A 56,629-nucleotide genomic window follows, 5' to 3' on the forward strand; every position below is an offset into this window, starting at 1 on the left:
TCCTTGGCAAAGTCTCAGCTGAAAGGATTACATTGTCTTCTCACCTTGCTCTATTCCTTCCTCCCTCAAAGAGGGATGTTTAGTCCCATCAGGATGCAGCCTGGCTGGCCAGGTAAGGAATCTGCCTTGTTTCCCTCCAGACTGCTTGTGTACCAGAAGAGGATTTTGTCTCTAGGACAGTAAGTCTGGCCCTGACTGAAGGGAGGTGCAGCCTTGCCTCCCTGCAGCAGAGAGCCAGAGGTTGTCAGTCTCGTGTGCTCTAGTGGAACAGAGACAGGGAGCAGCATCTGCAGCAGGAGCCAGAACGGTGTTTGTCCAGCTTAGGACTGTGGGGGTTGATTTCCCAGCTCTCTCTGGCCATAGAAGCAAACCACAGAACTTTCATGTCTGCAAAAACAGGGAGAATTATCTTTCTTTCCTCTGTTTTTGTGTTCCCTGTCTGCTCAGCCCAAGAGCAGTTTGAACTGCAGGTACATTCAGCACCTGGCACAGGTGGAAGCTTGCACAGGAATTTCTGTGAGTGCACCCAGTAGAATCCTGTCTGCCTTGTGATGGTGTAATGGCTGGGGGTTTGGCAGTGCCAGTCTGGGAGACATGGAGAAGGGCTCAGCTGCTCCTTTGTCCCAAATAGTGGGACAGTTAATTTACCAGCATAAGGGAAATACATTTACAGCGTGAATTCTTCTGCAGCTGGACAGACTTTTCTGAGCAAAAAGCTGAGCCAAGCTACTGTAGCGTTTTCATGCCATAGGGAAGATGCTGGCCTACATGAGCCACATCTTTGCAGCAATTGTGCTACCTTTTTTGTCAGCTTGTTGCTTATACAAAATCAGTTTGATTGTATCAGTTTGGTAAAAAAAAGCCTGTAAGAGGACTGCACAACCTTGTCATCTGTATTTTTGGCAACTCTGTGCTAGGACTTGTGGAGTATTTTGGAGCACTTTCTTGCATCACCACGTCATGTCCCAAGCAGGATAACATAACTGTGTGCTTGATGTTGCTGTACATGGCAGGGAGGTACAGGATTTGGAGAATGGAGTCCTTCTTTTGCCCAGCAAATCTCCTGATGTGCTCCAACTCTGTTAACACTAGTCCTTGCCCTTATGGCCACAGAGAGCTGGGAAATCAACCACTCAGCCTTGAGCTGGAAAAAGACCATTCTGGCTCCTGCTGCAGACGCTGCTCCCCGTTTCTGCTCCACTACAGCATGTAAGGGTCACTTGCATGTGTTAATCCTTTCACATCTGACTAATACCTGAATGGGAAGGTTGCTAGCAATGTCCTTTCCAAAATCACTTTGACCTGTGTATTGTATTATGCCGTGAATGACTTGCAGAAGGAAGTAATCAAAATGTGCATAGTTCTAGCTAGTGCTAATTGCCTTTTCATCTGCTTCTGGCTCTTTTTATTGTGTCCAATAAATGTTGATTATGCAGGGATTTAAATCTGTGTTTCAACGTAGTTTCATTCACGTGATGTGAATGACACAACTCACTAAATCTTAGCTCCAAATATTCTTCTTGCTCTGTGTCAAGCACTTCAAGGATGTCAAAAGCAGATAGGGAAAAGCTGAAGTGCCTGATCTTAGCAAGAATGCCTAAAAGGTCAGGTAGAGGACATTGTTTCAGGAGGTCTCTGGCTTCAATACTTTCTGGTTCATGGAAACATGAAAACACAGCATCTGTGTATTGTATATGAGCATTCTTCTAGGGTAATACAGATAAGTACACATACAGGATAAAGTTTTCAAATGCATAATTTTTGATTGCTTCTGATCTTAATGCAATATGGCATGTTGCAAAGGTGTCCAGTTTTTGGCAATAAAGATCCCTTAAGGTTGCCTCAAGAGAGTCCAGAATCACTGCATCTGGAAAGTCTTGATCACAGTGTCTTGAGAGGTTAGTGAAGAAATGCAGTCAAACTGGCTTATGTGTTTGAAACTTATTTTAAATAAAATTTTAATTTTAAGGCCAGGAGAGACCACCCATAACTGCAGATGTTCATACTAAGAGCAGTTTCTTTGTAAAGTGTCCGTTCAGCAGAGACAGAAAATTTATTGGAAACATTTCTGTTTTGACTGACCAACTTTCTCTGAAAATCAGGCAGGACCTAAGAGACAAATGCTCACCAGGCAGATTCCTGCCTGAAGTCTGCCCAGTTTCCCAGCAAGATCTGTCACTCCAGGATTTCCATGTCCCCCACTCTGGGTCCTCCCCCATCCTGTGCTCCTAAGGCCTTCCTGGGCAGTGGGCTTCTAAGACTTCTCCACATTTTGACAGGAAACCTTCTAGCTTTTCCTGATGCTGCAGGATTGCTCAGAAGTCTGGGCAGCTTGCCCTCTTTGGAACAAACTGGTGTGTTTTACGTTGTTTTTTTGATGTTGGAATTTTCCACAAAACAGAAACTGTAAGTTATAGCCAGCTTCAGTCCAGGCTGCTTGTCTGTTCTCCAGAGGATTGGCCATTACAGCCTTGCATCCTAACTCTGAAATACTCATGTGGTTCATGGAAAATGCCTTGCTCTCTAATTTAGGAAAAGGCCTGAGCTGCTCAGACCACTAGAGTGCCACGCACTGGCCCCTTGGTTGAGAAAAAAATCTCAGATTCCATGTTTCAAGGCTGCTCATTTTGCAGCTTTCCTGAGAGCTCGGTTCACTTACAGCTATAAGCATACAAGTATATGTTCCATGCAATAACCTGGCTTGGAAATCCCAATGGAGTAAAGTATTTAACTCTGAAAAATATTTGGAGTAACTTCTTTGCAATGTATAGAGCAGCAAGAGTTTTAGAAACAATTTCACTGTATTTAAACAGTCATTACTGCTTTCTGGGTAAATAACACATGTTTTTAAAATGGTCTCTATACACAGTAGACACTAACACAATGAATCCTAATTGCTCTGAAGGACCCATTAGGCTGTATCAGGTCAATACATGGCGGAGGTTTTTTGAAAGTCACTCACCCTGTTGTTATACAAGCCACAAATTGAAAGTCCATAAATAAGTATTTGCCAAATGAAGAGTGAGGGCTTTGCCAGGGCCATTCTAATTTATCATGTCAACTTCACTATGGGGACTGTTTTCTTTTCAAGGGGCCATGAGAAAAAAAGAAAAAAGCATAATGTGATGTGTTTCAAAAACTACATATCTGAAAAGTTTCAGATGTTTCAGGCTGCACTACACCTCCCAAGAAAATAAAATGGAAGGAACTTCACTGTCTGGGATGGGAATATCCCCTCAGTATTCCAACTGTGGCTCATGGAAAGGTTCTCAGTGCCTGGGGAGACCAAAGAAAACTAATTACTTAAATTTTATGTGCACTTATATGTACAAGTATAGTTAATTAATAAGTGATGAGTTTGGCAAAATTAGTTTTATGTGCAGCCATCTTCCTGATTTTACTTTGGTCTACTTGAACTTCTGGTGGCATTTTTCAAACTTCAGCACTTGTGTTAGGTGTTGTTAAAGTCTGTGTCGCTGTTAGAAATCAAGTTTTGGATTCATTCACTCAGAAGTTTTCAAGTTCCATGTAACTTTTTGGATATGGCTACAGTTTGGCATGGTTTTGTTTTCCTGCAATATGTTAAGGTGTGTAATTGAACAGGCGTATATAAAAACAAATTGTATTGATGTAAGCTAGGATTTTTAAGGGAATTTCAACAAGGCATGGTGAAAAGCATTCAAGTGATTTAAATTCCTGTCCCCAGGTCACAGCCTTTAATTCATCTGGACACATGAGAAATGTCCACCCCTGCTACTGTTGCACTTCAGGAGGATTTGCGTGCCAGGGTCCCTCTGTCTCAGTGATTTGCACTTTGCTCTTCCTGCTCACAAAGGGCCAAGAGTCCCTCTGCCTCCCTGCCTGCCAGGTCCCTCCTACCTATAGAGCAGCAAGGACCTTGCTCTTATTTAGGAGTCCCCCGCTCCAGGTGCTGTTACCAGGCGAGGTCAGTCTCAGTGCTGGGGTTTGCAGCACAGGCAGCCTGGAGCTGCAGCTCTCAGGTGGGAAGGCAAACACTTGCCACGGGTGGAAGCAGAAGCACACCTGCCTTGGCGCAGCGTGCAGCCGTGTCCTCTGTGTGGGGTGAACACCAGCACGCTTTTGTACCAGTACACAGTGGGTCTGCTGTGCTGGCTGCACCATGATGCCAAATGTGATGTCTGTGCCTGCACTCATGACAGGCAGTAAGGCACGGTCTTGTGCTGCTGCAAACCACCTTATGGTCCCCAGCACCCCCTCGCTCAAGCAGTTTGTTATCAGGGGTCACTGCTAATTCGAGCAATGCCTGAGCCAGCACAGCTCCAGCTGGGGTGACTGGCAGGCTGCCCACCGGCACCAGGAGACCGGAGTCACCTGCACTGGGCCCCCACCGCTCCCTTCCTGGGAGCTGGAGACTTGTCAGTAGTGCAGACAAAACCAGGATTTGACGCTTCAAACAAGAAGGGTCGAGGGCCAGGGATGGTGTTCTGATCCTATGACAAGAGGGGCAGGAGTGTCCTGCCCTGCTTTGGTACCAGCAAAGCCAAGAGCGAGATCATTGCTCCCTGGCTTTGTCCCTGCCCAAAGCCTGGGTTGAAAAGCTCTTTGCGAAAGTCTGCTGAGTCCTCTAACAAGGGCAAGGGCAATAGCCAGTCTTTACAAAGGAAACCCACTTAGTCCTTTTCTAAAGTCTTTTAAAAGTCATGGTATCCTTCACAAAAGCAGTTTGTCCAGGTAAACAGTGTGCGCTCACAATCAGCAGTGAAAGAACCAAATACAGAAATATTTGTCACCTTTTAACTTTCTGCTTCTACCAGGAACCACTGCATCCCAGCTGAAAATACCTCAGTGGGTGGAAGGTATGTCTGTGAGGACACGTCTCGTCAGTCCATGCCTGTATCCTCTGGGCTGGAGCCAGGAGCAGGGATTAGCTGAACTCCCAAGCAGATCTGTCTAGCGTGGTGGAGCTTCATGGACACTTTCTGCACATGGATAAAAGGTAAAGCGATTTTTAATAATTTAAGAGTTTTTTAACAACAAAAAGTATTTTCTTACGGCCAGGAAACTCTTTTTTGTCTGCAGGGTTTGACACAGTAAATTTTGTGCAGACACATTTTCTGTTACTAATATGCTGGATGCACATAAAGCACTGTACTCTCATATGATACTGAAGAGATAAGTAACATATCAACTGCACTTACACCATATTTAATCCTGTTCTGGTTGTTCTGCTACATATTCATAAAAAACAAAAAGGAAACAGAAGCACAGAGCAAGCCAACAGATGTCTACCTGGCTCTTAATTGGATTTTATGTGTCCCCAGTGTAGCAAATACAACATTATTTACAGCCAGGCTCTAAGAATTAGATACATCTGGAGGAGTGGCAAAACCTGAACCAGGCTACAAGAGTTGATAGATTAACTGAAAGGAAGAGCTGCCCCATTTTCTCCTTATTGTCTCCCTTCCCACCTATGTACTCGTTCCCCATTGTGTGTCAAATCAACTAAGATATTGCCCAAGAAAGAGAACGCTTATAAAAATGAAAAATGCCAACAAAAAAGAGAATTTCTGCTCTTATGGAGCTTCATCAGCATTTTCTAATTGTACAGCAATGATGATAATAAAAAGGCTGCCCTCTGCTCTCAGCTATAATTTGGATAATCAACTGACAGCCATAATGAAACTGTCTGTGATTGCTTTCTGCTGGGCTGCTAGTTCACAGAAACTCATTGTTGGGGAGAATTAAAAGTTATGACTCCTGCTACAAGGATATGCCACTGTCTTCCAAAGGAACACGTGACTTGTAATTTTCTTCTGTATAGCTCTATTACAGGGAAAATTTACAGTGTAAAGCAAGGAGGTATTGGGATGTGAGATTTTTTTCCCCTTTTTTTAGAAAAATGTTGTTAAGCATCAAAGTTGACAGTGCCAAATAATATGCGTGCCTAGGCTGGGTGGACGTGGATTTCAGACCTCACAGTCTCTCGCCTTAAAATCCCTGATGACTTCGGTCATCAGCAGCCATCTCTGTCTGTGGGTACATCAGCCACTGGCCACAGAGCAATAAACAAGCCAGGTTTTACTTCTGGGAAGAAGGCAGGAGCTAAGTCATGCTTTCAGTCTTTGCTTTGGGCTCTGGGTGCAGTTAGGGGTATTTTGGGTGCTGGTGTTCCCTAGCACCAGGCCTTGAATGCAAGCTGTATCTGTGATGTGCTCTGGGTATGTCTTGACTAGCAGATCCAGGGCTGGATGCAAGTACTTTAGTCCAAATTGCCCTTCCATCGACATCCACTGAGGTGGAGTGAGCAGCTCCTGTACAAGGGCTAGCGAGCAGCCTTCTGCCTTGGCCAGAATACAGGCTCTGCTATAGCAGTTGCAGTCCGTGACCCCCGAATCTGGCTTCTGAAACAGGTCGATTCCCCTGTGTGCCCCGAACATGCGGGCTTCAGGGCTTTCAGGGAAGCAGCTGAAAATCAGGCTGGCAATTTCGGTGTTTGTGAATGCATGGATTGGAGGATTGGAATTCCTGGCAGCTGAGCGTGACCACTTCGGTGGCCCTGGCAGGACCCCGCGATCCCAGGGCGCTGGGCAGGGCCCTCAGCCCCGACACGGTCTCGTCGTTGGTTCGCGCTGCGCTCCAGCGCCTGCCACCCGCCTGGGAGGGAAGGAAGGGGCTGGGGAAGTGACTCCGAGGCGGAGCGGAGGGCGACCAGAATCCGGGCCAGGAATGCGGTAGCGCAGCTGCCTGCACCTGGGCAGGGACAGTTTCCCTTCCCGCCGAGGCTCAGCGTTCCGGGAGTCGGGAGCGCTGCCCCGCCGGGCAGCTGGGACGCGGCAGCGCCGGGAGGCAGCGGCGGTAGATGCTACCGTGCCCCTTGTACCCGGGCTGATGTGCCATTGCCGGAGCAAGGCAAATCCGGCCAGGACCTCTGCACGTCTTCCCGTCCCCGTTTCCCCCCGTTCGTCCCAATCCCGTTACGGCGGAGGGAGACCCCGGCCCCGTCCCGCGAAGACGGGCTGAAGGGCCCGAGGAGGAAGGGGCGAAGCGGCAGCAGCACCGCGGGCACCGCCTGCCCTCCTCCTCCAGCCGCTGCCCCCGGCCCGCTTGGCTCTTCGCGCCGAGCCCGGGAAGCCGGGCCAGGCCGTCGCGGCGCTGAGGGGGCGGAGGGTGCCGGGTCTCGGGAGGGCCCCGGCGGGCAAGAGGGGAAGGAGATGCACAGATGCGGAGCAGTCAGTGGTGTGGCAGCACCGTCATCTTCTCACTTCGCCGCCTGCCCCCGGGCCGCCGGGGGTCTCCGAGCGCCGGCGGACGGGAAGCCGGCGGGCCGCCTCCAGCAGGCGGGGGCTGGGGCAGTTTCGCCGGCGCGGCACTCGGTGCCCGGCGTGGGGGCGGCCCCGGGGAGCCCCGGCGGGGCGGGGCCAGCGGCGGGGCCAGCGGCGGGGGCGGTCCCGGGGCGGGGTGCGGGGCGGGGCGCGGGCGCGGCGCGGAGCGGGGGCGCCCGCCCGCCCCAGAGCGCAGGTGGCGGCGGCGGCGGCGGCGGCGGTCTGGGTCCCGCTCTCGCTCCCGGCGGGGCCTCGCTCCCGGCGCGGAGGCGGCAGGTGCCCGGGACATGCGGCGGCGGTAGGACGCGCGGCGGCGATGGGCGGCCGGGGGCTGCCGGTGCCGCTGCTGCTGGGGCTGCCGCTGCTGCTGGGGCTGCCGGCGGCGGGGCGCGCCGCCTCCAAGGCGCTGGTGTGCCAGGAGATCACGGTGCCGATGTGCAAGGGCATCGGCTACAACCTCACCTACATGCCCAACCAGTTCAACCACGACACGCAGGACGAGGCCGGGCTGGAGGTGCACCAGTTCTGGCCGCTGGTGGAGATCCAGTGCTCCCCGGACCTGCGCTTCTTCCTCTGCAGCATGTACACCCCTATCTGCCTGTCCGACTACACGAAGCCGCTGCCCCCCTGCCGCTCCGTCTGCGAGCGGGCCAAGGCCGGCTGCTCGCCCATCATGCAGCAGTACGGCTTCGCCTGGCCCGAGAGGATGAGCTGCGACAGCCTGCCGGTGCTGGGGGACACCGAGGTGCTTTGCATGGGATACAACCACACGGAAGCCACCACCCTGCCGCCTTTCTTTGGGAAGCCCACACGCCCTGCCAAGGACATGGCCAAAAACCTGATGCCACTCGATGGGCAGCGCCTCTCAGGGCTGGACTGTGGTCAGACTTGCAAGTGCAAAGCACCCCTGATCCCCATCTCCAAGGAGTCCCATCCGCTGTACAACCGCATCAGGACTGGGAAGGTACTCAACTGCGCCATCCCCTGCTACCAGCCCTACTTCACCCAGGATGAGAAGACCTTTGCTACCTTCTGGATCGGCCTCTGGTCCATCCTCTGCTTCCTCTCCACCTCAACCACCGTGGCCACCTTCCTCATTGACATGGAGCGCTTCAAGTACCCTGAGCGCCCCATCATCTTCCTCTCTGCCTGCTACCTCTTCGTCTCCATGGGCTACATTGTGCGGCTGGTGGCAGGGCATGCCAATGTGGCTTGCAACCTGGAGCACCACCACATCCATTATGAAACTACAGGCCCTGCTCTCTGCACCGTGGTTTTCCTTCTCCTCTACTTCTTCGGCATGGCCAGCTCCATCTGGTGGGTCATCCTGTCCCTCACCTGGTTCCTGGCAGCTGGCATGAAGTGGGGCAATGAGGCCATTGCTAGCTACTCGCAGTACTTCCACCTGGCTGCCTGGCTCATCCCCAGTGCCAAATCCATTGCGGTACTGGCACTGAGCTCTGTGGACGGTGACCCGGTGGCTGGGGTTTGCTATGTGGGCAACCAGAGCCTGGAGAATCTGCGGGGCTTTGTGCTGGCACCACTAGTGGTTTATCTCTTCACTGGCAGCCTCTTCCTGCTGGCTGGCTTCGTCTCGCTCTTTCGCATCCGCAGCGTGATCAAGCAGGGTGGCACCAAAACTGACAAACTGGAGAAGCTGATGATCCGCATCGGCATCTTCACCATGCTCTACACTGTGCCTGCCACCATTGTCATTGCCTGCTACATCTACGAGCAGCACAACCGGGAGGCCTGGGAGCAGGCACAGAACTGCTCCTGCCCGGGGGACCCTCACCACCCCAAGCCTGACTATGCTGTCTTCATGCTCAAGTACTTCATGTGCCTTGTGGTGGGGATCACCTCCGGTGTTTGGATCTGGTCTGGCAAGACACTCGAGTCCTGGAGGCGCTTCACCACCCGCTGCTGCCGGGGCAGGAAGCCTGCAGGCGCCTCTGTGTACGGTGAGGCCAGCCCGGCACTGGTGGGCAGGACGGTGCTGCCCAATATGGCCTCCTACCACAAGCAGGTCCCACTGTCCCATGTGTGACCGGAGGGAGCCTCGGTGACCCCAGCCACAGGGAGGAGAGGGTTGCAAAGACCCTGGGCCACAGAAGAGGGGGTGACAGCTGGGCCACCCCTGGCATCCTCAGCCCCACCATGGTGGTGCTGCCTGGGACCGAGTGTGTGTGCCCATGGGCATGGAGCAGCTGCAGGCCCAGGCAGGGCAGGGGGAGGTGCTGCCAGCTATGTGGGGGCAGAGGGACAGGGAGGCCTGGAGCCTGGCACTGCCATGTATGCCCCACTTGGGGTCCCACATCCTGGTTGCAGTCCTGGGATGCTTCTGCCTGTGGGCCAATCAGGTGGCAGTAGCCCTTGAGCACTGATTTGTGTCCCACAACAAGGCTCTGGGCAGGTCTTGCTGGTGCTTGCTGGGGTGAAAGACAGAGCTGTAGCAGGCAGGGCAAATGGTGGCCCCCAACCCCAGGTGGGGGCTGGCACTGCCACTGAGCCACTCACTAAAGCCCAGAGAGTTGGAGGGGATCAGGGAAAGCTGGCAGGGGGTGCTGCTTCTCTGGGTGCCCTGGGCAGAGCAGGAGACTGCCCTCAGTGCCCCCAGGCACAGCTCCATATTGGGGAGGAGAAGGCTGGGGGCCCTTGGCGTGAGGCAGCCGCTGGCCCCGCTCGGGCAGCAGCACAATGAGCCGGAGGGAAGGAGCCGCGCGGGCCGGGGCTTCACGGGTGGTGGTGACAGTGCAGGACAGAGGGGTCGTGGAGAGGATCTGCCACCCGGCCCTCAGGACGGGCAGGGACAGGGTCCCAGCTGTCTGCAGCGCAGACGGGGACCAGGTGACTCCCCTGTGGTCCCTTCTGCCCTGGGCAAGCACATCCGGCTCCCTTCAGTCAGGGGCTCAGGACCGGCAGGAGCTGGCTCCGGTGGGCTCAGCGGGGTGGTACCAGCTCCACCGCCCATGGAGCCACTCGCCCCGGCGAGCCGAGGGGCTGCGCAAGGTGGTGAGGCTGCCGTCCCGGCGCGGGGTTTGCAGGGAGCCCTGGCACCGCCGGCTCCGGCACCGAGAGCGGGGCTCTCCTGAGGTGCCCTGGGAAGGGGCCGGTGCTGTCCCGCGCCTCTGCAACGGGGTGAGTTCCTGGCGTCTCCCTTGTGCCGCGCGGGTTACCTGGGGCGAGGGAGGCAGGCCCGGTGCCCTGCCCGCCAGCTGCGGCATAGCCAACCCTAAAAGGGTGGCTGCGCCCCTGCAGTGACTGCACGGGGGTGTCCCAGCCAGGCGGTAGGCTGTCTCTCCGGAGCAGCAGCTGGGTTTTCCAGTCAGTCGACTTCAATACGTGTTGCTGCTTTTTTCAAAGCTGTGCCTCTGACAGAGACGGTACCAGGTTTGAAAGAGAGCAGTTAATTTAGGAAAACTTAGCAGAGTGCTTGTACTTCTTTTCCTCCAACTTCCCAAGCCTTTTTCACTTCCCTGGATCAGACAGCAGCTGAGCACTGACAGAACCATTTTCTGGCGTTAAGCACTGGTGACAGCTGGGTTTCAATAAGTAGAATAATGGGGGGGGCCTGTTGTCAAAATCACTAAATGCAGCCAGGGCAAGGGGCTCCAGCAGTGGCACAGGATGAGGCTGGCTGCCTCTGGCTTCAGGCCACTTGTGAAAGCACCTGGGTTTAATGGTTTATTTCCCCTGCCCTAAGCAGTGATCATGTATGTAAAAACCCAGCCATTACTGGAGTCCTTTTTGCTCTCCTTCAAGCGTGGCACTGTGACCCAGCTGCTCAAGCACTGGAGAACAACTGCTGGCTTTGCTCCTGCAGGACTGCAAGGATCTGAGGTTGTTCTCAACACCTTTGGACCACTTCCAAAAGGTTTCCACCTAATTTTAAAACCAAAGCCTGGGAAGTGAGGGAACACTCAAGTGGCACATCTCCAGATAAAGGTACTGCATGAGTGTCTCTGGGGTGTCCTGGATAGAGGAGACAGAGGTGCAAGGACGGAGGGCTCACCAGGGACTGTTCAGCCGCACCCATCCGCAACTCTTGCAATAGGGCTCACCCCCTCCAGAATGTTGGAGTTCTTTATTATGGACATAATTGCACCATGTTGTGTTACAAACTGTAAATAGTTGTATTATAGCCTAATTTGTACACACAGAAGCCGTAGTGACCTTTGATACAGGTTAGGGACAGGTGTGTTCTCAGCAGTGAGGCGGGTCAGGTGCAGAGACGCTGTGGGTAGTCTTGTATTGTGATCCAGGGCATTAAATGATTCCAACCTGCTCCAGTCCACACCTTCCTGGACTCCTCTCTCTCTATAGTGCCTTTTGTAGATACAGCTAAACACACATCATGCAATACAATGAACAAAACCATGTCAAAGGTGGTATTTTGCTGTTTTTGTTTTTTCCAAAGTGCAACTGACTGTGTAAAGAAATCCAAGATTAGCTACAAACTGTCGCCTATTGAAAAATGCAAGAGTGTTTTCAGCTTTGATCTAACGGTAGGGTAATACAATCAACTCGTGTTTGAGCCTGGCTTCTCAGCAACAAGTGGCAGGAGGGGGAAGGAGCCGTTTCCGTGTGCCCTGTCTGCTGTAGCCAATTTACATGTTGGGTTTTGCCTGTTCCGTTACCCATGCTGTTCAATGTTGCTTAAATAACTGTACTATATTTTGTGAAAAGCTGAAGAGATTTTATTCAAAGAGAAGTATCAAGATTAGTTATTTATGAGGATAAAAAATAGTGTGTGTTGTTTTCTTTACTTCTGCTTCTGTTATTTATTACCTTAAAAGCTTACCTGTCAGGGGGACGGGGAGGTATGTGCTGTAGGGCCGTGCAGGGCTCTTTATCCCTGGGGATTGTGGGGAACTGGTGAGGCAACTGCACTTGTGTAGCACAGGAATAGCATGTTCCATGTGCACGAACCCCACGCAGAGCTGCCCTTGGCACGGAGGATGCCACACATCTGTGCCCTCAGCACCGGCGTGCCCAGGCTGGGTGGTGCAGCCAGGCTCTGCCCAGAGCCGGGTTCCGTGCTTGGGGGCAGCTGTGCTAGCTGTGCCCATGACCTCGCTGACAGGGCATTCCCCTGATGGGCCAAGGTCACGCCTCGCTGCTAAAAGAGGGTTAACTATCAACTTTTATTGGCGTTCTGCAGTTTGCACAGTACGTGTCCCTCGCCCTGCGCTGAGATCAGGCCCTGAAGAGGTGCCCTTTGATACTCCTAAGGCCAAGGAGATGACAGCTCAGAGCCAAGCGGGATGCGGCACGCTGGCCCATTTGGGTGGCCGTGTTGCCATCTGCTGTGCGACCTCTCCTGTTGCGAGGAGCACTTGAGGAGGGACAGTAAGGGGTTAAGGCTGGCTCCTTGGTGACTAATGGTGCAGGACTCTGCTATCTAGTTAGGTGTGTAGGCACACACCAGGTCCCACTAGATAGGATCTCTTACCTGGAAGCAGCATTCCAGCACCCAGTACTGAACCTGACAGTCCCACAGCCTGACTCACCTGGTTCTGCAGGGATCTGCCCCCCCATGCTCAAGTACGGGCAAAACACACCATTTGGGCTGATCCTGTCGCTTGAGGGGCAGCAGTTTTGGGGCGTGGAGGGGACATGAACCATTTCAGCATCAGGTTCTTCCCAAGGAGCTGTGGACACTCACTGCCTGCTCCCGGAAGTAACTCCAGCACCTTGCTGGCAGCCTTGTTGTCATTCTTGCCTGCCAGGAAGCTGTTGTGTCCCCAGCTCCTCAGTAAACAGGAGTTTGGCAGCACTGCCATGCACCGCCTACCTCAAGCCACGGTTTCCGAGCAAGGGAAGGGCTTTTCCTGCAGGCAGCTGTGTGAATCAGCTGCAGGACTCTGTCCCTGTGAGCACATACGTGATCCCGCACGGGCGGCCCAGTGCTTGTGCTGCTGTGTCTCTCCTGTGCTCTCCAGGTTCCACTTGGCCAACTCAAGCCACCCTCGAGGCAGTCACCGGCTTCCCTGGGGCTGAACGGTGTAAATGCAGCACAATTTCAAACTGGGTGGCATGGGGAATGACAATGTCTGATGGCATGGGGACCATGTGGTTCTTCAAATAGGTTTTAATATCATACATCAGAAGCCAAAGTGGTTATTTCACCTAGAACATGCCTTGTCTGTGAAGGCAGCCTGAGACTTTCCTAATCCTAAGACAAACAGGCCCATGTTCTGCCATTAAGTGCTGTTCTGCCAGTCCTTTGGGGGGTGGGTGTTAGTAAGGGCTCTACAGTCACTTTGGCAGCACCCTGTAATTCACTTTATGTTGGCAAACAGCTTATTTGGTGCAAGTGTAGTTTTCCCAGGTAACAATATGGAATGCCAGTTCTGTGTCATTGTCCTGCACTGCTGTGCTGTGGGAAATCCCAGGACAGGATAGGGGCTGCAGCCTGCCCAGTGCTGAGCTCTAAATGGAGCAGTTCACCCTGCCCTGAGCGCTCCTGCCAACCTCCTGTGCAAGCTCTCACCTCAATGGCTCTTCTGTCCTCTTCTGCTTGCTCAGGGTATGCTTGACACCTATACTCTTATCCAGGAGCAATGGTCTTGACATTTATTCCATCCCTCAAGTGCCTGTCCTCTTAACTGCCAAACCCAAACTGAAGTAGTTCTCATAAAATTCCCTTGGAAACAAAATACACAGTCCCTGTACACAAAGGGAAGGGGCTGCTGGAGCCCGGGGGCATCATGTAGCCCACAAACAGCTCCATGGCTTCCTGCCCCTGCTGCCTGCGAACACATGCTGCTCCTGCTAGTCTGGCTGCTGCTCACATTACTCTTGCCGGGCCATAAGACAGCTACTGTCTCTGCAAACAGCATTTACTGCCAGATGGGGAGTGCTACCCTGGAACTGAAAGCAGGCAGCAGTCACCTCAACATCGATTAAATATTACTCAGCTGTTGGATTAAAAAAACCAAGGTACATAGCCAGTTGCTCTTCCCTGGGAGCAGAGGTAGGTAACAGTCTCTGTAATTCCAGTATTCTGACCATGATTGCATTTTTCTTTTGCCTCTTTGAGAAAAGTGTTTCCAGCATCTAGATTAGTGCAAATTGGAGGGTATTCCCCCTTCACAGTTCAGCAGAACCACATAAATGCAATTCCTTCTGAAACACTATTACTGCCCAGCACTTCAAAAGGGAGCTGTATGGCTTACCTTTTATTGTTTAGCTGAGAAACACAATAGCTGTGTTTTCCAGAATCTAACTCTTTTAGGGGTACCAGAATGGTAAATGGAATTGCTATTTTTTCCCTCTTAAGAAGCTGAGTTGTAGTTCAGGCCTGCTTAGTATCTGCTGAACAGATCAAAATCCCATTGCTAATGTGCTCTGGGCTACAGTAAAACTAAAGCCAGGTAATATTCAAAGCAAAATCAGGTTCATAGCAGCTGTCTCCTGCAGGATGTATTGCAGAAGTAGCCCTCAGCTTGAGTTGTCAGTCACCTGCCATCCAGATCAGCAGGAAGAGTCTCCATCTCATCTGGCAAAAAAGGGAAATGAGTGCCCCCAGTCTCTGCTGAGCACCTCACAATGAGTGGCTGCTTTTGGAGCAGCCCCACAGCAAAGTGCACCAGACCAATCCCACACAGCTGAAGGCACCTGGAGGTGCTGAGGGAAGCAATGCTCCTTAGCAATTAGGTCACAAGTCAATCCAGGAGCTGGTCACTTGTAGCTTCCAATTTAGTGCTCCTCAAGGGAGGACTTAAAAACCATCAAATGGCCTCCAGAGAGACTGGCCCTACTTAAAGGCCATTAAAGTGTAAAAAGAAACTGTCAGTGAATGGTTTATTTGAGCAGCCCGAGTCAAGTTCTAAATCCAAAGACCATGTGGGAAGATCTGGGCAGCCATGCAGGGCTGCACCCCTCCCAGGACTCTGCTACCTGCTCCCAGACAGTGCCAGCTCCCTGGGACCAAATGAAGGTGATAGGCTGGTGTGGGGAATGGCGAAGCCGTAACACACACCGCTGGGGTTTCTCTTTTTTTCCTTTCTCGAGGGGCAGGGGAATCCAACAACTGTACAGAACACACCCTTCACCTTTAACTTTAATTAAAATAGAGTTTATTAGCTTTTCTTTTAATACAAACATGAGAAAGGAAAACCACCTGAAGATGTAGTGTTATTTTCAATATTGAATTGTGATCAATACCTGAAGTGCCAAGTTCGGTGGGTTTGGGAGCCAGGGGCTGGCACATTTGCATACTGCAAAAGGCGGTATGCATCACTGAACAGCTGAGTGCAGCCACACTGATGATGGCACTCACACAGCCCCACTCCCAAAGGCAGATGGACTTGTTCAGTGTGAGTTTCTGGGCCTTGGCTGTAAGAGGAAGTGCACAAAACCCGTGTCATTCGGAGGGAGAGCTGCTCCTAGGACGCATAGCCTAGAACCTATTTGGATCCAAGAAGGGAAGATACTACGAAGACTTGTAACAGGAAGAGTCTAATAATACTTATCCTGTTTAGAGTTCAGTTTCAGAGCTTGAAAGTAAGCTCTGTTCCCAAGTCTCAGAAAGAGCAAACCCCAAGCCTCTAGAGCAGTTGCACAAGATAAAATTCACTTTGGGGGGAAAAAAAAAAAAAAGTTTATAGAAAGCTTTTTGATAATTCTCAGTTGAACACAATATTTTTCCATCTACCTTGATAGGTAGTCCAGGATTCTCAAACTCATTATTGTCTCATTATGAATATAACTTCCTCCCAGGGAACTGAAACCCAAGGAGAGCCAGATGGATGCACAATATCAGCTTTAGGAACTCACTGTATATAGCACAAGAGATCTGCAGTAGAACTCAGAGAAGCAGTGCTGCACACATGCCATTCACCACTGGATTGCTACACTGTTTGGGATGGTGATGATGTTTCCAGACCAACTTTTTCATTCAATGCCTCAGAAAAATACACAGATTACATCTCTTCCAGAGCAATATAAGTATTAGAAAATGAGAGAAGCACCATAATTCACAAGAAATGCAGCATGGACCCTATACATTTTAACAATACATAAAACCGTATCTGCCCCCAGTCAAAACATTCAAAGTCTTTTGACAATCTTTACTGGAGTGAAGTTGTGGGTGCAGAGATGGAATTCCTTCCTGCTGGGCAGCTTCTTGGTATGAACACATCACCAATAGTAGCAGCTTTTAGTAGCCAAACCAGGGAAAAGCCATCAACACGTGTCTATACTACTGTTTTCAGCTCCAGAGTGGCTTTATACTTTAAGAGTCCCATACGTTGTTTTTGTTAACACTGCATTGACCTGAAATACAAATGCAGTGAGACTCTGGATGACAAGGGAGAGGAGGGAAGAACATTGTAACTATAGTCATGTGGTTAGTGTTTAAATTCTAAAATTTAAAACTACTTATTATTTAAAACCTCAAGAGTTCACAGCTATAGGCCTACATAGTAAGCAAACATCTGTGGGGGAGAGAAGGAGATAAGTTTGTTTTTGCACCTCTGGATACATTAGAAGGAGGAGGGAGTTGATTTGACAAAGATCTTGTCTTTTGCACCAAGTATGTTCCTCAAGCTCTGGGCTCCCTTGGCTGATTTACTCTCCTTGCTTCCTCCTGCTGGAAGACACCATCACCGCTGGCTTGTGTGCATGGAGTGGTGGATTCCTCCGGTTCTATGGATGCTGGTTCATGGTGCTGCACCTTGCTCTCTCCTCAGGAGAGGATGGCATTAGAACGGCGGATACCAACTAAGTTATCAGCACTGAAAGATCGTCTCATAGCAGCTTTTGACAAGTCTTTGTATTTGTCTTCACACAGTCGGGAGATTGCCTGCGTACCACAGACAGACACAAATGAGAAGTCCGCATTAGTAAAGTCTGAGTGCTCCAAGGGAGGTGTTACAAGTGTAAAATACCTACAGCACAGGTGCTCTGCAGCAGTGACACAGCTGGCTTTTTACCCAGAATGACAGTAAATAAGAACTACTCTGGAGGGAAAATAGCATTGGGCTCTGCCCCAGGTTAACATGAACCCCAGCCATCAGAAAGGTAGACCTAAAGAAGGTGTGTGGTTTCCATATCCAAGTATCTTCTTCATTTTACTAGTCTCACTATCTAATGAAAAACTTGGATCCATTTCAGACTTTTTAAGTTTGTGGAAGTCGTGTTGAAAATCACCCCTAGTAGCTGGGTGTGGTGCACGCAGCAGCACAAAAATTTTATTTTAACAGTGCAGAAATGCACACGGGCATTTCTCTGAGAGAAAAGGTTCAAACTGAAAAGGTTTCTGCACTTCCTTGGGCATCTTACCCTTGGCCACTCAGGGCAAGCAAGCTGAGGAAATGAAGTTCTACTAGGGTGTCTGTTTTGCCTTTACCTTCTCTACACCCTCACTCCCAACATATTCTTACCAGGATCACCCCCATGATCTGAGAAGGGAGGGCAGCCATGGTACTTTATTATAGCAATTAAATATTAGCACATGTAGACAATCTAGTGTTGAACTGTTTTCATCCATTTATTGGCTTGCCTCTGCCCTGCTTATCTAGTTATTCTAGTTACAAGACTAATTATTTAAATCCTAGTAACACAATTGTCAGAAAATACTGTGTCCCCTCCCCTGCAAGGCCTATTTCTGATTGGAGCCTTCAGGCATTATCAATGTAAATTAATAAGAATACCTGTAATAAAAAAGTCGAACTGAATTTCAGTCCTGCACATTTACTTCCATTAATAATTTACCACCTATTACCAGATGAACTTTCAGAGTCCTGTGATCAGCTACAAGCCTACACCTTCCCTTTAAGGCAGCACCCATTCAGCACAGCCCAATGTTCTGCAAGTTCAAAAGGTGAAAAGCACTCTGAGCATGAATAAAGTTCTAAGTGTATTTTAAAATAATTATTTACATTTATATCTGCCGACCTTCTGGAGGCATGCATTTGGCTCAAGAGTGGCATTCTTTGAGACACTGGCAGCATGAGCTCCTGGTGCAAAACCAGACAGACTCTCCATCCTGCTTTAATGCTAGCACATCAATCACACAGCAACCTGTGTTGACATATTTAGCCCCAGTTGCCCATATGGTGTAAATCAGTTTTCAGATTCTGGAATTCACTAATTCACTGCTTTATACAGGCTCCTATCAGCTGCTTATGTGCTTCTAACAGAAAGGTAGAACTAAAAATTTTAGCAAATGGTTTAAATATTTATCACATTTTAGAATTAAACCCCAAAATGTCCAATAGACATGCATTAGTAAGTGCATGATAGCAAATTACATACTGTACTGAAAATTAATCTGGTTTTAAATCCCAAGCCCCCAAATACTAAGAAGAAAAAAAACAGGCTCACAATCTGTAAATCATCCACTTATGCCCTGGCACTGAGCAGTTCAGTAAACAATTTCCTATGGACTATGAACTGCCCTACAACCACATTTACACTTAGTGACAGTGTTAGCTTAAAGTGCAAGTAACAAAGGTGAGACAAAGCAGAAGAGCTGCATTGCTTAACTTTAAATAGAGGAATTCATAGGCATATCATACTTATCATTCCAAAGGACCAGGAGGGATCATACTTACTCCAGAAGTTCAGGCACTTATGGGACACAATAAAATCCCTAGCCCGTGGCAGAATTATTGGGGGTGGACGACAGAACAATGTAAGCCAGGAATACCGCAGCACACCCCTCTCTGAAAGGGACTATGGTATCAGTGTACACAGGGCCTGTGGTAATGCTTTTGTTGAAAGGTCAACAAAACAACATGCAGAGTCATCAGTTAAACCTGGACAGATGAAAGGTTGCATTGATCCAACAAGAAATTTCCCTGGGAACCCAGGTAATTTATGTATTTTCAAAATGTCTTAAATATCTCCGGCAACTCGGAAGACTGACTCCGCAAAAGTTAAAGCTTTTTAAAATGAGCCGTCATGCCAAGAAGGCTGCGGGGCCTCCCCACAAGGACAGCCCTTCCCATCGAGCAGAAAGGGACAGTAATCTGCATTTACACTCCTCTGGGCATTCTGAAGGATTCCCAAGAAGGGGCTGTTCCAGAAGTTTATCTTAAAGCAACATTTCTCTGGAAAGGTAGGAATCCACAATTTATTTCTGCAGCTGTCCCCAGACAAATTGTTTATTAAACCATAAGAGCAGTAAGAGTGCTCCCTCTAAATCTAAAAGCAGCTGTGCAGTGGGATGCAGTGGGAAACCTTCAGCTGGCAGTATTTAGAAGGGTGTGAGTGTGACTGTCTCTAGGTGCTTGGAATACAGACTGTGACCAGGGAAGGAGAGACAATCCATTACATATGACACTAATCCTTTCAATCTTAAGTAGCCTAGAACTTAAGCTGAACTACACCCAAAATAACATCCATTTTATTTTGCAATCTGCTAGACTTCTGTAATCTCTTCCAAAACCCTTCCTTTCTTCAGAATACTTGCTTAGCTTAGGCATGGTTTTAGAAGTGCTAACTGTATTTATAAAGGCGTTAAATTACCCTGTAATACACTAATCTAAAAGCTTTTTAGTTTTTCTAACTGACACTTAACATGATTAGCAACAGATGCTCTTACGACTCATACAGACAGAGTCCCCTGCTCAGCCACTCTCAGACCATTTACCTCCAGCTTCTGTGCTCTCTCTTTACTGAGAGGCTCCAGCAGAAAGCTCAGGTTATTGTCATCTGCTAGGGAGCGAAGATCAAAGTAGTATTTGGCGTAAACACTGGCAGGAACATTGATATTAAACTGCAGTAGCTCCAAGAAGTGTCTTTCCATCTCGTTCCTAGGAGGCGCAAGGGACAGAAGACAAAGGAAAAAAAGATTGTTTTAGCTGGCTGAAAACACTGAAGAGACCTCAAGCTTGTTTTAAAACCAGCAACTTTGAAACAGGTCACCGAGAGCTCTGCATTATTAGTTTCGAGAGGCAGGTCATTCCCTGGTGCTCAAAACAAGGTGCAGCTTTTGAGTCCTGGCACCTCCGGCTCGGAGAGGAAGGCAGTGCCCTGTCGTGCACTCTCTCGGCTGAGCAGGGAGGTTCATTCTTCGGAGTTCCATTAGTGCAGCTGTACAATTCATGCGCCATTCTCACTCTCATACGGCCCCACACAATAGTGATCAGATGAAAGGAATGATGTATGCTGTTTATTAGCTCTGAAGAACTTGCAGACATTTTCACCAGGCTGATAACAGGAAGGGGGTTTATTGAAGTAGAGGCGGACTAACAAAAGGAGTAGGCAGATCACCACGGCAACAAATGGATCTATGAAGAGCTGCTGCTATTATCTCACAGAAAAAAGCCTCTTGAAGCAACATGGATTCATCTCCAATAAATAAATAAATAAGCAGCATTAGGTGGGAGAAGGAATTTTCTCCTCAATAGCATTAGGCAGGATAACAAAGTACTATGTCAAAGGGCACTGTCCAGTTTTTACTCTCTTGTCTGTTTTCACTGGGCAAAATACTTGGAGGAAAGCGTGGAGAGTGCCATGACACGAAAAAAGCTGCTTCAGCTACTGTACTGTGGTCAGCTAAACCAGAGATATTCTACAGAGGAAAAACAATGTTTTACAGATTAACCTAAAAAGAAACTGGTGGTACCCAAACCAAGCAGTTCAGTTCAACAACTCAACAACAGTCTGCACAGGTAGCAGATCTGTTCCAACAGAATTTAGCAGCTGTATAGGCCAACTGTGAATACATCAGAAGATGAGTTGCACCAAGTCAGAGTCAGGGACTGCTCAGAGTCATACTGCTTTTTTGGGAGCTTTTAAAATGGATGCTTTACCTATCAGCGTGGCAGCAAATAAATCAAGGAATCATCTGTGTTGTCCTGTATTGGGTGGTGGGTCTCAATATGAATAGCAGCTTTGTGCTTCTTTCTAGCATAGCAGACTTAAGTATCATTGAACCTAGTGCCAAAATTAATTTCCTGTTCATATGGCCATAAGCCTATAGAGATGTAAATCAGATAATGTTTTGATGATCAGCTGATCAGAGCTTGATTTACCCTGTGAGTAAATGCTCTTCACTGCCCCTTTTGTACTCACTAGGCTAATACATTTTAATTCTGTAAAAATACAACTCTTCATTGGATTAACAAGTCTATTAACAGTGGTTTAAAACCTGGGAAAGGATAATGCCCATGTTTTTTCTGTGCCTTTTTTACAAATATATGTAGCCTAAAGAATGAACAGCATGTCCCCCCTTACAAACAATCATGGCAAAATTAGCAGCTGTACAGTTAATTTTTCAGCAATTATGGATTCGCTCTCATCAAAGCAAGCAAGTTCCGACAAAGGATGACTTCCAAATATCAACTGAATTTCTTTTGATTTTTTCCCATCAGAAATAAGTAAAACAAACCAAAAGACCCATCTCCCAAAACCCAAAAGAAAAATGTCTTTCATTAAAAAACCCCACCTTTGCCTTGGTCAAATAGAAAAGGGCTTGTGATAGAAAAAGTAAGATGAACACTTCAGCTATGCTGAGTAGGATGAGGCAAAGGCAAATGGACCGCATGTGGCAGTTGCCAGGCCTGGATCTCATATCCCTTCACAACCTGAGAGCCCCCAGCTCCTCTAACAAAGCTGTGAGGGGGGCTGCCAGCACACCTCTGAGCAGTGGGGAGAGAGTTTGGTGGGGAGGAGGTGCACCTACGCTGCCTTCAGAAGGGGTGCCTGGCTTGTGAGCACACACACACACACTTGCAAACTGGGTGAACTAAATCAGGTAAGAAACTTTTGCCAGTTCCAGAGTGGTGCAGCCCCCGTGCCTGGCTTGCAGTGGTTCAACAAGAGTGTCTGTCAGGTTAGTGAGTCATTCTAGATACAGAGAGCCAAGAGGAAAATTCACAGGAGTTCACAAACAAAGCTTGCCACCAGTCTTGTAGATAGGCTGTTCCTGCACAGGAATGGCCCACCCAGGGAGCCATACCTGGAAGACTCCTGCCAAATGATCTTTAGCTGGGGAGCTGCTGGGATTTTGGGTGGATTTTTAGGCAGCATCACCAGCCATCTCCAACATTAGAATGCAACTGTGACTGAAATCCTTTGTCAATGTTTTTCTCTTACTAACTCTTGTATTTGGAATAGCTAATACTCACCATCAACTGACTGGTTTAAAAAATACTGCAACTACTAAGACTGACAATTAACTATAGTACAAACCATGAACTGAAAGTAGACTTATAAACTTAAGACAATTTTGCTGAGTATTTTAAGCAGTTTGCCAAGGTCCCCATTATGGTGATGTTATCTAGCCAAGGAGTGGTAAAGTCTGCCCAGTTACAGAGCCCAGGATGAACACCCTGTGCCACTGTCTGGGAGGGGGTAGTACAGTGTCTGCCCATATCTAAATTCAAAGGTCTAAGTCATCTCAAATGAGATGGGATTACAAAAATCCCATCTTCAAATTGGAGAAAAAAAATATACCTAAATTCCATCTATTTTCCTTACCACTATCACTGCTTTGAAAATGCAAGTACCGACAATTTCAGGAGACCCAGCATTGGCAATAGAGAATAAATATCCTGCTTGTTACAGGTATTTTCAGTGCTATCAATTTGATTTGTCCCAAATAAGGCTAGAAGAGGAGACATCAAAAAGAGCAAGATGTACACTCCAGCACTCCTGGCTTTGCTGACCCCACTTCAGCCATCTCAGAGTTATTTGCAGCAACGCTTCAAGTACGTTCCTCAGATAGATGAGCAGTCGGGACCAGGTTGAGTGAAGATGTACATTGTATAAAATCACTAATTATGCCTCCCTGAAAGCAGGGCTGGCACAGTCCTGCATTTTGAGACAAAGAACTCCCAGGCAAGGGGTATGTATAAAACAAGTAACAGTGGTTGCCATTGCTGTTTGAGATGTGAAATAATTTGAATAATAAACATTGTTTTGGTGCAGAAAACTCCCTTAAATTTAGAAATACAGCCCACAAAAGGACGAAAACTAGATATTCATCCTCCTAAAGAGTCCCAAATGAATAATTACTTGCTGTATTTTAAACATTAGTTTGGGCTGAGTCCAGGGAAGAGAGCTTGGGGCAAGAACACTGCCCCATCACACAGGCAGCCTCCCAGTGCTGTGTGCCAGCTCAGTCTGCTCCTGTGCTAGAACTGGCTGTCACTGCATAGGCCTGGACACATGCTCAGGGCACAGCACTGGGATTAGACTCAAACCCACCCAAAGCATGTCATGAAAGCAAGGCCAGAAAGCCTGGTGCAATAAGCTGGCCTTGTATCATTTCTACCACTGTGATAAGAGAAATAGGAGAACAAGCTGGCAGATAGAATTAAAACAATAATGCTGATGTTTCAAAGCTCTGAGATAGAACTTTGTGAGAAGGAATTTAACAGAAAACCTAATGGCCAACCACAGTCCACATAAACACACCTCCAGCCCATAGTATGAGCCTGGAGCCATGAGGATGAACATCTTGCCATACTGCAAAATCTGGCTTAAAGCTGAGTGCAGCAAGAAAAGACAGCAGATTCAAAATTTCTGAAAAACTGAAATTGACATCTAAGACAAAAATACATCCAAGGAACAGCCTTACAAAAACAAGCAGTAATAAGACTGAGGACTTTGTTTTCAGCCCTGTAGGCACGTCTAAGAACCCACCCAGAGAGGATAAGCAGTAGCTGTGTGTAACACAGGCAACCATAGCTACCCACACAAACAACACCTGCCTGCCAGCAGCAGCACTAGGAATTCAGACCTTGAGATGTTTAGGCCTTAGCTGGATACACAAGCAGACATGAAAGTCACAAATTATGATTTACCTTGCAATTCTTCAAATTCTAAAACAGAAAAGGCAGGGGGACAAATTTAGTTCACTTTGTTTCCTTCTTAAAAAACCTTCTGATGAGACTATAAATTGGGCAGTTTAGTTCCATGGCTCGTCACTGAGAGAAAGAATGTAAAGAAAACTAACTTTGAAGTCACTCATGCAAGTCACTGAAATTATTAATACAGATTTGTCTCAAAGTAGGGTAATTATCCAAAGTTTCTTGGGATAAAAAAGGGAATGAGGCCAGACACCAAATATACACTATATACATATAGCATAGCAACGGAGAGGTGTTTTTTTTCAGCATGATCACAAAAATTGCTGTTTAAAAAACCCACAAACAAATGAAAAAAATCACACAAAAAAAATCCCAAACACCCCACCGCTGTAGACTACCCAAACCTTGCAACTTACATGTCCTCAACAGTAATGTCCTTCAGTATTTGGCAATAATCCACATTCCACACAGCTTGATCATCCCAGACTTTAGAAGCCAGCAGAATAGCTCCTAGGACTATCCTCTTCCAGTTACTAGGGCATATGTCAATCTCTGCATAGGTTAACAGCCTTTCCAAATAAACCTACAGAAGGAAGAAGGAAAAAAAAACAAACAACAAAACCGCACAATTGTATGCGTGTAATTAAGACCTGGAGCAGAGCTGAGCAGCAAACATGCCAGTCCAATATGACTATTTGTCACTGTTAAGTGTATCAAAATAAGTATTAGTGATTACTACTTACACTTAAGAATCCAAATTTTCAGGAGTTACAGGTTCCATTTTTTACTATCCCACGAGAGCTGGACCACCAGGGTGCACAATAGCTAGTGAGGTGTTCCTCTGAGCAATGAGCACTGCTCCTTCAGGGAGACACTGCTCCAGCTCTGTCACCGAGTCACACATCACGGGCAGGTTCTCATTAGGGCCTACCTGGGATAGCAAATCACTCAACATCACATTAGCTTTTCAGCATGGTTAAGGTTCAGCACTTGTAGCTTAACAGGAAGTGCTAAAACCTGCACTTTGATCTCTGGTTATGGGACAAAGATGTGTTAATCGCTGTCTTTCCACAATGAAAGGCCTTTAGTGCTGTTTCTATTTTGTATTGAACAGACTTCAGTCCCTTGATCTCCATCACCAACTGCTTAGGCAGTGAGACATACTCAAGTCCAAAGACGTTCCTTGGTCTTTTACTCATTCCTCCCATGAAATCTCAAACCAGCTCTAGGATGCTGAATCTCTCCCTTCCTTGAAAGTTCTCTACTATTTACACTCCTATAATGATCCACGTACTAAGTAATTTGCACTTTCAAATTCGAATATAAATTGTTTTTAATTTTCTATTCCCTCACCTAAATCCAAGTTCCCAATGTAGCTTCAGATAAATTAGTGGGTGAGGGAAGCTTTTAAGGTCTAAGGGAAGGAAGGATTAATCTTTGTCACTGAGGTCTGCCCATGCTTTCTTCCCATCCTTGGTTCGTAGCCTTCTAACAGCCTAAAGGTGTTCCTATAATAACAGGGCCATCTAGTGGTAAAATCCACTTTAAAAACTAACTCCATTTTTTGCAAACACTTCAGCTAGTTTGCCCAGGGTGAGCTGTCATCTTGTTCTGTCAAAATTGCTTTCCTGTCTTTGAAAAAGCAAAAACCTCCAACTCATTTCAGAGTTTCAATAGCTCTTAAATATCCAGCCTTTTTAATTACTCATTTCCTTATTAAAGAGAGTCCTTCTAGCTAAGTTTCTTTAATTGCTATATTGCCTTTTGGTGACAGTTCTGTTGTCCTTTCACCCAGTTTTTCAGAAAGAAGCCACAATGAAGACTGAAGTTTAGTGTGCAACAAAGTGCAGTTTGAGAGATTGTCTAAAGTAGCAATTATACATGTTGCAGTTTTTAAATTTCCTTTCATATACATATATGCATATATATACACACACAAATAAAAAATCAGTATCATTGACAAATTTTAAAATCCATCGTGCTTTCTGAAATCAAACAATGAACTGTAATGAGATTATTATCTTAATATTGTTCTTAAATTCTAAGTACCTCCATGTCATCTGGGGAAAAAAGTTATAGCCTCTTTGGCTTAAGTTAAAAAAAGTTTGGTAGAAAGGTGGCAATGACTGAAGGATATAATAATGAGAATGCTCCTCTCCTAGAGTTCCTATAGGATTGACTCTTGATCCCTTAAGGCAGTATTACTTGTTCTAGTTAATATAAACTCAAAACTCACACTTTCCCCTCCACAAAACTGAAATAAAAGATGTCTTTGTGTAGGATCTCATCACACCCCACTGTTCTGCTCTTCTCAAGCTTCTTCACGAGTTATGTATTATGAAACAAACAGGGGTTTACTGGATAAGTAATTAAGAATTACATATTTATATACAGAAAAGGGAATTGCCCTTTTATTTAATCACTTCTGTGGCTACTTAGAAATCTCTAATGAACTCACTTGTACTGTGCCTTCATTAATAAGGTTTCATGAGATACTCTTAACTATTTAAATGTCGGTTCAGCCCAGTTCTCTTAATGAGGAGAGGGGAAAGTCCTCCATAAGCTCGAGTTTCAGCACTCTGGTGCCTCTTACCAGTGTCACTATTGCACATTCCGCTGTCAGCTGTGCCGCGCTGAAGAGCGTCCGAACAAACCGGTAGATGTGCTTGTGGTCAGGGTCATGCTTGTAGTAGTCATCTGGGACTTCTTCGCGCTGAAAGAAAGTTCTTGGAGTTACTGAAAACCTCTCTTACTTAACACTAACTCTAAAGAACAGGTTGTTTCTTCTCACTGAGGTGTATACACCCATTTTCTGTCACAAAGGCAGAACAGAGTCATGCACTGAAAGAAGCAGCCTTGCAATACTGCAAACATTCCAAACAAAACACAGTTGCTTTAGCTGGTATCTCTCTTCTGAACACTTGTTTGATCTGTAGGACTAACAGACAAGAGCATGAACTACCATCATCATTGCAGGTGCTAGCTATTGTCCATGGAACATTTTACAGACTGGAAGAGATGTAAAAAAAGAAGTTTGTCCCTGCAAGAAAATCACAGGTATATACACACCAGGGAAACAATGGCTCTTCAAAAGACAAAATTAACAGACTTCACAAGGTTCCTCTTCCAGCAGAGGAAGTGCTGAAGAACACGTGGCAATAATTCTGTCACAGGCAGCACTAGAAGGTAATTTACACTGTTTTCATAGAATGCATTCTTGAGAGACTCCAGAAAGACAACAAAGCTAATGAACAACTAGATTTAACTCTGACACAGTGCTAAACTGTTTCTAAATACAGGGGAGAAGAAAAGCTCAGAAAGAAACAGTCTGTAAAAGCAATCCTAAAATAAGTGTTTGAGAGACATTTCTGATATTCAGCACTTTTTCTGGAGGGATGAAACTTCAAGAGCTCCAACTCTGCACACTGGTTCTGCAAGACTGATACTGAATAGATTTCTGTCTGCAGTCCAAGGTAGACCTACAGTATGGTAAAGACAGCTGCTGAGAACAGCACATCTGCTTGACACTAAGATAGTAGTTGCAAGGTAAGCAAAGTAGCAAGTGTTTTCCTGTGTTTTTCTAGTTTAAAATAGCCAGGGAGCATAGTCAAGTAAAATGCAGAGGTAAGTTAACTTTGTACTGTCCACACAGCCTTCTAATACACCACTAACCAACGGAGGTTATCTCTGCAAGGGGGACATGCAACATTAGGAATAGCATGAGCAGGAATGCTCATCGTTCCTGTGTTACACATGGTACAGAAGCACATCTGGAAGTACATTTCTGCTGACTGGATGTCCTGAGGTAACCCAAAATGTTATTGTATTCCCCATCTATCAGTGCCCAAAAACTGTCACTGTCTCTTTAGGACCCTGCTGCGGGAAGCTGGGGATGGGTGGGTGCTATCCCAGGTGCTTTTAAACTTGGTCCTGGCAGGCAGCTGGGCCCTACTGCTGTGTGGTCTTGGTCTTGCCTGAAACACAGGCTTTGCACTTTTTGGATTCTCTTTTTGGTTTTTGTCTCCCTCATCTCTAAGAGACTGCAGTTAGTGGTTTTCTCACCTTGGGAAGGGTATTTCTGGCATTTCAGGTCTCTCCTTATTCCCACGGGGTGTGAGATTCAGCAGTTTGGTATCTAGCAGTTATTTACTGTTAGTTTTTGCCTGTTGCTGTTCTGCTTGTTAGTAAACTTTTATTTTTTCACTTCTATCTACTTGTATTCATTCCTTATTGGTGGAAAGGGATTTGTTGAACCTATACAGAGGCAACTTATTCCAGAGTGTTGTCCTTTTAAATTGTCTTAAACCAAGACACTGGAACTGAGGAAGGAAGCACCAAGACTGATATTTGTGACTAAATCCATTATACCAGTAACTGGGTCACATTAGGGTCAACAGAGCCTGGTTTGGATTCCTTGCGACTGCATCTTTAGGTGTTCAGAGATTTCTTCCTGCTAATTAACCTTTCTGATGGAACAGTAGGTACCCAGGCAAAACACCATTGCTATAGAAACTAACAAGCCATGTGTGCCTTTCCCTCAGAAGTGTGACAATCAGCCATAACTCTGTCTGTATGCTGCAGTAAGAATAGAAGAGACCTTTAAGTGTTCCCCAGAGGACACAATGATTTTCTTCTCATTAAATAGGAGGTAGGCTATATGAAAGGATCAAACGATGTCAGGTTGTTAAATAAAGAAATTGTCCAATGAAGTGGAGTTCATCTTACATAATTTTGAATGCAAAACAACAGATAAAGAAATTGTCCAATGAAGTGGAGTTCATCTTACATAATTTTGAATGCAAAACTACATTTAAAGTAGTTTCAGTCCACACTTTTTGCTCTGAAGTGCTACAGTCCATACAAGAAATCTTGGATATAGATCTTGTCCTGAAGTTCTTTTTGTTTTTTAAATTGAGTAAAGAGTTGTATTTATTTATATTGTATTGGGCTGTACAATTTCTAGCACAATGGGTCATATTTAGGGATTAAATTCTAACAGACTTAAAATATTAAATTGTTTATTAAAATCCGTTTTGCTTTTAAAAGCAAAAACGGTGAAATAGGTTGAACTACATTCACTCAGGTAAGTCCCAGAGCAAATTCAATTTTTAAAGCCCCTGGATCTTTGCTGAATTAATTTCAAATGAAAAACAAAGGAAGTGGTTCTGTAGAACGGGCATTAAGCCAGGAGTGCTCAAACTGGATGTAAAAAGCACACGCTCCACTCCTGAGCTTCCCTGTACTATGAGGTTTTGCATCTTTAAGAGTGTCTAAAAAGGTGTACCAGGACCAGTCACATTAAAATCACATCCTGAATGCTCCTTGCTGTTACTGCAAGCAGTCTAAAGCATATTTGCTTTAAAATGTTGCCTTTCAGGTTTTTTAAAGGCTGAACCCATTGTTGCCTACTTTTTGTAATGCTTCGTGTATTCTATTCTTCTGTTTGCAGTCATTTAAAAGGTTAGGCACATACCTACTAACCATGTCTTCCTAAATAAATAGAAAACACTTTCGATAAAGCAGTATTAAAGAGGGGAAGAAAACAGATGGACGAGAAACTTCAGACATGGAATACCAAAGAATTTGGCATATGCTTCTTTCTATTTATAGTCAAAGCATAGAAAACCAAACATAGTTTGCAACATTTAGAAAGATTGGGCTCTGTTTATGATCTAGCTGATCTCAAAAGTCACTGTGTGCACTTTGTATTACATATAAAGACACAATTTAAGACCAATTTGATTGTGGCCTGTTGCTAATACATTTTTACGACTTATACAATACAAATCAAGATGTTATTGATACACATTCAGAGGACCAAAAAATTACACTTACTGTGAGAGGATGAGATTTTTCATCAAAAATATCCAATGATCTGTCAGAATCTCTACAAAACAAAAATCTCTGGTTTAGCAAAAAGAGTTAATTGGTAATGCTATGCTCTACTAAAAATCACTGTTCATTAAAGAGGATCAAGGGAACTATTTTACAGTTCAGCTTTTCCTAGAATATGGTATGGAGCTACCTCATATTTTTGCAAAGCATTTAATGATGCGTCCTTACAATTAAATATTTCACGTGCTAAACAATTAATAGCTTTCCATGTTCTTGTATTATGCTTACTACAGTTCTGCCTCAAAATGTGAAACCAGGTGAAACTCATTAATAGCATTTACTTCAAAAAGTCAGCTATAATTCAGAAGCATATGCTGGAACTAGTTGTAATGGCAAGAGTGATTTGTACATGGACAGAGTGTTCCTTCACCCATCAAAACTAATCCATACTTCTGTATTCAGGAAAAGGTGAACAAAGTCCAAAGGTTGATTTGTGGTGAGTTAAGTGACCTCACTCCTTGTTTTGGAGTTTTATGTGCTGTTGGATGGGTGAATTACTGACCCTTCCACAGCTGCTCAAGAGGAGGTACAAAGAGGAAGCAGATACAGCATGAAGTGCCAGATTTTTCACCTCCTTGGTCACTGAAGTGACCAAGACCATATTTGACTCTACAATCTAAGAGGTTTTTTTTCTAGTCTTAGTGATTCTATGATTCTATATCCCTGGCTCAAAAAGAAAGTAATTATATTTCAGCAAAGAAAGAGTTCACTCACCTGTTCTTTATATGGTAGAATATTGCTAATGTTACACTAAAAAGCAGAAAAGGAAAAAAAAAAAAAAAGATTTAACAAAGCATATTCCATGCAACTATTCCACTGCAAAAGCTGTCATTCAGCTCAAAATGTTACAAATCCATTTTGCAGTGACCTCCTCTCACATCCCCAGGTACTACACATCTCATTTCTGGTGTTTAAGTGTCTGGACAGAAATTGGCCAAATCAAATCTGCCAGCCAAGCTACCTTTACATTCATTGTATAGATATTTGTGCAACAAAATAAGTGTTAAGCGACATTTTCAACATATTCCTCCATTTCCTGATTAGGTGATATTTAGTGAAAATGTGGACTATTCCCAACTAAAATATAAGTCCTATTTGGTGTTACATATACCATTGCAGAGATTCTGCAGATGTTTTAACCCTGAGTGGCTGTCTAATTTAGGACCTGTCTAAAAAGGAGAATAATACAGATGGTATCATGCCAGCATAATCCAAGAAGTGGACAAGAATGGACTTCAGTCTCTGCTAAGTGAGGCAATAGGTTTCATATATTAACACTTGTCTACTGTGGCCAAATATCAGATTCTTTACTTGTCGTGATAACAGAACGCTGCCATCACAGGAACCTGTCACAAGAAAGTTCTGACCTGCTGTCAAGCTGTACAGCACTTCAGAATGGCACAAGCATCATTTTTTAGGTTTTTGTTTCTCTAGAGAAGGAAAAGTGACATGCTGCATACCTTTGTCTGAAACCAAATTTTAAAGTAACAAATCAACTTAGACATTTCCAAACTGTACTACACTATTAAATCAGTAAAGCCTTCTGGGACTCAATCCACTTTCCCCTCAAGCACGATAAAACGCCCTTCTCAGTTCTCAGCTGGTATCACCTAAGTGCAAATAACTGGCTTTCTGGAACTCAGGTCCAGCAGCCATTTACACTGGAGAACAGAATTATCACCTACCTAAAATAACATGTATGTGAAGAAAAAGCAGAAAAGGCCAGAACTAAACCCCAAGTCAGCAACATGCTGGTTTTCCACAACTAGAGGGCAGACTAATACCACTGGCAAGTACCAAACACAGTCCTGCAACTTTTCCTGCAATTCCATACAAAATCCATTTCAAGTTTTCCCAGGTTAAGAATTTCTTGATTTGGCTTTCAATGTGAACTAAACTCCCCACCTCAACACATACTTTCAAACCCAAAATGCTGACACACTTCTGCACTGCCTCAAGTGCAGGATGAGAATGACTTTGAAATAGGACAGTGCATGAGCTCTGTGACTGAAACAAGAGCTCCTCCAGCAGTCAGTTATCCAGACCTCTACACCCCTTCATGACCAACCTGCAGAAGCAGTGCTGTGCTTCTCTCATTCAAGAGTGCAGTTGACTTTGGAACAGACAAGACCCCCAGAAAATGCCAAATAACCTTTACAATGCCACTCAATGCCTTGTTGATGACAAGGGTCCTTACCACTTTATTGTGCTTCTAAGGTTAGGCTGACTGACGGTGCTGTCATCTATAAATATCGTTGAGCATGAGCTGTATTTTTTCGTGAGCTGCCCAGGAGAAACCTTGGGGTACAAAAAAAAAAAGAAGAAAAGAACTGAAATACATTCAAGAAGAGGGATTCTGTAAGATTCTGTTTAGCACACTGAATACTGGCTTTACACCTCAAGTGGTTACTGCACAGCAGGTCTCTGTGGGTGGTTGCTGCTGCAATGTAAGCTACCCTGTAGCCATCTAGTTCCTTTGTGTAAGATACATTTACAAATCATCCCTTGGAATACACAACATGATTTTAGATAATTTACAGCAGAAATAGCTGAGCTAAAGCAGCAAGTCCTCTGATCTTCTCAGTTCTCTCCCATTCCATTCTTGTCAGTTTGTGTCTCAGTCTTCCCTCTCTGCGATGTACTCTGTTAGATTTCCCTGTGACTCCATAATCAGCATCTCCCTTCTTTTACATCCTATACCTTTACACTGGCTGGTTATCCAGTCTTGCCCCCTGCGAAGACAGTTTTGCATTTGGGGTTTTGTCATGTTAAAGTTTCAAAAAAAGGAACTCTTTCCTGACATGGCTCCCTTCACACATGTCCTGTTTAGCATCTGGAATGTGGAAACAGAGTACCGCTATGACCTTACTTTTACTATTATTACTTAGAGCTAGCAATATGCTCCATCATCCATCCTCACCTGAACATTTTGTACTGTAAGAAATCTTCCAAAATAACCCTATCCAGGCTTCCCTGAGCATTTTAGAGAATACCTTGCACTAGAGATAGGACATCATAATTGAGGGAGGAATTTTAATCAAACAATTCAAGATTCATTAGTTTTCACCAGAATTTTTTTTAAATGCCATGTCTAAAACTTGAAAGTCTTCCATATGAAAATGTTGACACCCTTCACAACTCAATAGCTGCCTGGGAATATCTCCCATTTCAGCTGAAGTTTGCCAGCAAAAACAATCCAATCACACTTCACCTTGGTAGTGGCAGACCAAAGCTGGAATTGTAACAAAAAAAGAAAGAGGAAAAAAAAGGGGAAAGAATCACCCCCCCGCCCCTTGCATAATCAGGCTAAATAAAAGAGACTTGAAATCCTATTATCTTATCAGTACTTTATCAGTAGACACTTTTGCTGGACAATATTTTTTAAGCTTTATGTTACTAACTTCTACTCTTACCTTTACTAGTCAATGATTTTTTATCCACTTATTAATGACATCGCATCTTTTTTGCTTTGGCTTTTTTTTTGGTGAGTGAAGTGTCCAAACTGACTAATATTTGTGGAAGAAGCTCAGAGCATATTTTCAGACCTTAAAACTAATGGATTATCGCTTGTTTATCATACTGATGATATTTGTTCATTATTCTCTTTTCATACTGGATGCACTTCTTAAAAGTTCTATAGCAGTACTCAATCAGCAGCAAGTCCTTCAAGAACTGCCATCTCAGCTGAGAAATGAATGCAGTTTTGTTTCTGTTTAAAAAAAAATACAGACTGGTTTGCTTATATTTTCTTCTTTAGTTTCTGAAATGCTTAAGACTGACGCAACAAAAAAAATTCATTCTTATTTCTATGCTTTGTGATATTGTGCCTGATTATTTTTTAGAGATGGGCAAAGACAATTCAGCTTTACCTTTCTAAGGAAGATTTGGAACATGTGTAAGACTATATACCTAGAACTACTACAATTGTTTCCTTGAATTTGTCTTTGGCCCAACATCCTAATATTATTTATATAGAATCCGGTTCACTTACATGATTTATATGGTTACTCTTCCTCTTCTCTCGCACTAGAAAGAGGGAAAAAGAATGTGAACTCAAAGGTTTCCCAATTTACATTCAATAAAGTCATTCTATTAACCTAGTTTTCTAAAGTACGTGAGTATGAAAAGTTTCAAATTTTACTTTAGGTGTCTGGAAAAGTAGTTTGAGGAAAAATACCAAGTTTTTTCCAGCTAGTAAGCTACATATTACTTCTGTATACCCACATGTACATTTAGGAACAACTACTTCCCATCACACTAAGGGGAAAAATGTCTTAGCTTCGAAAAGATGCTGAGTATCATGAAAAACAGGGTAATTTCAGATAGTTCAAACAGACAATGTCCAACATCTGACAGCAAACAGAAGCAAAACCAGCACACCCTGAGCCTGCCAAAGGCACACAAAGAGGAAGTGAGGTGCCCAGCATTATTTACATGTTCTCTCTTCCCCTACTAGATGGCAGAAGGTAAAAGGGTATTTCACTATACAGAAGATACTGGCACAAGCTGTGCACCTATTTGTCATGTAACTGCAACCATGTCATTTGATCAATTTAAACTGTGTTAGTCTTTCAAAAGAGACTGCAAGGTTAAACTTCCAGCTGTGACAGCAGCAATACAGCAGTGTGTTAGGGAGAGCTGAGAGCTGCACACATGCACAAAGTATACAAATGTGACCTGCATGGACAGGCACCTCTCCAAAGTTTTAACCTCAGATCATTACCACTCTTTAGCAGGACACATTCTCTTATATACTTACTCTTTGGAAAAACTGATAATTGGAAAAGAGTATCCACATTTTTTTAGTCTTTTTGCATAAATCAAAACTCATAATCCTGATAACATCTCACTGAGAGAGAACTTATGGATATTAATTCTACTAATTCTATGGAAGGTCAACTGAAGAAGAACAAGGGAAATTAGAAAATAAATTATTCTGCCTGACTTCTCCATAAAAATCAATTAATTAAATACAAAGTTCAGAGAATAGTTTAAGAGTTACTACCTCACCTAGCAGAGCCTTTTTTTACATGAACACAAGTCTACACAATTCAATACATTTCATTTGAAGAAAACCAAACCATGTTTGAAAGCAATACTACCCCCAACAAGCCTGTTCACGTAGTTTGAACACTATCTGCAGCAAGGCACAGTGACAGTGTTCATGAACTCTGTCAGCTTGTGAGCTGCACCTTCAGCACTGCTCATCTGAGAGGTGTCTGAAACGAGCGGCTCAGACCCTCTGGTTGTGTGAAGACTGATCTTAGAGGCCCCAAAAAAAAGGGGTCTTTACATTTCCTTGGTATCACCCCTTCTGGAGAACCAGGCTAGTGCTTGTTTCCACTGCTCACAGACTATCTGAGCACTGCAAAGTTGATACAACTGACAATTTAACCACTTGCCACAAGACTGAATAGCAGGACAGCAACCGACAGACCTGTCAAAGTAATTCTTTTCTGTGGCAAAGCTGTGACAAGTTAAAAGACACACTGCAGCTTTCCATCAACACATTCAAACTCAAGTGCATCACTTTCTTAGCAAAACAGTGCTTCAAACAAGAACCAACTATAAAAGAAACAGAAGCATTTTAAAAAGACTGTCTTAAAACTTTTCTTCAGTTGCAACTTCAAAATGTCCTGTTGTCAGAATTTGGTTTTATTTGTGCAATATAGAAATGCCCCCACTTTTTAACAGCACTTTGGAATGCACAAGCTATAGCAATTGTTTCAAAACTGAGTTATTAAGTAAATATAGGATGTGCAAAGAAATTGAAAATCCCAATACATCTATATAATTAAAACCAGGACTGGAGAATATTTATCCTCTGAAATTATTCAAACAATTTAAAACAACATATTCAAAAGCAATGGATATAGACTAATGGCTTAGGCTTATTATTTATTACAGAAAATTTAATTTATTTTTTAGAAACTACATTTTTTTTTACTTTAAAACAATTTTTAAAACAGTCCTTGGTCATAAAAAACACCACCATTGCCTGAAGCTTGAATTACACTAATGAAGAGAGCCTTGACTACTAGGATCTGCACTCTGAAATCTGGTATTTAAGCATTTTGAAGAACAAGTGATTTTAAGTGTTAAGTGAAATGGTCTACAAACACGTTTCTGTGTAAATACATAAATTACTAATCCCTATGCTTTGAAAGAATTGAAGCACGATGTTTTTGAGATGTTACTTTTGGTTATTTTTCCAATTTTTTTCCTGTTTTTTGTTAAATTGGAAAAAATCTCAGCTTACCATCTGTTTGTGACTTGCTCAGGAAAATTGTGCTTGCTCTGGGATGATCAGATGGATTAGATTCCAAGGCTAAATCTGAAACAGAAGGGACAAAAAAAAGAAGATACCTTTAACAAATGATGATAACTGCAACAATTGCCACCCAGCCTCAAAGTGCTCAAGCACAGTGATGGAAACAAGATCAAACCCACATAGAATGGGCTGTCTCTCTGAAATAAAACCTTACTTTTGCCAAGATGAATAAAAATTTTACATTTTTCCCTCTGAAAAAAAAATCTGGACAGGGAGATCTCAAAAAACAACATTCATCTTCAGAAATCAATCTGTGCCCCTGCGTGTTAGGGTAGGTGGGTGTGGGACATGTCCTCAGTAGTGGGCAGAAAGCTAAAACTTTATCAAGAGAATAATTGAAAAAAAAACCATACCAAAACAACAAAAAATTATCAGTGCTGATCTTTCCCTCTGTGGTCTTTCCCTCTATGCTTTATGTACCAAATACAGCAGGAAACAATCTGTGACCTTACAAAAGAACCTAATAAGTAACATTTACAGTGCTGATAAATATCAAAACGTGAAGCTTACACTGTTTGGTTCTTTTGGAATTTCAAGTAAAACCATGTAAAGCTAAAACAGAGTTATTGAAGAACAAAATGATTTCTTTAATCCTGTGCCACAACAGAGCAATGATGGCACTAGAAGAGGATATATTACTCCCTTAGATTAAGATGGAAGTGATCACAAAAGTTGGTTGGTGAAACTGTAACCATCATGATGAAATTCTGAGCTGCCTTAGCTTTGACAGAAGAAACAGCTGTTCCCAGGAAGTCATGCTACAGACACAGTGACTTATGGGAACACATGAACAGAACAATCTGGGCCTGTGATCCTCTTAAGTCCTTGAAAGAGCAATTTTGCATCCATTTACAGTTGTCATGCCACGCCAGCCATACAAGCACACACACTCGTGCATGAGCACTTGGACTTTTAAGTGTTTAAGGTGGGACACCAACACAGTTGCCACACCCCTAAAAAGCAAAGCCATCTAAGAATCACCTTTTAATTAAAAAACCCCATAATCTTTATGCACCCAACCAACAGAACTCTGCCAAACCACAAACTGCCTGCATGCTGGAAGTCTTACCTGTGTGAATGTTTGTGCTACTGCGCCCACCCCACAGCACAGCCACAGCCCCCATGTGGCAGCAAGGGAACATAACTGCAAAAGTACACTGTAATTTTTAATCTCTACTGTGTAAGTCATGTAGCCAACATCTGTTTAGGAACACCATGACTGTTCGAAAGGGAATTTCCCCCTCCTCTCAAAAAAGACCAGAGTCAGCCATGAAAGCAGACCATCTTGTGAAGATTTAAAAAGCTAATTTACAAACCCAGTATTTCTGTTGTTGCCTTACTATGCTCATTCACAGCACACAGTGAACAGATATCCGAATTTAATCATGCAGTTAAAATAGAAGAAGTCCTGGCTTAGAAACCCTAGAATGGAACTTGCCTCACAGCTCATACCTCAAGTACTACTGATATACAGTTGATTCTCTGAAAAAATAAAATAAAAATCCAGCACGCAATAGCATGCCATACTGCCACATTTTAAGTACCATTTGTCACATCTTAACAAAATAGTATAACTTGTTTAAAAATTGTCCACGAGTTTGAGGAGTTTCTAAAACTGATTGAACAAAATCACATTTAAGAGACAGTATACAGCTTCTAATGCTAGCACTGCATTAACAAACAAATCAACAAACCCAACACAAACAGTGATTCAGAAGTGGAAGTATTTTGCCAGCCTACCAAGTAACTGAAGTGTCATCAACAGGCAGAACAAGACTGCAATATGCAGACTTAAAATACAGATTATTATCAGCAAGTTATGATGCAAAGAGAGCAAACAACTCAGAACTTATTTATTTACAGTTCAGCAGCAACTTTTAGAATAACTGCGTAAGTCAAGTTAGAACAGACCTCAGAGGTCTCTAGTTCAACCTCTTGCTGAATCAGCTTTTGGTAGAACACAAGGCTGCTCAAGACATTACCGAGCTGAGCCTTGAAAACTTCCAGTGAGGGTCCACAGAGCTTAGATCACTTTTCCCATTAGGGGGACTAATGCCTACAGGGCTGTGAGACTCACTGTGGAATGGTAGGGAAGAGCCTGTAGGACTGTACAAGACTTGTGCCGTATTTAGGGGAAGACAGCAAAGGAAAACTGGGGAGGAACAAGCACAGGAAAACTGAAGGAAAAGGGCTACTGACGTCAGTAACTCTTTACACAGGACTCCATGTTTCGCCTTGCTGAATTTCATAGGGCTGGTGTTGGCCCAGTCCTGTCCAGATCCCTCTGAATAAGCAGCCTCCAGCACATTGACGGTTGGCTGTCATCTGCAATCTGGGCATCCTCCATCGCCTCCTCCAGGTCACTGATAAATGTTAAACAGGACAGATGCTTTTTTTTCCCAGGGAAGGGACAGTACAGGGTAACACCCATCTTCCCTCACCTCATAAAAAATACACTACTATCTTGACTTCCCTATGGTTTTGATTTATTTTGAAACCATAAGACTTGTTAATGCTCACTTCTTACATAGCTTCTGCCTCTTCCTGGGCTCTGCCAGTCCCTATACCCATGCGTCTTACATAGAAATCAGATCTAGGACTAAAAGCACAAGAATGAATATAACTAACTTTCATCCCAGACAAGAAGTGTCTGCAATGTCTTCTTGTCATTCCAAAGAAGATCCACAGCACTGCAGCATGCACTGAGTGACACAAAATTGACAAGGACACACAAGTCAACCCCCAAACCAAGCAGACCCACACATTTAAGGAGAGGAACAGAATTGAAAGGATAATAGACTTTACTGGCTCCAGTTCCATGGTGGCTCTGCCAGACACTAGGAGCTTTCTGTTGGACAAAGTCTGGTGTACCAGCACCCACAGCACATTAAACCCACAACACAGATTATACAACCAGAGTTAAGGTACTAATGAAGTCCAAGACGTATCACACAGCTCTCAGTACAAAACCCCACCAGAAATGATCAGGGCCAACTGTAGCTGGGTTTGTTATTCCAGGGTAACATGGCATGAGCAGACACAGTGCACCTGCTTTGGTCTTGCAAGAGACTGCAAAGAAAGATGCATTTAACAGACCACCTCCCTGTAGCTTTCCCCTTACAAGCAGCCAGAGAATTTTAACCATCCTACCTGTGCCATTTTCCCTGGACAATGCTTTTTTCTAAGCAATGGAAAAATTAGTCATGTGATTTGTTTGTCCTAAACTGCCAGTGTTGCTCATGAAATACCAAAAAGCAACAGCAATACATCTGATGAAGGAAATATAAGGCAAAAGGCAGATAAGGACGTGAGCAGAGGTAAAATGTAATGGGGAACAGCAAAAGAAATGGCAGAGGAAGAGATAAATCTGCAAACAATTTGACTCACAACCAAGCATAACTCCTTATACTTCATCCTGATAGCACTTATGTGTCCGAAGCCAAGATACTAGCCCTGAAAGTAAGGGTGAGTCTTGAGTAGGAGCATCAGAAGTTGTATGACAGAAAACTCAAGCTTCACAGAAAGCTAACAGAAAAAGAAAGCACGTATGCCACAGGATAAACAGGAATAACAGAAATTAAAGCATGCAGAAACAACAATGAGAGAAGTGAGAGGAACAACAGGATGATATAAAAAACAAGAAAACAGCTCCAGAACATTTTTGTTCTAGAGGCTATTAACTCAGTAGAAATCAAAACACTTTCTATCAGATCCTCATACTTAGTGATAAAGAGGTGAGAAGGGAAAATTCCCACCTGGAATTAAATCTATGAGAGCAGCACAATAATGCTGCTACACAAGGGCCCTTCCCCTGTCTCTGAGAAGTGTATTAAAAACAACCTTTCCCCTTTGTTTCTCTGCATCTCTCAGAGCCATTTACTCGTGTGTACTACCAAGCTTGTCAGATCAACCCTGCCTCCAAGTGGAGCAGAGAGAAGCCTGAACTTGCTTCCCTCGGCCATTGTTCCCCCTTTGATTGCCCTTCAGACAATCTCAGCCACCTCTGCTGCTGCTGAGCACGCACAGTCCCCCACAGGGCAGATCACGTCAATTTTAAAAGCAATCCTGTGACCTAGCTCAAGATCTTACATCCTTTCCACAACATAAAATCCACATGAAGACTTTACTTCTATCCATGCCATGTAAGAATGTGGGTAGGTTTTAGGAATTTATAATGCTAGCTACTTATCTATGGTTTACACACCTCCACAGGTGACTTCTAATTATTACAAACACATTTTACACATTGCATCATGCTATGTGTATTATCCCATGAATAAAGCTGACAGTCAAAGATGTCACTAAGTAGCAGCTCTTTGATAATTCCAGAACAATACACTATTACATTTCCTTTAACAGTTTTAGCCCCATCCTTTGCTTTACTAGACAGCAGTAACTTTTTGATACAGCACATATTTAAAGCAAGCATCTCTTTGCTGTAAATGGAGTTTTTTCACTTGCTCAATGACTTATTAGTTGTGACTAATGCTTGAGTTTCCCTTATATTTCATTAGCTTATGCTGTAGAGATGCAAGTCACTTAACACTCCCAATAAAGATGTAAAAATGATAACAAATTAGACAAGCAAATCTGCCAATCCATTTCAGAAAGTCTGTTATTCCTAACAATAACTTCATATAAAATTATTTCTACGTCAAATTACGTTATTCTAATCCTTTTCCCAAAACCTTTTAGGAAAATTACAACTCTGGTTTCTAAATTTAACCTGCTTTGTTTATTTGTCCCAGCCACACCAAATGCCCCAGAGAGCCCAGCATGCATAGGCTGCTTTCCATTTGCAACTCTCATTGTTAAAAGATTGTTAAAAGATTATTTCTAAATGTTATGAATTTACACAATACACACAGAAGGATGTTTTAAAGCTATTTAAAAGCTGTCAGTTGATCTTTATGGCACTACTACAGAAACAGTAATATCATTGCCAATACCCAGCACATATCTAAGTGCACACTGATGTTTTGGAAGGATGCAGAAATCACTTCAATATACAACAAGCTCTCTTAATTAGAAAGGAATTATTTGCTCTTTTACACCACACTTCAGAGTTGGGCTGGAGAAACTGACACAGTAGACATTTCAAATTTGCTACTAAAATCAAAAGTATTTAGAAAGCAAAAGTGCAGAATATATATTAAATACAGGAGATTAGGGTTTAAATAATTTATTAATTTCTGTGGCTTAAAAAAAATCAATACAGTATTAATACATGTTCTTTCATTTCTTAAAGTGCAGGAGGATCCACACCACTCTCTGCAGCCTCCACAGGACATCCCAACATGATCCTATTGCACCCTGTTCACAGCCCCTGCTGGGGAAACACAGGGGACAGATCTGTTCCACACAACACAACGCCCACCCTTTCTGGGACCAAACGGAGCCCAGGAAGCTTCCACATGTTTCCTGATGTACCTGCCAGGGTTATAAGCACTTCTACAGATTTTAGCCAAGGCAGGGTGTCAGGAGTGCCCCAAATTCCACAGCAAAAGCAGGACAAGTTAAAACAACAGTAAACAAGATGCCCCCAGGATTTTATCTTTGAACTAGAAGGAAAACAGTAGCTCACAAGCTAGATCTTAGAAGTAACTAACATTTTGTTAGGGCTGTGTTCCTGTACTGCATTTAATGTAGGACCATTTAAAGGACAGGGAGAAAGAATTAGTTCTATGCTGTCACTTTTTATTCCCCACATTGACCTTCACACGTAACACAATTCACTATCACCACAGGCTAAAGTAGAAGTCCACAGCTCTGATTTTCTAACTGATAAGACAAAACAAAAATTTCCAACTGTACCCATTAAAGAGCAACCAAATTTTAGAATCTTAGATCCATGCTGGCACAGCAAGTGTAAGGAAAGCCTTCCTGTAACAATTCCTCCCATGTTCTCTGCCTTACTTCCAAGCTGTGGTTCAGAAAGCAGAAGAGGTGAGTGCCAGAAATTCCAGTCTCAGGTAGTGTCTGCAAGTGCAAAGCAAGACATACTGCAGTGTTTGCTGGTGTCACATGCCACCTGATGGACTGGCACACGGTACATTTTTCACCTCTTCCGATTGCTCACATTTGCAAACTTCACATGAAGTCTGGACCTTACCTGCAGTTTGTTCTGTAAAAGAAAAGTAACTATCAACATAACAAAACATGTCCAAGGGCTTTACAGAAAAGCTTTTTTTAGTCTTTGAAAGATACTGGCATTCAGCAATCTATTATCTGAGCCTAACTGACACATTTCATAACAAGCCAGTGTTAGTTTTCACACTGGAAAAAAATCAACAATGTTTGATTACTGCAATAATTCAAGACCCTTTCAGAACTCCAAACAGAAGCAAAGCTGTGCTATACACACACAGCTCATCAAACACTGTAGAATGCTATCAGGCTGACAGGGGGATTTTTGTGTAAGCTGTTAAGGTAATCCTGATATTTACATCACCTGCAAGGAGGATCTTCAGTTTTATTCATCTGGCTTTACTACAAATTTAAATAAACAGCACCAAGTTTCGTTAAGTCAGTACCATCCTCACTTATGTCTTGAAATCGAAACATTCAGAGTTTTCTTCTGAAAACACTATTTTTCTAGTGAGTGAAATGGAAGTACACATTCAAACTCTAGCTGTAATGAAAAAAAAAAAAACCAGACTGGTTTAAAAATCTCAACATAACCTTGCTGGCAAGGTCTGGGTTCTTAAATGTTTGGTAGAATTTCCCTTCTGCCTCCCATAGTAACGTCTTCTTTTTCCCTGTATGTGGAAGAAACATTGTTAGAAATGTTAATTTAACGTGCAATGTGAATCTGGGAGGAGTAGGGTTTTGTGTTTTGTTGGCTGTGCAAGAATTCATTCCCGTTAGTCAGCTTTTTGGTATGACCTCACCACAATGATCACACTTGAGAGAACACATACTTCTAGCCACAGAACTTCTGTTGTTCTACAACATGTACCCTGCAGGTAGGAGGGAAAACAGCAAATCTCCTGAAGAAAGCCAGTAAAGGAAAAGGATGCTAGAGGTAAGCCACACGGAACTAGTTAAAAAAAAAAAAAAAAAAAAAAAAGATGAAAATGAATTCCGTTTCCTTAGTTCTGTAAGTTTCATCAAACCCCTCTGATTATATATTTCCTTTCAATACCTGTTGTGCTGAAAGCCTGAAAAAACACACCAGAAACACAAATCAGTCTCCCTCCACATGAGCTTCATATTCATATTTTCCAAATCAACTACTCTTAAAAACCTAAGATTTACTTGCTTGCTGCAAGTCCCCATGACTTACTGAAGAGAGAAAAGGATAGAGGATTCTTTAGTTGCCAGCAGCATCCAAGCATAAGAACACAAATACAAATACTGTACTGCAGCAATGAATTCTTTTATTTCCAATTCCCAAATCTGTAGGTCAGTTTCATCACTGTTTCTGGATTCAGTCATTTCCACTACAGATACTTCACAGATTGTTTCTAGAGGCCATGACATCAGGCTTCTTCAGACAACAACATGGAAGGTGTTTCAGGCTTTCAGAAAGCCCAACACTTCCCATTTGTTAAGATCGCAGACTATCTCTGCACCTGCTACAAATACCTTTGTAGTGAATGCCTAGTCAGTTTTTGGAAAGGGATATTGACAGTTATGGGGAACCAAGAGTGAGTCTAAGTTAGGTGAAAAACTCAGTGACTACAAGGAAGAAAGGAGAGGGAACACTACAAAAGGCACCAGAGCATCATTTACTTTTTAGCTCTGGCTTCATGTTTGTCTAAATAGACAATGGTATTTGTCAATCTATGCAGCTACAGATCTTCAAATAGAGACACACAAAAACCAACACAAGATGGTTAAGCCTTTCCTGTGATGAAAACTGCTGGCATCAAAAAGCTGATTCCTTGCACCAAAGTGTTTTAACTTAACTAACACTTTAACTAGGATTTAAAAAAAAAACCCCAAAAACAAAAAACCCCCTGAACTAAAAAAAAAAAACAGGAAAAAACCTCCACCCACATGGCTGAAATAAGCTGAAATTATATAAGAGAAGCAAATGAACAGTATTTAGATCTTCTGCAAGGAGGTTTATAGACAAGCTGTTAGTGAAACCAGATCACAGACAATCAATACATCCAAATTTCTGTTCCTCTTCAACACTGATTAATAACTGCAGCATGCAGTCAACCTGAAGCTTTGAAGAATTACTCCAGGCACTAGCCTGAGCCTGTTCAGGTAAACCTCACTTACTTCATCCCTATTAACTCTCCTCTTCAAAGTCCCCTTCCATTTGCCTTCCCATCTAACCTCTTTGTGATGACCATATCCCACTTAGCTCCTCTCCTGATCCCATCTGCTGTTCCCTTTCATCCCTGACTGTCTTTTCCCCTGTCATTCTCCACACCCAGTTATTCAGGTGAGGGTACCAGGTCAGTTTGTCCCACCACTTCAGTAGGGCAACACTCTTCTCCTTGATTCAAGGCAATCAAGCAAACCTCTGCTCAAACTCAGCTAACAGCAGCAGTGGAGGGAGAGTTTTCAAGTACAAGTGAGAAACATCTGCCAAGCAAGGTCTTGTTCTAGTTTAATCCCAAGATCAAAGAATTTTTGAAGAAGTAGATCTATGTTTAAACATAGGGATCTAGCAAAAAAGTGTCAGCCATAAGAAGTTCTCCCCCAAATAACCAGAAAAAAAAAAGTACAGGGGGGAAAAAAAAAGGAAGCCCAAAATAAAGATTAGCAGACACTCATTTGGGGGGGAAAAACCCAAATAACCACCCCAGTAATCACCACAGACCAAATGACACACTAAGATCAAAGAACTACCATTACTAAAACTAGATAGGAAAGCCTTTTTGGTCAATTCAAACTGTGTTGAACCGTTGATTTAAGGAACACTTAATGCTCAGCTGAAAAGTCAACTAGCTGCTTTAGATTCATGGCAGCCTTTGATATTTAATATTAGCAGTAGGCATGAACCTATTTGGAAGAAACTACTGTTTTCAAAGTCATGTTTATTCCTGTTTACTTAACCCAACTTGGCTTAACATATCAAACCACAAATACAGGCTTACTTCTCGTTCGGAGAAAGCATGCACCAAACAGGTTATGGCTCAGGATCTTGAGAGCCATAAAATACAAAATCATCCTTTAAATTCTCTCAGTAGAGGATCTGATAAAACTTTCCTGTTTGAATTAACCTTTGCTGAAACATTAAACTTCCAGTTTTACTGTGTGTTTTACTGCCATTCCACCTACCACTCCTTTTTTGTCATACATAAATACCACATCATAATCTCCCCATTTTAAGAAAATGAGATTTTTCTTGTTCCATTCTGATCCGATTCAGACAATCTAAGCAGTGCTGACTGGAAAGTAGTGCCTGTTAAGAAGAGTGCTGGAGAAGCTACAAAATAATCCTTACTTAAGAGCACAGACCTGCAAGGAACACATTCCACTTGCTATGAAAGAGCAACACAAAGCTATGAAACAACACAAACCAAAAAATCCAAAGCTCAGTTGGTAACTTCTGCATTCCTGATACAACCAAAACATTCAATTTTAGCCAAACAAGCGCAAAAGTACTTAAGACAGACTTAAGAACAACAAACAACGTAGAGATAGAAATTTAAGGAATGAAGCATCTCCATCACATTTGGATGCTAGCTTTCTGATACATATAGCTGTTTTCTTAGAAACTCCTAGAACTGAGCAGCATGGAACAAAAATAGCCAAAATGATCTTGACTTTTTTTCTTGCAGCCTTCTCTTTTCTCCCTGCCAAAGGATTCAAGAAGAGGGCAGTCAGTGGTTCTCAGCCTTCCGTTACAGACTAAGTTTGCATCTTAGCTAGCCTATGATATTATACATTAATCAATTACAGAAGTACATTTTATCCCCCAAATGAAACTAAAGCTTTGTAGTAGTCAACAGCACAGAAACACGCAGGCTGTTTGCGTGGTTTGGGTATGCTGACAGCTTTTACATCCTAGAGTTTAAGAGGAATAAGCATAGCTATCTGTTCTATTACAGATTTATTATTTCATAGAAGGTATTAAATTAAACAGATAGCTGTCTCACTTCAAACTTCTTTATAAAGCCTGTTTCATAACACTTGATTTCAAACTTCACAAACAGTGCTTTACATTTTGAAGTTAATTGCTTTAATTCTATCCAGGTAATGCTTTGTAACACTCAAAAGTCAACACAAGAAGTTTTACTTTTAATATTGACTATCCAGAATTTTATTTTAATAAAGGTATCAAACTTTGATACTTTCTGCACCCCTAAAGAGTTGTATCAATCAGAAAACTTCAAATAGCATCTATCACTTGCAGCAGATCTACTTTGGAGGGCGATAGTGAACCACATACCACTGTAAAAGTGATCTTTAAAATCATCTTAAACATATACTACTTATGCAGTTCTAATTTTAGGATTATCTCCTGCCTCAAGACTGAAGCTTCCATAGTGTCCGGACACATAGCCACAAAAGTAAAATTTGTGATAGACAGCTACTATCTTACTCTTGGACTATACACTCTTATTTAGGCTTGCAAATTCAAAAAAATTAAATACTTCTCTACTTCAAGGCCAGTCCTGTAATGTGGATGAATTCACAATTAAATCGGTTACTTACCACTGCTGACATGATCACATACTAAAGATTCAAACAAATACAACCCTTATTCCTGAGGAGATTTGTTCAGCTTAGGCATTTTTACTTGGCTTATTAGAATCTTTAGAGAGTTTAGCTCCTCCTCCCCTAATGAGTTGAGAGAGTTCTGAACTATCTTCCTGCAAAAATAAAGGTTTAATTCTCCTAGGCAGCAAACATAATTTCTACTACTGCACAGCTGTCTCACAGGAGATCCAAGGGCCTGACTGTTCCATCTCACTTCTGGAACAGCTGCACCATATGGTGCTGTGCAGAACCCTGCAAGTTTAATAATTCCATTTCTGAAGGTCTCCTCACACTCTTCTGCAGCCAGTCTAATAGCAAAAAAATTTTTCTCAAGTTCGAGAACAGTATGGATTACAGTGGTTATTGTTATTGTATACACTGTACATTAAAGATGTCAGGCAGGCTATCTCTTTCCAAGTGAATATATTTCACATAGGTGTGGTTATAACTGCGAAGAGGAATAGCAAGATGTTTGTTAATTAAACTGAGTTTTGAATATCATGAGGTGTTAGACTGCGCTGTGCGGCTCCAGGAGCACCACGTGAGCGCCCGGCCAGACAGGAGCACCCCTAACCTGTTACATGCCTCGGAATTCCCGCAGCACAGCCCTGCAGCTCTCCCGGCTGAGGAGGAGATGCCTTCCAGAGCGAGTCGGTGAGGTACCAGTGCTCCGGGCGTAACTGCAAGGAATCTGAGCAGCACACACGTACTTTCCCATGAGTCCAAGGAAAGCAAATTTGGAACACCGAGAACTACGCGACAAGGAACGCCGGTGTAATGAGTCCCCAGTTATAACCCTGCACAGCCAGCGTATAAATTACCCACGTCCAGCCATGGTGATGTCATATGCACACAATCTTTGTAATTCTTAATTCCCTTACTCCCCACACACCCTCTTCCTTCCTCCTGTTCAACAGAGACTGGAAATGCAGCAGCTTTTGCGATCTGCCTGAACACTGCGACCGAGTCCCGACTCCATAGTTAAGTAGAAACGAGCGGCCAGACTTCTCCACCTCAGCCGGGAGCAGCCGGGGGCTCTGCCACGTTCCCTTCTTGCTCCCGGACCCCCTCTCCGGGACCCGGGCTGGGCCGGGCGCTGCCGGGCAGGGGAGGCGCTCCTCGCCCGGGCGAGGACTCGCTGAGCGGCCCCAGGCTTGTCCTGCGGGCGGAGGTCCCGGCCCGGACCCGGACCCGCCGGGGCTGTGCCGGCGCCGTGACAGCCGCGGGGAACTTTGCCTGGGGCGCGGCGCGGGCCGAGCCCCGCGGGGCCGGCGGGACCGCGCTGCCCCCGCCGCCGGACAAAGGGGCCGCGCCTCGGGCCGCCGGTGCCCGCCGGGTACCCACCCGGGCGGAGCGGGGGCACCGAGGGGACAGGGATGCGGTGCCCGGCGCCCCCCGCCCGCCCGCCGCTCACCATCCGGGAACTCCCGGTCGCTGATGTGCTGGAGGTGGGGGCCGCCGCCGCCGCCGGGATCCGAGTCCCCCGACTCGGCCTCCGCCGACCCCGAGCCGCCGCCGCCGCCGCCCGCTGCCGCCGCCGCCTGATACGCGTCCGCCCAGCGATCGGGCCCCGGCGCTGCCCCGCCGCCGCGGGCCCGGCTGAGCTTGGGGCTGGCGTCCGGGGATACGCAGCAGGTGACGGTATTGCCCATGGAGCTCGGAGCTCCCCCGCCGGGCCCCGGCTGCGCGGCTCCGGGCTGGGCCGGGGGAGGGGAGGCGGGCGCAGGGCGGGTCGGAGCGCGGGGCGGGCTCAGCGCCGCCGCCGCCGCCGCCCCCGCCCCGGCCGCGCGCGGCCCCGCCCGCCCCCACGGCCGCGCGACCGCCCCGCCGCCTCCTGCGCACGGCGAGCACGGGCCTCGCGCGAGCGGCCGCCGGGGGGAGCCCGGGCCCCGCCCCGCGGCCGCCCAATCGCCTCCGGCCGCGGCGCCGCGTGACGGCCGCTCCGCCAATGGGCGCGGGGCTCGTCCCGCGGCCGCCGCCGCGCCCTCCCCTGCCCTGCGCCTCCCCCCTCCCCTCCCCGCGCCGTTCCCACGCGCACGCGCGCACGGACCGCCGGGCGCGAGGCCTCGGACGCGCCCCCATGGCCGCGCCCCCTCAGCGCCGCGCGCTCGGCCCCGCCCCCGGGGGGCTCGCGCTGGCCGGGCGCGCACGTGCTGCGGGCGCGGCGGGAGCGGAGCGGCCGTGCGGGAATGCGGGAATGCGGGACAACGAGGGGACAGCGGCGGCCACTGCACCGCGCAGGAGCGTGAGCCGGAGCGCCGGCACTGCCCCGCCGGCAGCCCCACCGCTGCGAGTGCGGGCAGCTCGTGGCCGGCTTTCCCCCCTCCTTTTAAAGGGCTTAAGAACTCCCGCCCCTGGGGCAGCAGAGCCTCGGCAATGCCGCGTCCCGCCCGCCGCTCGCTGGGTGCTCGTGTCGCTGCTGTGCACGGTACCTGCCAGCAGCCCGGGAAAGGGACACTGCACGGGGCCGCCGGCATCCCCACGGGCCACTGAAAGCCCCCAGCAACTGCGCATTTGCTTGCTGAGTTTCAGCTACCTGAAAGCTCCTCAGAGGACTGGAATGTTCAAATACACTCCAGGGAAGATGGATTAGAGAGCGAGATACCCACAGCAGTCAGAGGCCCTGATAAACAAACATGCGTTGTTCTGCAATGAAACAACCCACTATCGCTACAAAAATTTAACTCTGGCCCCTGATAAGAAGAATGGCTCTGCAGAAGACTTAAGAACACACAAAAGTATTACAAAATGCTGCTATCATGCTGGCAGTTATTCCAAAGATAAGCAGGCTCAGGGTTTTACTCAATTTTGTACGAAAAATCCTAATGTTGGCTCTCCCATGTGATGACAAACACACAGTTTTCAGGCAAACCATGTGTAGTTTCTTTGAAGAGAGGAAGTCATAGATGCTGCATTTCCAGAATCTGTACAACTTAATCCCAGGCACAATAAAGGGACAAACCAAATGATTCATAGCCTTATATGAGGATTATTCCCTCAGACTGATGAATGATACCTTTTCACTTACCAGCAATGTCTCTAAACTGTGTTAGCTAAGCCTGTCTACATGCTACTGACAGTTTGCAAAGCCTTGTTACTCCAGAGGAATCTGACCTCGCTGTGGATTACACGAGGGCCTTGGGGAAGATTTGCTTTCAGCACTTCTTGAACCAATTCAGCCCAACTGAAGTCCCTCTGCAGCCTCTGCACTCTGCTTGGAGATCTGTAGGCCAGCCAGTCCTGCTCCCAGTTCTGGGAAGGACCAGGGATGGTTACATTGGGTGGAACAGGAGACTGACTTGAGCCAGGGAGGGAAAAAGGGGCTTCATGCAAAATAGCCATTCTGAGATTGGTGTTTTCTTTCCTCTGCCATTGCACCCACTGATTTTTTTGAGGACGGTGGGGAAAGAGAAGAAGCCAGAGGGTTGGCATGGCTTACTGAAGTAATTAATTCTCGAGCAAGAATAAGAGTTGGCTTGCATCCGCACTGTTTAATATGAAAACTGGCATAATTTACTCTTGCACCAGAAGAGCAATACCTTCCCTCACTCTTTGCACCTAGCTGACTGCTTTCAAAAGCTGGAGCAGCTGAGCATGCTGCACTCCTGCTGCACTGCTGGGCCCCTTCCAGTGGCTCCACGCCGACGGAGGTGAGCTGCTCCATCCAGAGCAGTGGTAGGAGCCACAGGCAAATCTGCACACCTCAGCCAGACAGCAGCTGTGCCGAGTGCCCGTGTCTAAAACCAAGTCCCTCTGTTCTTTGCAGCCATGCCAGCGTGTGCCATGGGGCTGCCTGGCTTTGGCAAAGGGAGGTTCAGCTGCAGCAAGTGCCTTGGGGGATCCCCGCAGCAAGCTGGGACCTCTACTAATTCTCAGCTTTGGAGTAGCCTCAAGGGAATCCTTTGCCAAAGCTGTGATTTTGGGCAGTGGAAAATCCTTGTTCAAGGGTGAGGAAGTGAGCAAGAGTGGCTCACCAGGCAGCTGAGCACTAGGACCCAGCCATCAGGGCCAACAGCAAAAACTCCACATACTTATGCCAATAGATGAAAAATGCTGGGAACCTGGAGTGGCTGGAGTATGTGACATGCTTCACTGCAATTTGGGTGTGAAGGTTTTGGTTTCTCTGCCTCCCAGAGGCTGAAGTTTCCCATGGGTCATATTTGTTCTCAGTGTGTTATTCTGCAAAGGGGGAGAGATGAAAGCTGCTAGTGCTGTTGTAGAGTATCAGGATTTATACAAACATGCAGAGGGAGGAAAGAAATCAGTAGCTTGTTTCCCTGTGAGGACTTACTCATGTAGGTCTTAAGCAAGAGGAAGCTGACTTTAATCCCTGGAAGTCACAGAAACAGCAAACTGTCCCACCTCCCTGTCATTCCAGGAGAAGTTAAGCTTCCGCTTCCACATACCTCAGTACAGCAGTAAAGAGTAATTTTCCATATCTGTGCATGTTTTCCTTTAGCTGCAGTGATGAGGAATATTCATTTCCTGCTCCATTTTGGCAAAGTAACTCTTAAAATCTTAATACAAATCTGATTTATCAGGATAATATGACACAACCTGTTGCTGTGTGTATTTTCTGCAGAACCAGGCGATCCTGTTAATAGGTGTAGTCTGAGCAACACCCTGCAGAAATGAAACACATTATCTTTTATTTATGCAGCTTAACACTCTATTGACTTACTGCTATTGCAATACACTGAATACCTTCTGTCATGATTTATTACTGGTCCTGGTTATCTTCCTATTTTCTGTCTCATCTTTCTACTGTTCTGCTTGATTTACCCCAGTGAATCATCAGACAGTTTCCATTACTAAAAAAATCATTTACTTTGATGTACAAGGGGCAGCACATACCTGGTTCCACATTTTGCGTAAGCAGGCATTTTGTGGCATTGCGGATTGTGGCAATAATGAATGACTGAGCTGAAAATAGCTTACTACGGACTGCTGGGATCCAACCTCTTTTCCTCCTGCTCCAGAAAGAGAGGTTTGTGCCATGGGACTCTCAATTACCACCCCTTGTCTCTGAGCAGGGCACCCAGTGGGCAGCAACCCTCCCGTGCTTTAGTTTTCACAAAAGGGAAAGCAAAATAACTTTCAAAAATGCGGGAAACGAATCCTAATTTAAGCCCTCTCAGGAAGCTGCTGCAAACTTCGGGAGAACTCCACACAGCCTTTAAGGAAGGCCAGACAGCATCTTGAAACAAACCCTAAATCAGATTGTGATGACTGCCAAAGGAGTAGTGACCTCTGTTCCCAATATGCAGAGATTAGAAAGACCTGTGGTTTATTCTGAATATACAAAGGACCAGACTCGCTCCTTATGTTAGTCTAATGAGGTCAGAGGAGCACTACCCATGAGGAGCACACCCTGCCAGCTATTAAATGCAGCTTCTGAGCTATAAGCTTAACTATATGTATAATTATTTGCAGGATGCATAATAAATGAGAGTGCCAGGCTTGACAGGACTAATGTTAGTGCTACCAGCTGTGTTTTGGCTTGTGGGCTTACCGGGGGAGGTAATTCTGTCTCTTTACTTGGCCCATTTGCTGAGTACATGTGAGCTGCTGTCTGCTTGCATTCAAAGGAACCCCACTTCTCAGACAAGTCTTTACATTTCCTGCGATGGATGGTTCCTTGTAGGCAGAGTTGTGCAGGTTTTTATTTAACTCCCTCTGAAATCTCAGCACTTGCATTCACAACCACACAACCCTGTAGTCCTTTGCCTCATGATGCAAAACCAGGCTTCCCTTCATCTGCGAGCAGCAGTATCCCTAAGAGATGTCTGAAACCAAAGTTACCAGCTTCTTTATGGCAATAACTCTTGAAAAATTCCCAACTCCAAGTGTATGTTCTTGTCCACAGTAACTGCAACAAGAAGATGAGAGTATTCTAAAAGGCTTGAAATTAAATTGCAGGATTTCCCGTAAGCCATCCAGCTTCACAGTCACCATCAGTCCCAGAAATGGAGAATGGCTCCTTACACACTCTTGGTTGTGCTTCACAGGGCCAGGAATCTTAAATCCAGTAAACTCTGCTGTTATCTTCACCCTGACTTGGTACTGCACATGCCTTTACAAGGTCATGCACCTCCTTGCCTGTCTGCAGGGTGATGACACCAGCTCTGGATGCATTTTTTCCAATTTCTCCCTTCTTAGAAAGTGTCACAGCTGAGGGAGAAGGAGTGCTTTCTGATCTTACTTGGATAACTTGGAGAAGAGCCAGGGCTTTGTCTTTTCCTGGAAATGTAGCTGCAGGAAGAATGAATCACCAGGTTGAACCTGTATAACCAACTGAAAACAAAAGCTCAGACTTCTGTATCTCACTTGCAAATAATTGGGGGAAAAACAGGCATCCTGTTTTGAAAACCACTACCAGCTGACAGGACAAAAATGTTGCACGTGTGATGTCTTTTGAAGCTGACAAGTAACATAAGACTACAGCCATTTAAGGGAAAAATCCTGGAGCAAAACAGTAGTTAGGGAAATAGAATATTCCAATGTTTGGGTGAGAAAAGTAACCAATGAGGTTATTCAGAACACACAAGGTAGACTTTTAGTAGCCCTAAAGCTTCACACAGTATTAAATCTCCTGTACTACCTTGGCTAGCAGTGAATATAAGCAAACCAGGGCTGGGGAGCCCATGTTTCACAGCATAAGGACAGACTGCAGTGCTGCTGTCATTGATTAAATCCCTCCTTTTGCCTTTGCTGCAATCTAAGATGTCATTACAGGCAATGCAGAGGCTGCTTGGCTGGCATGCGAGCATCTGGATCGCTGCAGGGATACCAACAGCACAGGCATGTGGGAGTAAACCTTTCTTTATCTGAGCTTCTCTCTTTTGCTCCTACCTTCGTTTTGTCTTCAGGTAAAATAAAACCAGCTTGACAGCTACCAAAGACTAAGTTAGAGTTAATGGAGACTTAGTTCCTGAGAAGAAAATTCGAGCTGTGCTGGAGCCAAGATGGAGGCCTGCAAAGCTGTACTTTGGACTGGCAGAACCACCACTTTGATTTATCAAGTATTAGAAATAGCTGTTACTGCAGGTCATGGATACAGATTTCTTGTGTGGAAAAGGAAAATGCTTTTCAGTATTTTAACACAAACATTAACAGGAATAGTGAGTTTATTCAGAAAAGTCTAACTGTGCAAATGTAAGTCCTGCAGCAAGTTTGTTTAGGGTAAACTGCAGTTTTAATTCCAACTCTGGGCCACCAGAGCCTGGAAGGTGGTGCTAAGGGGCCCTGTTAGTTTTAAGGTACCTGAAATTGCTTAGACGCAACTCTTCCATCTTCTCCATTGTCTGATGGATTGTCTTTCTAAGGACTCGAGAAACACTGACAATACTACTAGAAATAACACTAAACCCCCACATTTTTCATATGCTTGGATTCTTCCTTCTTTTAAAAGGGTAACATTGCACTGAGGCAGATGCCTTTGCATCTATATGAATGCTATAGCTGTTGCCTGCCTGTCCATATAATTGTTTTAAAATTAAAATTAGTTGTCGTTAACTAGTTTTAAATTAATACAGTGCATTGCTCTCACTGTGATTTCCTCTCCAACTACAAAACACAGCGCTTATAGAGCACATCATAAATTTGTCCACCTAATGTTAAGCCTCTAGATCCATACTCAGCCTCCACAAAAGGGAGGTTTTTGCAGCATTTTCCCTGCCCCCGTCTGCTTCACTTCCCCACCACAGCCCTCTGCTCCCGGGAGCACTGCTGGGGCAGCTTTTCCCAAGGTGCACCCACATCTGCTCACGTGTCAGTCTCGCTCGGTGGGTTACTCTCCCCTCCCAAGACCCAACACTGGCATCTCGTGGCCTGGAAGTTCAGCAGCTGGAGATGTGGGTAAGGCTGTAGGTCTGTGAACATCCGAAAGTGGGAGCAGGTTTCCAGCAACTGAAGTGCAGCTGGAAATCCAGTGGTTGGTTGTGAAGAAGAGCTTACTCAATTTGCTTTTTGTTCTTTAATTAAAACTTCAGAACAGTATCAGCTTTCAGACCTGCAAGGCCTTTGAGAGCTCACTCATGTAGTTCTACATAAAGCAAAGTGATCTTTCTGTAATAAGACACTTTAATAAATGTGGTGATTATATGTGACAGTTTATCAAGATGCAAGGTTGAAGGCATGAATGTAATATTACTGAGGGGAACAATTCCCTCTTTAGAGGTTCCAGAAACTTCCTGTGTTTCAGCTCAAGCACTTATGAAATTATACATCTTCATATTTTTGATCATTACTTCCACTGCTTAATGTAAGTCTGTGTATAAAAGAAATGACACGCTAGATCAAATCATGCATTTATTTCAGTATTTCACTTTTTTTGCAAGGACCTTGCAGACACAGCAAGTTGTAAGGTCTACTGATAACCCACCAGTTTCTGCAGAAATGTAAGTTTTTATTTTTAATTCACCCCATCAGTTTCAAAGATGATCCAAATCACTTCAAGCTGAGGCTGTCTTGATTCTGCAACTGCAAGCTGTCATCAACCAAATTAGTCTTTGCTTTATTCTCTTTGTATTTAACAGCAAGTGATTCACCACCCCATCTATTTTATTGGTGTGGAGAATCTGGAAGATTCCTCCACTGGTGAAGATGAAAATGTAAAACTTTCAGTGCTAGTCATTTGAATAGCTACTTACAGTGATACTTAGGGAGAAAGACTGCTTTGTTTTATGGGTTTTCCTTCAAGCTTTGTGTTAGCTCTTGTTCATTTGGTTGATGAAAGCTCTTAGCAAAACAGATATTTGTCCAAACTTTACTTTTATTTTCATATTTCAGTGGAATGACAACCAGAAGTAGCTGCTGTTTATTTAGGGAGGAAAGGATTAAACCAGAAGTTTCCACACAAATGTAGAACAGAACCATTTGGAATAAGGTGTTGCTGTCAGAGGGTTATCAACACCACAGGCTTCTGGATAGAGTTTTTAAAAAAATCAGATTGTTTCTATTTATACCTGCCTTTGCCTTGGTAACCAGAGACTGTGTGAGGGATGCAGTGTTTTCCCATCACAATGTCTCCAAAAACCATGCGCAGACATGCAGTGCATCCAGTGTCTGCAGAGCTATCACAAGAACTGTCACAGTCATTTCTAAGAGAGGATTTTACATACTAAGCAGCAAAGAGAACATTGCAGAGAGTTATATTAGTATAGATTCAAAATAATTTGTACTCATTTCTATCTTATCTACTTCATTCTTTGATCTTTTCAGTATTACAAGGACCATTGCACTTAAACACTTTTTCTTAATTACCCCAAGCAGCTTACCCAAATCTGAGGTGCGGGATTTACTCATAATTGGCTACATTATGCCTGCTCTATCAAGTAGCTGAATGAGGTAAGAATGGACTTGGTGTTTCTTCATACTTTCAATCATTCTTGCTTACCTTAAATTCAGCTGTTTCCTACTTCGCAAGATTACCTGCAGCTTAGGTATCCTTACAGCCCTCTGCAGTGCTCAAAAGCCAAACCAGCCTATTTCTCACCACTTCACTGCTGTGCTGAGCTTTAGCCCTGCTGGGAGAAAAGCATTTCAGCTCTGGGCATCTGTTTTAGCCACAATTCTGTGTTGTTGTGTTTTCCTTATCCTTTCACTGTCAGAAAAGGTAGAAGAAACCAAGTGTCTCTGTCTGCCACTATAATACCCAGGTCCTC

At 44.7% G+C, this 56,629-nt stretch overlaps 2 protein-coding genes across 2 annotated transcripts; one reads left to right on the forward strand and one right to left on the reverse strand.

The window, feature by feature from the left end:
* The first annotated feature begins 7,505 nt into the window (after positions 1–7,505).
* On the forward strand, positions 7,506–12,069 carry FZD5 (frizzled class receptor 5). Its single transcript, XM_032114140.1, has one exon. The coding sequence runs from the start codon at positions 7,621–7,623 to the stop codon at positions 9,349–9,351; it is 1,731 nt and encodes a 576-aa protein (XP_031970031.1). The 5' UTR covers positions 7,506–7,620; the 3' UTR covers positions 9,352–12,069.
* Positions 12,070–15,362: 3,293 nt separating this feature from the next.
* CCNYL1 (cyclin Y like 1) lies at positions 15,363–48,831 on the reverse strand. Its single transcript, XM_032114141.1, has 10 exons — positions 48,379–48,831; positions 36,228–36,302; positions 33,960–33,994; positions 32,166–32,266; positions 30,683–30,718; positions 29,909–29,960; positions 26,667–26,786; positions 24,490–24,656; positions 19,906–20,068; positions 15,363–17,112 (listed from the first exon to the last, which is right to left on the reverse strand). The coding sequence occupies exons 1-10, from the start codon at positions 48,614–48,616 to the stop codon at positions 16,996–16,998; spliced, it is 1,104 nt and encodes a 367-aa protein (XP_031970032.1). The 5' UTR covers positions 48,617–48,831; the 3' UTR covers positions 15,363–16,995.
* Between the last annotated feature and the right edge of the window lie 7,798 nt (positions 48,832–56,629).

Source organism: Corvus moneduloides, chromosome 7 (assembly GCF_009650955.1).
Source record: "Corvus moneduloides isolate bCorMon1 chromosome 7, bCorMon1.pri, whole genome shotgun sequence".
NCBI lineage: Eukaryota > Metazoa > Chordata > Aves > Passeriformes > Corvidae > Corvus > Corvus moneduloides.

Bases quoted from the DNA above. Each gene is read 5' to 3' on its own strand.
- FZD5 (XM_032114140.1), top strand. From the start codon at position 7,621: ATGGGCGGCCGGGGGCTGCCGGTGCCGCTGCTGCTGGGGCTGCCGCTG.
- CCNYL1 (XM_032114141.1), bottom strand. From the start codon at position 48,616: ATGGGCAATACCGTCACCTGCTGCGTATCCCCGGACGCCAGCCCCAAG. The intron at 24,657-26,666 runs GTAAGAGGCACC...TTCCTTCTGTAG, and splicing joins AATGTGCAATAGTGACACTG to GTTTATTTGGAAAGGCTGTT. The intron at 20,069-24,489 runs GTAAGTTGCAAG...TGCGCCTCCTAG, and splicing joins GACATTACTGTTGAGGACAT to GAACGAGATGGAAAGACACT.